The 72,089-nt window shown below is 37.6% G+C and overlaps 1 protein-coding gene across 1 annotated transcript; it reads right to left on the bottom strand.

Moving 5' to 3' along the window:
* Positions 1 to 43,870: 43,870 nt before the first annotated feature.
* On the bottom strand, positions 43,871 to 46,059 carry LOC133804988 (homeobox-DDT domain protein RLT3-like). Its single transcript, XM_062243088.1, has 3 exons — positions 45,974 to 46,059; positions 44,841 to 44,927; positions 43,871 to 44,139 (listed from the first exon to the last, which is right to left on the bottom strand). Exons 1-3 carry the CDS (start codon positions 46,037 to 46,039, stop codon positions 44,041 to 44,043), a joined length of 252 nt encoding a protein of 83 aa, XP_062099072.1. The 5' UTR covers positions 46,040 to 46,059; the 3' UTR covers positions 43,871 to 44,040.
* Between the last annotated feature and the right edge of the window lie 26,030 nt (positions 46,060 to 72,089).

Here is a 72,089-nt window from a genome sequence, read left to right on the forward strand (position 1 = left end):
ACCTGGTTATGTCCAGGATTTTTAATGATTTAGATATTCTGATCCATCCTGGGTTATATGCCCCCCAAGTAACTAGAAAGTGAACTTTCTCAGGTGCTTGGAAAAATGCTATCTTACGAACTAATATCTAAATGAACTATATAAAAGACAGGAAATACATAACGATTCCTTTATTTCTTAATCAAATGGCTTTTATAGCTAAGCCTTACATAAATGGATGGTATCATCATTGATAATATTTCTTCAAGTGCATGGTATTCCAAGTTCGTGGGACTGTTTTTCCACTAAGTCGAGCTAATTTAAAAGTTCCTTCACGCACGACCTCCACTATTTGATAGGGCCCTTCCCAGCTCGAACCCAAAGCACCGTCTTTGGGGTCCTTATTTGCCAAAAAGACCCTTCAGAGGACTAGATCGCCCAAACCAAAACTACGCCTTTTGACTTTGGAATTAAAGTAACGAGTGATTTTTTGCTAGTAATGCGCAAGCTGGAGCTGCGAATCCTCTCGTTTCTCATCAATTAGGTCGAGAGACGCATTGAGCAACTCATCATTCTACTCTTGGTTGGACGTCTGGAGCCTGTGCGTGGTCACTTTTGTCTCGACGGAAAGGACGACCTCACTATCAAAAGTCAGGGAAAAAAGGGGTGTGTCCCGTGGAGGTCCGGTGGGAGGTCCGGTACGCCCATAGTACTTGCGGGAGCTATTCAGGAAAAACTCCCATGGCCTCGTCTAACCTTTTCTTAAGGTTTGCTTTGAGGGTCTTATTCACGGCCTTGACCTGCCCATTGGCATGTGGGTATGCAACCGAAGAGAAACTTTTAATTATGTCGTGCCTCTCACAGAACTCGGTGAAGAGATCACTGTCGAACTGAGTTCCATTATTTGATACAATCTTCTTGGGAAGTCCAAATCGGCACACAATACTATTGACTACAAAGTTGAGGACTCTTTTTAAGGTGATTGTTGCCAGAGGCTCGACCTCCGCCCACTTCATGAAATAATCAATGGACACCACCGCATAGCGAACTTCTCCTTTCCCATAGGTAAAGCTCCTATTAAATCAATTCCCCATACTACGAATGGCCATGGGGATGAGATCATTGTTAGCTCGACTGGTGAAGCTCGTGCAACTATGGCGAATCGCTGGCATTTGTCGCACTTTCGAACATGGGAGGTGGAATCCTTCGTTAAAGTGGGCTAATAATAACCCCGCCTTAATATTTTTAAGGCCAGGTTTTGCCCCCCATCATGATCCCCATAAAAGCCTTCATGCACCTCCTATAAAATAGTTTTGGCCTCCTCTGGCAGAACACATCGTAGAAGAGGCATGGAATGGCCACGTCAGTACAACGCTCCATCCACTATTACATACCTTGGAGCTTGATAAAGTATCCTTGTCACGTCTTTTCTTTCATCAGGAAACTTCCCTGTTGTAAGATATTCTATCATGGGGGTCATCCAGGTCGACCTGGTGTCGATCATCTCGACTTCCATCATGCTTCCTACCATGCTTGGACTCTCCAATAATTCCACCGGTACTATGCTAAGAGTCTCAGCTTCCTTGGAGGTGGCAAGCCTTGCTAAAGCGTCTGCATTAGCGTTCTGCATTAGCATTCTGCTCCTAACACTTGATTTATCAATAGCTAGGAATCAGTATAACATGGGATGACTCTGGCCTTTAACTCCTTTGCCACTCTAAGCCCCGCCAACAAAGCTTCGTATTCGGCTTCATTGTTGGATACTTCGAACCCGAACCGTAGCACGGAGTGGAATCGATGCCCTTCCAGAGAGATCAATATGATCCCAGCTCCGGACTCGTTCTCGTTAGATGAACCATCCGCGAATATTTTCCACAACACTTGTACTGGATCTCTCAAAAGCTCCTCCAGAAACCCGGTGCATTCAACCATGAAATCAGCAAGGGCCTAGCTTTTGATCACAGTTCGTGGTACGTACAGTATTTTGAACTGGCTGAGTTCGATTGCCCATTTTAAGAGACGTCTCGACACTTCAGGTTTTTGCAATACCTGCCTTAAAGGTTGGTCGGTCATGACGTGGATTGAATGGGATTTGAAGTACGATCTAAGCTTCCTGGAGGCTAGAATAAGGTAGAATGCCATCTTTTCCATTAAGGGATACCGTGACTCAGCTCCAAGAAGTCTTTTGCTTATATAATATACCGGTTTTTGAACCCGGTCTTCTTCTCGGACCAACACGGCGCTGGTTGCATTTTTCATAACAGCCAAATAAAGGAAAAGTGGCTCCCCCGCTACTGGTTTAGAAAATATTGGGGGTTTGGTCAAATGTGTTTTTAGATCGAGAAATGCCAGTTCGCACTCCTCAGTCCATTCAAACTTCTTATTTCCTCGGAGCAAGTTATAGAACGGCAGGCACTTGTCAGTGGATTTTAAAATAAACCGATTAAGGGCTGCCACTCTTCTAGTCAAGCTCTGGACATCTTTACGCGACCTGGGCGAAGGCATTTCTAATAACCACATGATTTTATCTGGATTTGCCTCTATTCCCCTTGTGTTGACTATGAATCCCAAAAACTTTCTTGATGCCACTCTGAAAGTACACTTCTGGGGATTCAACCACATGTTATACTTCCTTAGGATCTCAAAACATTCCTTCAAATAGAGAACGTGGTTATCGACAGTCTTAGATTTGACTAGCATATCATCGACATACATTTCCATGTTTTTCCCGATCTGATCAACAAGCATTCTGTTGATCAATCGTTGGTAGGTAGCCCCAGCGTTCTTCAGCCCGAAGGGCATAAATTTATAATAGTAAACATTCGTTGGAGTCATAAAGATAGTATGATCTTGGTTCGCGGGGTTCATCGTGATCTGGTTATATCTAGAATACGCATCCCTGAAGGACTTGAGCTCATGCCCCGCAGTGGCAGAATATGCCTTTGATGGTTGAACTTCTTGCTCATTTCTCCATTGGCCTCCAAACGATTGAGCTTGGTTGGAATCTCTCCAACTGAAATTTGGGTGGTTTCTCCAACCAGGGTTGTACGTATGGGAGAATGGCTTGTTATATTCCCCTAAGGCATTGCATTGCTCCTCATAAACCCCCCTCATTTCATTCAAAGCTAAGTAGTCCTTAGCTAAGTGCTCCGTCCCTTCACAAACAAAGCATGGTTCTTAGGGTTCCACTTGAGCAATCATGTGCGAATTTTGGCCATTTTTCGTCATTAAGACCTCAAACTGCTTTTTCAAAGCTTCGAGTTGGGCCTTAACACTATCCTCTTCTCGAAGTTGATAGATCCCAGATGGTTTGTGTTGGTTGGTGCTGTCAGTAGAACTTGGACCAGTCCAGGTGTGAGACTTTTTCGTGGTTTCTTCGAGATATTCAAGAGCATCATCTGGCTCTTTTTCGAGGAATTCACCATTGCATAACATTTCTAAAAACTGTCACTCACGACTCGTGAGGCCTTCATAGAAGTAACTGACCAAACGCCAGTTCTCATAGCCATGGTGCGGGCACTGATTCAACAGATCTTTGAATCTTTCCTAGACTTGATAGAACGTTTCATTGTCCTTTCAGGAAAATGTGGAAATCTATCATTTTAAACTGTTGGTCTTATGGCTGGGAAAGTGTTTCGGAAAGAAATATTTGGTCATCTCCTCCCATGTTCCAATAGACCTAGGTCTCAAAGAGTATAACCAGCTTTTGGCTTTGTCCTTCAAGGAGAAAGGGAAGAACTTTAGTCGCACAACATCGACATTTTCGGCTCGGTTATAGAACGTGGCTACTACCTCATCGAATTCTCTGATATGCACGTATGGGCTTTCGTTTTCCATTCCATGAAATGTGGGCAAGAGTTGAATTATGCCAGGTTTAAAGTCTAATGCGGGCATATTAGGAGGGAAGATAATGCATGAAGGCGTGGAAGTACGAGTGGGATGGAGGTAGTCATTGAGAGTTCTTGGTTGGATTTCATCATTGCGAGCCATTGCGAATGGGTTATTATCAGCGAAAGTTTGTGGAGCAGCAGGATTGGTGGAAGGAGTTCCGGTAGGAGTGGCAGATGAATTGGAAGAAGTGTCACTGGAAGTTTCATGATGATTCATCCACTCTCAGAAATCAGAATTAGATTTATTTTATGTCTTTATTATTATTTTTTAATTATTTTTTATATTTTATTTTTTTGTTAAACTTGTTCCCAGGCAGATTTGGAGGTTTTCGGGTGATCTCCAATGCCTTACTAGAACTCTCCAAGGTTACTGAGTAAGTTTGGTGGATCACAAGTCAATTTTTTCGACCAAACAACCTTTAAGCATAGTGAAATTGCTTATTTTGACAGCACAAGCTTGGTTTTCTTATAGTAATAAGTTCAACAATGTAATAGTGCAAATGTAGATGCTCGAAATGTTCCCAAGCCGATTGGGAAGGTTGCCAAGGTACCGCTTTAGACCCACAGTTGCCTAGACTTAACTCCCCGAGGTTCCCAGGTAAGTGTGGAGGATAATGCTATCACAAACCATATTTAACAACCAATCTTTCTAGACAAAACAATATCGGTTTCTACCATTTGTAATATTACACAATTGTTCCCAATACTAAGCGTTTTATGATTTAAATTTTATGAACAATTTTATGCAATTTTATGTTTTTTTTTTTTTTTGAAAAACCTAAATTCTAAGGAAAACTAAGACAAAGAAAAAAAAGGAAAATCCTAAACTAAGCAACAAAATAAACAATACAAAAATAAAACAAAGAAAAGAAAATTAAAGTGAAGATAAATAACAAGTCTAATCTTTTTTTTTTCTACAAATATTTATTTAACTAAAAAAAATTTAAGAAAGATAGAAAGATTAATGAAACTATAGTTAAAAAGAAAAATATAAGTTTATATATATATTTATACAATGTTTTTTTTGTTTTATCTGAAAAGTAGAGAAAAAAAAATATTAAGAGATAGATATATATTTCTTTTTTTTATATGTATATTTATATACGTAATTTTTTTTTGTTTTTCTAAAAAAAAGAAGAAAGAAAATATATATATAAATAATTAATCTTTTTTTATATTTTTAATTTTTTTTTGTTTTTTTAATAATAATAACCAAATTAACTAAAAATCAAAATAAAAAAAATAGAAAAAAAAATAAAGACTATACTAACACAATATTCACACCAACAAAAATACAAATAAAGTTACCAACATTTTTGTAAAAAATTTCACTAAACCTTTGAAAACTACCTCCCCGGCAACGACGCCAAAATTTGTTTAACGCCCAAATCGTGACAACCACTAAGCAGTGGTTGTAGTATAATCGGGCGGTCGATCCACAAGGAGGTAACCTAAAATCAAAAGATTAGTAGAAAATAACACAAAAAGTTAATAACAAGAAATAAATAAAATTGTAAGTGAAAAGATGTTTGATATTTTGGTATTGTCTTTTTGATAAAGTGATAAAATGAGATAAGTGAAATAGAAGTAAGATGTAATCAAGAGTTTGAGAAATGGAAATGTTTCAAGAATCATCCATATGTTTGTTTAGTTACTTGGTTACTTGATTTACAAAAATACACAAGTAAATAGTTCACATCCCAACATTTACTTGAAAAATCTAACATTAAAGTTCATATTCTTTTCTAACAAAAGTTTATTTGAGTTATAAAGTTCTTTACTTTAAAAGCACAATGTTAATCTTATGAAAAATCTAAAAATGATAAAATACCCAAATGCAATAATGCAATAGAAGATTAGACATAAAATTAGGTATCAATATTACTTAAACTAATTAGAAGTACATAGAAAGAGCATGGCTAATCCTATATACTATTAGCATAAGTAAATAAAGATAACAAAATAGAGATGGAGATGAAAGAACATAAATAACTCAAATATTTTACATTAAGAACATAGTAAATCAAAGTAGCAAAATAACATCACTAGCATATGGAATCATCCCTAACCTTCCTAGGAAGATTAGGCCATTATGCTCATGATTTCCACAAAATTCTAAGAAGAAAATATGAGAAGAAAGTGGGGAGGAAATTGGGCTTGGATTTCTCCTTTAGTTGGGCGTTAATCTCAAGAATACCATTTTCTCTTCTCTTTTTGTCAATGTTAACTATTTCTTTCTTCTATCTTTTTATTATTGTCCAAATGCAAATTATTTCCTAAAAATTAAACATAAATTAAATCAAAAATTAATATTTTCAATTAAAACAAATATTACAATAAATTCATTAAAATATTAATTAAAACTTAATGTATTTTACACTTTAATGCCAATAAATTTGCATTTTTGAGCACTAATCACAACCCCCAACTAGCTTATTGCTAGTCTCTAGCAATTCAAGCGAAAAAGAAAAATTGTTAAGTTGAATAATCAAGTCAAACCAAGCAAAAATCATCTAAGCATTTTCAAAGTATCAGTAAGAAGTCAGAAATTACTATCTAAGCTACTATAGTTGCGATTTCAGAGTTGTGTGTGTGTGCACCAAACATATTCTTTTTATCACAAGTCATAACACAAATAGTATCGAGAAATCTCAAAAGTATAAAGATCTCTACTCCAAATTCCTTACGGGCATTGGAAGTATTTGTATGGGAAGGATTACACTCTTGGAGTTGGAAATATAACAGTTTTCGCTCAAATGAGAAAAGATAAACTCTTTAGGACAAGCAATTTGAACAAGTATTAATCACAAGATAGGCAAATCAACTTATTGGAATTCAAATGACAAACAACCTTTGGGATTTACATGAGAAAACTCAAAGAACAAAATGACAACTAACTAGAAATGATAATTAAGAAAATGAACTATAATGATAATAATTTTTTTTTGAATACAATTACACAAAATAATAGTAATAGAAATATTTTTTTTTTTAACAACTACAAAATAATAGAAGGAAGTGTTGCTCTTGTTCTCTTTTTTTTTCATTTATCTATTATTTTTTTTGACAAGAGACAACACAAAAATAAAAAGGAAATTATAAATATAATACAATAAATAGAACACAAATTTATTACAAAGACTTATCTTAAATGAAAAATATCCCTCTAGTAAATGTCATGTTTTAAATTCCAAAGATGTGACTTTACCAACTCAAATGATCAATAAAAGTTCAAAAAGTTATTTTCTCAACTCTCACAACTCACCAAGAAATGAAAAACTTTAAACTTGAAATTTCTCTCAACTATTTGTGTTAACAACCAATTTATCACATGTTTGGAAAGTGCACAAAAGAACTCTAAAAATCACTTCTTAATAGCTAAACATAGTAAGAACTAACTCAAACCAACAAATTATACTCATGCTTGGATAATTTTGAGAAAATTTGACTTAAAAATTCAACAAGACAATAATGTTTTCCAAATGAATGCTAATGACACAACAATAAGATTTTCCAAAAGCAAGCCAATGCATGCTCACCACCCCCAACCAAAAATCAGACAGTGTCCTCAATGTCAAAATGAATAATCAATGAAAAAGGTAAGGAGAGAGAACACCTGGATGAGGACCATGTCCATGAGGTGAGAGCGAAAATAGCCTAGTAACAATACCCCAAAACAAATAGAATACAAAAACGAAACACACAAAAATAAAAGAAAGACAGAAAAATAAAGATAATGAAAAATAAAAAAAAAAAGAACAACAACAAACCATTCAGAACTTCAGAGTGTATAGATTGGGTCCTTAAGAAGGACCTCTTCAACACGACTCACACTCTCAATGTAATGCTTCAATCTTTGGCCATTGACTCGAAAAATTCTCCCAACGGTTGGGTCCTCGACCTCAACAGAACCGTTGGGAAATGCTTGCTTCACTACAAATGGACTAGTCCATCGTGATCGCAGTTTACCAGGATGCAAGTGCAAGCGAGAATCGTACAGATGCACTTTTTGATTTGGCTCAAAGTGTTTTCGCAGGATTTGTTTGTTGTGAGCGATTTTCAATTTTTCTTTATAAATTCTGGAATTGTCATATGCATCGTTTCTCAACTCCTCAATTTCTGACAATTGGAGTTAGCGTTGATACATGCGGCATTCAGATCAAAGTTTAGGGATTTGATAGCTCAATATGCTTTATGCTAAAGCTCGACAGGTAAATGACAGGCTTTTCCAAAGACAAGTCGATAGGGAGACATCCCAAGAGGGGACTTGAAAGCAGCGCGGTATGCCCAAAGAGCGTCTAGAAGGCATGTAGACCAATCATTGCGGTCGGGATTTACCGTCTTTTCCATAATGTGTTTTATCTCCCTATTGGCTAATTCAGCTTGACCATTGGTCTGTGGATGATAGGCATTTGCAACTTTATGAAGTACACCATACTTGCGCATAAGAGCCTCAAAGGATCGGTTGCAAAAATGAGTGCCTTGATCACTGATGATAGCGCGAGGGGTACCGAACCTTGATAACACATTTTCTTTCAAGAATTTGACAACTATAGTATTATCGTTGGTTCGGCATGGTACAGCCTCGACCCATTTGGAAACATAATCCACAGCGAGAAGAATGTAAAGGTAGCCAAAAGAAGGTGGAAATGGTCCCATAAAGTTTATCCTCCAACAATCAAATATTTCGATAACAAGAATTGGGTTTAAGGGCATCATGTGCCGACGAGATAAGGGTCCTAACTTTTGGCACCTTACACAAGAATGACATAAATCATTGGTGTCTTTGAACAGAGTGGGTCAGTAAAGACCACATTGTAAGATTTTTGCAGCGGTTTTCTTCACAGAGAAGTGACCACCACAAGCATCATTGTGGCAAAACTTCAGGACACTAGACACCTCATCGTTGTGGATGCATCTTCGCATGATTTGTTCGGGGCAATACTTGAATAAGTATGGGTCATCCCAAAAGAAATTGCGCACCTCAACCAGAAACTTGCATTTGTCTTGTGAACTCCATTCAGATGGGAGTTCACCTGTTACTAAGTAGTTTACAATGTGAGCATACCACGTTAACTTAGCAATAGAAAGCAATTGTTCATCGGGGAAATCATCATGAATAGGTGGACCGTTAGGGGGATCACTGAATTTAAGTCGGGACAAGTAGTCCGCGACGACATTTTCAACACATTTCTTGTCTTTGATCGTTATGTCAAATTCTTGCAGGAGAAGGATCCACCGTATTAATCGTGCTTTAGCATCCTTTTTGGAAAGGAGATACTTAAGGGCAGAGTGATCTGTGAAGATTGTAATAGGCAATCCAATCAAATAAGACCGGAATTTGTCAAAGGCAAAGACAACGGCAATCAACTCTTGTTCAGTAGTGGAATAGTTCATTTGAGCACTATTGAGAGTTCGACTTGCATAATAGACAACAAAGGGTTTCCTCTCCCTTCGTTTTCCTAGCACAGCTCCCACAGCAAAGTTGCTGGCATCACACATGATCTCAAAAGGAAGACTCCAATCGTGTGACTGAATGATGGGAGCGGAAGTGAGTGAATTGACAAGTGTTCGGAATGATTCCTCACACTTAGGTGTCCATTCAAAAGGGGCATCTTTGGCTAGGAGGTTGCTTAGCGGACGGGCAATCATTGAAAATTTTTGTATGAACCTCCTATAGAAACCAACATGACCAAGAAATGACCTAACGTCTTTGACAGTCTTATGAGTAGACAGGTTGGAGAAAAGGTTGACTTTGGATTGATCAACCTCAATTCCTTTTTCAGAAACAATGTGGCCTAGGACTATGCCAAAAGATACCATGAAGTGGCATTTCTCCAAATTGAGTACAAGCCTTTCTCAATGCATCATTTTAAAACAGCTTCAAGATGAAGAAGACATGTCTCAAAGGAGTTTCAAAAAACAGTTAGGTCATCCATGAATACTTCCATTGATTTTTCGATCATGACACTAAAGATGCTCATCATGCATCTTTGGAAAGTAGCTGGTGCATTACACAAGCCAAATGGCATACGCCAGAAACAAAAGTGCCAAAGGGACAAGTGAAAGTGGTCTTATCTTGATCCTCCAATGCAATCTCAGTTTGATAATAGCCAGAATATCCATCAAGAAAGCAGTAGAAAGGATGACCAGCTACACGTTCAAGGATTTGATCAATGAATGGGAGTGGAAAATGATCTTTGTGGGAGGCGGCATTTAATTTTCTATAATCAATGCACATGCGCCACCCCGTCATCGTTTTTGTGGGGACAAGAACCCCTTTTTCGTTTTAGATAATGGTGACACCAGATTTCTTGGGCACGACTTGAGTAGGACTGACCCATATGCTATCTGCTACCGGGTAAATAATACCAGCGTCTAGCAATTTCAAAACTTCATTTTTTACAACTTCCTTCATTGTGGGGTTCAGTCGCCATTGAGGGTCTCTTTGAGGGATGGCTTCATCCTCTAGATTAATTCGATGGGAGCAAATTAAAGGGCTAATACCTTTGATATCAGCAAGCGTCTAACCTATCGCAGATTTATGCGTTCGCAGTAGCTCGAGTAACTACAATTCTTGAGAATTTTGAAGGTTGGACGAGATGATAACTGGAAAGGTTTCACCGTCTCCCAAGAACGCATGTTTCAACCCCTCGGGAAGTTGGGTCAATTGAACAATTGGAACCTCTTCGGCTAAAGTTTTCGGCTGTGCCATCTCGCGAGGTAGCTCTTCAAAGCGAGGTTGACAAAACTGAGTCCTTCTATGGCGTGAGTCTATGCGACTTGATATTGCAAGAGTAGACTCAATAGAACTGAGACTTTCATTGTCTGACAGAAGGAGGAGTTCATCAAGATTATCAAAGTTGTTTCGCAATTGAACCTCCTCGGGAATTAAAGAGTCAATCATGAATGTTTGATAGCATTCATCATCTTCTTGGTGTTGTTTCCCGATGTAGAAGATATTGACTTCAAGAGTCATGTTTCCAAACGATATCTTCATTAGACCATTCCAACAATTGATCAAAGCATTTGCAGTAACAAGGAATGGTCTTCCGAGGATAATAGGAATTTTAGACTCAATGTTCACCACAGATTGGGTATCAAGAATAAGAAAATCCACGGGGTAATAGAATTTTTCAATTTGAACCAATACATCCTCAACAATACCCCTGAGATTTTTGGTGGAACGATCAGCAAGCTGTAGTACAATAGATGTTGGCTTCATTTCTCCAAGACCGAGTTGTGAGTATACAGAGTAGGGCATGAGATTGACACTCGCGCCAAGATCAAGTAAGGCTTGGCTGACTTCATGGGTCCCAAGTTGGCAAGAAATGGTGGGACAACCGGGATCTTTGTATTTCGGCGGTGCCTTTTGTTCATTCACCGCACTCACTTGCTCGGTCAAGAAAGCAGTCTTCTTGACATGGTGATTCCTTTTTGCAGTGCAAAGATCCTTTATGATTTTGGCATAAGTCGGCATGTGTTTAATGATGTGAAGTAAGGGAAGATTAATCTTCACTTGTGTCAGGTGCTCAAGGAGTTCAGCTCGGTTATCAGGAAGTTTCCCAACAGGTTTCAAAGCCTGGGGAAATGGTACCTTTGGAGTGGCATTGAGTGGTGGATTTTCGAAAATGACTTTTGGAGTACTGGGAGTGTTGGATTTTATGGGTGGGTCTTACAGATGGCATTCTCGTCGTGATGGCATTCTCTTTCTTGACATTTTGATCATTAGAATTTGAAGATTGGGCCATGTGTTGGCCTTGCACATTGAATTTCGGTTGGGAAGGAAGTTTACCTTTTTCCAGAATGGCCAAGGAAAATCCTAAACTAAGCAACAAAATAAACAACACAAAAATAAAACAGAGAAAAGAAAATTAAAGTGAAGATAAATAACAAGTTTAATATTTTTTTTTCTACAAATATTTATTTAACTAAAAAAATTAAGAAAGAAAGAAAGATTAATGAAACTATAGTTAAAAAGAAAAATATAAGTTTATATATATATATTTATATAATGTTTTTTTGTTTTATCCGAAAAGTAGAGAAAAAAAAAATTAAGAGATAGATATATATATGTCTTTTTTTTTTATATGTATATTTATATACGTAAATTTTTTTTTGTTTTACTAAAAAAAAGAAGAAAGAAAAAATATATATAAATAATTAACCTTTTTTATATTTTTAATATTTTTTGTTTTTTTAATAATAATAACTAAATTAACTAAAAATCAAAATAAAAAAATAGAAAAAAAATAAAGACTATACTAACACAATATTCACACCAACAAAAATACAAATAAAGTTACCAACATTTTTGTAAAAAATTTCACTAAACCTTTAAAAACTACCTCCCCGGCAACGACCCCAAAATTTGTTTAACGCTCAAATCGTGACAACCATTAAGCGGTGGTTGTAGTATAATCAGGCGGTCGATCCACAAGGAGGTAACCTAAAATAAAAAGATAAGTAGAAAATAACACAAAAAGTTAATAACAAGAAATAAATAAAATTGTAAGTGAAAAGAGGTTTGATATTTTGGTATTGTCTTTTAGATAAGGTGATAAAATGAGATAAGTGAAATAGAGGTAAGATGTAATCAAGAGTTTGAGAAATGGAAAGGTTTCAAGAATCATCCATATGTTTGTTTAGTTACTTGGTTACTTGATTTACAAAAATACACAAGTAAATAGTTCACATCCCAACATTTACTTGGAAAATCTAACATTAAAGTCCATATTCTTTTCTAACAAAAGTTCATTTGAGTTATAAAGTTCTTTACTTTAAAAGCACAATGTTAATCTTATGAAAAATCTAAAAATGACAAAATACCCAGAGGCAATAATGCAATAGAAGATTAGACATAAAATTAGGTATCAATATTACTTAAACTAATTAGAAGTACATAGAAAGAGCATGACTAATCCTATATACTATTAGCATAAGTAAATAAAGATAACAAAATAGAGATGGAGATGAAAGAACATAAATAACTCAAATGTTTTACATTAAGAACATAGTAAATCAAAGTAGCAAAATAACATCACTAGCATATGGAATCATCCCTAACCTTCCTAGGAAGATTAGGCCATTATGCTCATGATTTCCACAAAATTCTAAGAAGAAAATATGAGAAGAAAGTGAGTAGAAATTTTTCTATAGTTTCTTTACTCTAAAAATTACATACTAAGTGTGAAGAAGGAGTCCCTATTTATAGAAGGAGAAAAATGACCAAAAAAAAATTAAACAACAAAATGGGGTTTACAAAATAAATATGAAATATTTATAATAAAATATGATTTTGAAAAATCAAATCTTATTATTAATATTAACCTTGCTATTTTGGTGTATGGTCAAAATGCCATTTTTTAAAATACCACAAAAACATGAGCTTTATAGCTCAAAATAGCAATTTGCAAGGCCCAATACCCACAAAACATGGGTTGAAAGTGGCTGGTGGCAGATGTGGGTTTTGACCCACTCCCAGCCAATAAAAACGTGACAAGTGGGCAGGCTGCTGAGCTGTTGGGCAGCTGCGCTCTTTGGGCTTGCTGAAAGGAGGCTATGCTGGATTTGGAGATATTTGGGCTTGCTGGAGTTTTTTACGTTGGGCCTGCTGGGGTCTTTGGTAGAAGCTATTTGGTGAGGCGTTGGGTTGCTGGGAAGGCACGGGCTGGTCACGTTGCTTTGGAGGAGAGGATGCGAACAGGTGCCCCGAGATAAGTGGCTGGCAGGCTGGCCGCGTCCAGCTTACAGGCTCGGCAACTCGGCTGCAAGCTCGGCGGCTGCAAGCTCGGCTCGGCTTCAGTGGCTGGGGAGGAAATTGGGCTTGGGCTTCTCCTTTAGTTGGACTTTAATCTCAAGAATACCATTTTCTCTTCTCTTTTTGTCAATTTTAACTATTTCTTTATTCTATCTTTTTATTATTGTCCAAATGCAAATTATTTCCTGAAAATTAAACATAAATTAAATCAAAAATTAATATTTTCAATTAAAACAAATATTACAATAAATTCATGAAAATATTAATTAAAACTTAATGTATTTTACACTTTAAAATCAATAAATTTGCATTTTTGAGCACTAATCACATTGGCTTGTTGAGGTTCTTCTATTCTAGAAGCAACCCCTGCTTCCTGGGACTCCTCGCCTTCATCCTGTATGGCCATCATTTGCAGCCCGGGATGTGATTTTCCCTTCATGGAAATGCTATAGCGTTCCCTGGCAGCAAGCTGATCGCCTTAGACAGTGCATATTCCCGCGGATGAGGGTAACTTAATCGCCAGGTGGCGGATAGATGTTATGGCTTCGAATTCCATCAACGTAGGTCGTCCCAGAATTGCATTGTACGCGGCTGGACAATCGACGACCACAAACTCGAGAAGCTTGGAAACAGTCCGTGGTCCTTCACCCAAGGTTATCACTAACTCGATTGTTCCAATAGCTGCCAACCCTTCACCGGAAAACCCATACAAAATCATGGAGGTTGCCCTCAGCTCGGTTACAGACAATCCCATTTTTTCTAATGTGGTATTGAATAGTAGGTTCACGGAACTTCCATTATCCACTAATGCCCTCCTAACTCTCCGGTTGGTGAGCTGGGTGGTGATGACTAGAGGATCGTTATGCGGGAATTATACATGGCTGGCATCTTCCTCAGTAAAACTGATTGGTTGTTTCTCCAATCGTTGTTGCTCTAACAAATGCTGCTCCGGGACAAACTCAACTCCGTTGTGAGATTTTAGCTCATTGATATACCTCTTCTGGGCACCTCTACTCATGCCTGCCAGATGAGGGCCTTCGAAGATGGTTTTTATATATCCTCCTATTATCGGAGGAGGGGTATCCTGATTCACCTGAGCTCCGGTTTGATTCATTGGGGCCTCTGGAGCTAATGGAATGTTTTGTCTAGTGGGTTGACTGGGAGTTATTCGATTCCATCCATACTGAGTCAAAGGTCCTGCCCTGATGAGTGTCTCGATCTCATCCTTCAAGAGCCTGCAATCATCAGTGTTATGACCGATATCATTGTGGAATCGACAAAATTTTGAGGGGTCTCTCTTTGCCCTTTGATTCTTTAGCGGCTCTGGCTTTTTCCACGGATGGCGGGCAGAATTCACCAAGAAGATGCACTCTCTAGTATCCGTGAGGTCGGTATAAGTCGTATAGATCGGCTTAAACTTCTCCATAGGCTTGTTTTTCTTTAAACCATTCTGGCCGCCTCACCATTTCCCTTCCTCTTGTTATTTCCCTCTTGGTTATTCTGGGCAACGGTTTGAGCCGTAGCTGCAACATCCGTTACCACTCCAACGGACTGGATAGGGATTTGGCTAGTTCCTGCGACCGAAGCTCGTGCCTCTTCCAAGTTGATCTACCTTTGAGCCCTGTTCAGGAACTCATCTACGGTGTTGACCCCCTTTCTTTGGAGTTCTTTCCATAGGTCCCCCCCAACAAGAATTCCGTTCTCATCGCCATGAGCCTAGAACTTTCATCCGCGTCTCTAGCCCATGCAGAAATATTGGCAAACCTACTCATATATGCTTTCAGAGGCTCTCCAGGCTGCTGCTTTACATTTGCGAGGGAGTCCACTTTGATGCGAGCCGTCTGAGAAGCCCGGAATGCTCTCTTGAAATTAGCAGAGAAACTCTTCCACGAGCTCATAGAATGCTTCTTGTATTGCTTGAACCATCGTCTAGCCGGCCAAACCAGAGTCGAGGGAAATACTCGGCACCTTAGCTCAGGTCCAAATATTGTGGGCCATCATCAGGGTGTTGAACATTCCCAAGTGGTCGGACGGATCCCCATCCCAATCAAATTTTGACAAATGGGGCATCCTGAAACCCGGCGGGTACGTTGTTGCTGTGATGTTTGGGGCAAAAAGTTTGAGCTCATCCCTCGAGTCATATTCGTCTTTTTCCTTCTCTAATAGGAGTCTTTTCATTAGCTCCTCCATCTGGGCTAACCTTTCAAGGGTTTAGTCCTTGGTTGTTATGGGGTTGTTCGACAGCTCCCATCCGGTCGTACGCGTTCAACGGGTTATTGTCCCTCCAAGCTCGAGCTTGGTTCGGTGGGACATTCACGTTGTCACATACTTCAGAAGGACCTCCTTCCTGGTGCATGTAACTGACTCCATCGCGGGCTGTGTTTCTCCTTTGTGAGTTTAGGCGATCTCGCAGATTGGTTTGTGGATCGACTTGAGGGCTCTGAGCTGAACTAAGATGATTTCTCAAATATGTACCGGTTCTACCACTTCGGCGGCTCTCAGTCCAGTAACTCCTGTTAGCGAAACTCGGTGCTCGCAGCTGAGGATCTGGGACAACGTCACGTGCCCGGGGGACATGGGTAATGGCAGCTGGAGGAGGATTTCTCCTACTGTCCCTATAGGCAGGGAAATTTCGTGTAGAACGGGGCGGCGTTGGATGCCATATAGGCGACAGAGGATGTCTTATTGGCGAGGCTATTCTTGTCCCATCAGGGCAGATTAAATTAGCCTGTAGTCATTATATTCCTCCATCTCTAGCTCTCTGCGTCTGGCAATCTGATCGTGATGCCAGAGGATTAGATGGAATATGCTGCCTTCGCGGGTTTTCTCTAGCCCTTCCTCACAAATTGTTGTGAACATTCCTAGGTACATGTGATGATGGTATTGAACTTAGGGTTGAGGTTCTAACCGATCGACTGTCTTGTCGACAATTCCTGGGAGAATTTCTAGGCTGGGCATTTCTTTCCGTGGGCACAGAACTTGGGGAGGCAACCCTATTTGACCGACTTTGTTTGGACTGGTCATTCCTGTGGGTCTTACGAGACCTACTTTTCTTCTTCCCGACATTACCGTCAGTTGCAAGAGGGGGTAACCGAGCCAAAACCTTTGTTTGTTTGCAGGTGGTTCCGTAACTGTATGTTTTCCATTTCTACGGCGGTCAGGTAATCGGGGTTTGGATTCAGAGGCAGTGATGCCGAACTTCCAGTATCGCCATGACCCACTGGTTGCTTTCCCGATCGTAGTGGAACTTCTGGGACATGCTCATCGGAGACAGCGGTATGGTGGGCCTCCTACCAATCAGGCTGTTCCCTTTCATTCTCGTGTCTCGAGCGAGTAACCACCATGATGAACTCTGATCTGAATTTTTTTGCAAAAGCACTAATCCTCTTTATCTCTCAATCAAAGCACCAAACTATTGACGCGGTTTTTAGCCAACAATGAATTATGAAAATAACTAGGATGGATTAGGGCTTAATGGTAAAACACAATAAGAAAATAACACTCAAGAGTACCATAAAATGATCTCTCAAGAACACTTGCCTTTTTTTTTACGTGGTTTGGAGGTTAAATCCACCTAGTCCATGAGTCTATATTATTACTATTTTCCTCTCTAAACTTTTACATAGTTTTTGTATTACGAAAACAATCCCCTCCTTTATCTATCCAAGATCCTAGTATTTATAGAGAAAAACTGGGATAGGCCAGGAGGATATCACGTGACTTAAGAACTTGTGTGACTTATACCACACAAAATATAAAATATTACAATTTACCCTAAGGTATGTTCATATCATTAGGTAGAACTAATCGTGGATCCTCAGAGATAATTGGACATGTGATGCCTGATCAAGCTTGATTATATTACGTGTCTGGGATTTCAGGGATTCGTGGACATGCTATGTCTGACCATGCATGTCTATATAACGTATTCAGATTTATAAAGATCCAAGGATACGCCAAGTCACTAGCGTGCCTCGAGCTGAGTGCATCGTCAGCTTGTGTCTCAGATGCTATGACTTATAAACGTTACAAGCTCGTGCTTATTGCTTTGCATTCATCAGCTCGTTCTATTGACCTGGGGAACCGTGCTACCCATAAGGAGGAAATACAGACTAATGGATCATCTATTACAGTTCTTTATTAGCCAGTTGTACAGGAGCTAACTAAAAGACTCGTGCTGAATCTTAGGATGCACACTATGATAGCTACATTCAATAAAGTTATCTTAGAGACTCTATACTAAAATTTCTATTATACACTTTACAGTGCATAAGACCAGATTCTGCTTTGATCAATTTATGGTTTTTTGAGAAAAATCATCCTTACCTCAACATGCTCCCCGTGCTGTGCATTTTAACATTCTATCTCTAGATGACTCTCTTAATCATATTACGCGTATTTTGGTTACTTATAAAAAGATTTTTAAACAACTCTTAATCATAGAAAACTACCTACTTTTTACTCAAGTACGAAGTTGACGGTTTTCCCTTCATTACCCAAAAATACCGCGTTTCAACCTTTTACAATTTATTATCCGTTAACGATAATACTTTTCGATTTACGGTTTTATAAAACCTAACTCCCATTTTTACCATCTTAATCCATAACCTAGGATCTCTTTTATGTCATTTTTGAAAAGAAAAGGCAATTGGATTCCGTGTTTAGAAAATGATAAAAATGAATTCTCATAACCTTAAGCTAATTTGGGGTTGGTTAGATATCCAAAACTTTAGCTATTTTTTTAAACAACTTCATTTCCAATTCCGAACCTAACTTTTTCACTATTCATTTTAACATGATAAAAATCCAACTTTTAAGCTCATATTCTATGTTAGGTTCTCTAACCACAACCCTTTAAGATTCCATTAACATATTATGCGTCCTAATGATGGGAACTAGGCAAAAGCTCATGTCAAAGTTCAATTTAGGTTAGGAGAACTAACCTCCCAAAACTCGTTTTTTGTTAAGGTTCAAAATTGCTATTTTTCTTCGTTTTTAGGGAAATTTAGAAAAATTACTACTCTTAAACTGTGATATATTTTAATCTAAAATATTACCAGGGTCTTGATGCATATATTAAAGAATTTCTCACCAACTTTCATAATTTTTGGAATGGCAAAACCCATTAAACCATTTAAAGAAATCTGGGCAGTGCCTGCTGCCCAGAAGATTTTCTCAGATTTTTAGGGTTCTTTGAAAACTTATTTCTCTTACACCGTAGCCCATTTATTTATGAAATTTTACCAAGATATTTATTCATATCTAATTTAGTTTCTCTAAAATTTTTATAATTTTTAGGATAGGGAAACCCATTAAAAAATGTAACCAATTATGGGCAGTATTTGCTGCCCAGAAATTTCATTTTCAGATTATTAGGGAAAACTTTGAAAAGCCATTACTCTTTAACCATTTTCAATTTTCCCCTAAAATATTTCTGTGATCCTTATACATATTTAAACTAACATTTTCGAAAATTTCATGGCTTTTGGCTCAGTAAAACGTGTTCAATATTCAAAATGATATGACTAGTGCAGGCTGCCCAGAAATTTTCCAGATTGCATGAAGATGCCAAACAATTCCTAACTTATGTTTGAAAACACATTTTTTCAATTTTCCAAAGCCTAAACTCAAGTAATCATCTAGAAATATGCAACCATATAAATTATTTCTACAAACAGAGGTACCAGGGTACGATCTAACCCATTGGAATTCAGACCATGAAAACTTGGCATCATGCATTTTTACACATTCTAGCAAAAATAAACACAACTAGCAAAACCCTAGCCACATGCATGCATGAAAATCAACAAATTAACCAAGCTAACCCTAAATCATAAAATAAACTTTAAAAGCCAATAAAATAACCTATACAACCAGATCTAACATCAATAACCAAAAACAACTCAAAAACCAACCAAAAACTCTACCTTTGTAGTTCTAGCTTGGAGATGAGATTCCTTGGCTTTTCAAACTTTCTACTTGGATTATATACACTATAACCGAGCCCCAAAGGTTCTACATGCAGATTTTTAAAAGAGTGTTAGGGTAGAAGATGGAGATGAGTGAAAAAATTACCAAAACTCTAAAATCCTTACCTTTGTTCTCACTAAAACATCAAAAAGCTTCAAATCTTGAGATCTTCTTAGAACAACTTCCCTTTAGACACACAAGATCCTTGCCATGCATGGCTATTAGAATCACATGCATGCATAGTAAAACACCATAGGATTTCAGGTTTGAAAGAAAAGGAGAAGGAAAAAGAATGTACTAGGGTTCGAAACTTACACTTGCCTAGATATCTCTTGAGTTTGTTCCTTCTCCAATGGGGAGATGAGTGCTTAGCTTTTAGGAGTGGGAAGAGTTGCAGCCATGGAGATTGAGGGGGTAGGGTTTCGAGTTTGAGAGAGGGAAGTGGAAGAGAGATTGTCTCCTTTTTTTTTGAGAGAAAAATAATTGTGAGAGAAAAATGATTACACCCTTAACTTGTAAATGGAGTAAGACTCTTACACTTCTCTTAGGGATAAGTGTCCTAGCTCTTGAGAGCCCTAGGACTAGCCTTCCCGCCCACCCCTTTCTCTCTCCTCCTTTGGAAATGACTAAAATTCCCTTGTTCCTTTTAACTCACTTCTAATGCACTCAAGGGCCCTTTGGTAATTTCACTCTCTCAATTTAACCAAATTTTTACCCTATAGTTTCTAAATATCTCCAAGCTAAATTAAATCAAATAAATGTGACCAAAAATAAAATTTTTCCACATAACACATAATTTTGGTAATTTAATTGACCAAAATGCCCTTAGAGGCTCGAACAAGAATTTCCCTTCTTAAGCCCAGTAGATTGGAATTAAATCCTCAATCAATTTTTCTTAATTTTATTTGCTCGACTATACAGTCCCAGTTGCCAAATATTTTTTTTTTCCTCATTTTACCTAATCTGAGATTTTTTTGTTATTAGGGTTTGCCCCTCGGTCCAAGACCAACTGTCTTTGCATAGGCCTAAACCCTTTACCAAATTAGCATAATAGCTATAAAATTCATGAAATAACATAATTTCACATAATATTATTTATCAAAATAATATTTCACAAAATTCTTCACCGGCTCCAACTGGCTACTAACGAGTGTTCAAAACACAGGATGTTACAATCTTTCTATTTTCTTCATTTTTTTAGGTTTGTTTTTCTTGATTTCATTTTGCTTTGATTTTTCTTGGTATATTTTTTGGGTTTGTTGTTGTTCTTGGGATAGTTTCCAGATAATGTTTCTTTTGGGAGTTTTGTGAATAACTTTAATGTTCTTGGTGTTCTTAATTTTTGGCTCTTTGATATGAAATAAGTGATAGAAGAAAGTCTGAATGTGTTTGTGGGCCTTGGTAGTTCGTTGGCTGAAACTAAGGTTTTTTTTTTTAAATAGTGGCCAAGTGTTGGGAACAATTTGGTGGATTGTAGAGAGTTAGAATTTTGTTAAATATGGGTATCCATTAGCTTAGGATTGTAGAGTGCTAGGATTGGTGGACCCAATGTTGGATATCTATCTTGGGATTGCAGTGTACCAAAGAGGGTCACCCCAAGTTGTCTATCTGTTTAGGGATCGTAGGGTGCAAAAGAGGGCCACTCCCAAGTTGTCTATCCATCTAAGGATTGTAGGGTACCAAAAAGGGTCACTCCCAACTTGTGTATCTGTCTTTGGATCGTAGGGTATGAAAGAGTGTCATTCCCAAGTTGTGTATCGGTCTTGGGATCATAGGGTACCAAAGAGGATCACTCCCAAGCTGTGTATCTGTCTTGGAATCATACGGTACTAAAGAGTATCATTCCCAAGTTGTGTATCGGTCTTGGGATCGTAGGGTACCAAAGAGGGTAAATCCAAAGTTGTTTATCTGTTTAAGGATTGTAGGGTACAAAAGAGGGTCACTTCCAGGTTTTCTATCTATCTAAGGATCATCAAATGCTAGATGGGGGGAACCTCCATGTAGGTGTCCCTGGTAAGTATAAGGACTGTCATGGGAATGTACCGCCTAAGAACAACTTTTCGTGATGTAGGGTGATAAAAAGGGAGTAATCATTAGGCTATGTCCTTAGTGTAGGACGCCGATACGTAATATTTATGTAGACCATGACAAAGTGTTATGTGCTAGGACAGGGCAATATTTTATTAGTGTCCCTAGTGGAATTGTCGTGTGTGGAAATAGAGCTATTAGAGTTCTATGTCCGTGATGTGTTATGTGCAATAGCCACTTAAAGCTTTTGTGTTGATTTTTTTTATATGATATTGAAAACTTATGTCATCTGTAGGAATCAATGTCGAGTGTCAGGAGTGTTGGGAATTGTGCCCTTTAAAGCATATGTGTTGAACAATTTTTTATGAAATACATAATTAAAATGAATTTTTGCATATATTTATTGTTTATTATTATTATTAGAATAATATTATATGAATTTAAGAAAATTCCCAAATTCGTTATTGTGACTACAATCTTGTATTGATACGAGAGGATTTAGATTGAAGGGGACGAATTTAAATAGTTCGTAATAAAACAATGTTATATGGAATCTTTGGATTAAATACTGTAAGTATGGTTCACTAGTATTATGAATACATGTAATCTAGATTCGAATTAGTGATGTAGTAGGATATCTTAGAGGAGGTACTCTGTATAAAGTAGTTATACATGAACGGGACCCAATATGTTATTAATACTTAAATACCATTTGTTTCATAAGTATTAATACTTTGGAAGGCAAGATGACCAAAGGACCTTTCTCTGCAAAAGGTTCAAGAGCCATAGAACCACTCCAAATCGTACACATTGATGTGTGTGGACTATTTAATGTGCAAGCGAAAGGATGGTTTGAATATTTCATCACCTTCATAGACGATTATTCAAGATAGGATTACCTATATTTAATGTACAAGAAATCTGAAACTTTTAGAAAGTTTAAAGAACTCCAAGCTGGAGTTGAAAAGCTATTAGGTAAGTCACTAAAAGTTCTTCGATTTGATCAAGGAGGAGAGTACTTTGATTATGAATTCGAGGACCACTTGCGTGAGCATGGAATTCAATCCCAACTCGCTGCACCTGGAGCTATTCATCATTGCCACTATCATTCTAGGTCAATTCCATTAATTGTGCAATGTACATATTGAATGTTGTTCCATCCAAGTTTATCAAGAAGACACTGTTACAATTATGGAATGGTACTGAACCTAGTTTATCCATTTTCGTATTTAGGGGTGTCTAACACACATGCTGAAAGGAAAGGCTGGAAAGCTGGAATCACGCGCTCAACCGTGCATGTTTATATGGTATTCCAAAGAGACTAGAGGTGGTATTTGCTATAGTCCAAAAGAAAATAAATCATTATGTTGGAAAATTCAATTATTCTTGAATATGACTATATTAAAAATCACAAGCCTCGCAGTAAGGTTCTATTGGACAAGATGGTCTTAGATCAAGTATATAGATCACCAACTGTTGCAATGAACAATGACAAGAAGATGCCACAAGTTCTAGTTAGAATAATAGAGAGCTTCTTTGTAGTGGGAGAGTTGTTAGACAACTTATTCGCTATGTACACTAAGTTCAAATGCTTGTGTCTGACACAAAAGAAGATGTTCCATTTACATATAGAGATGCAATGAGAGATTCTAAAATAGAAAAATGGCAAGACGCCATCAACCTGGAAATGGAATTGATGTATTCCAACTCCGTCTGGATTCTTGAAGATCTACCAAAAAATGTTAAACCTATCGATTCCAAATGGATATTCAAGAAGAAAATAGGAGCAGATGGAAAAGTGGAAACTTTCAAAGCCAGGCTTGTAGCCAAGGGCTATACTTAGAGAGAAGGGATTAATTATGAAAAAACATTTTCTCTTGTAGCCATGCTAAAATCTATTTGCATACTTTTGTCCATAGCTGCTTGCATGAATGATGAGATATTGTAAATGGACGATAAGACAACATTTTTTAATGGCTGTCTTGACGAGACCATTTATATGTCTCAACTAGAAGGAATTAAAATAAAAGGTAAATGGCAAAAGATTTTCAAGCTTGTTAGATCCATTTATGGACTCAAACATTCTTTAAGATCTTGGAATCTTAGAATTGGTATGTTCATATTTTTTTTTTTTTACATTTCTGTGTTTCTGTCGCACCGAGAACATGTTCACTAGTTTTGCACTAGAATATTTGTAGCAATTAGTAACTTCAACCATATAGTTTAGCTGATATTGTGTAGACTTCGGGTTCAAAAAAACTCTGATATCATGGGTTTCAAACCAAGATTTAGTGTAGAGGATGCAAATGTAGCTTTTTTATTGATATTTTTTTATTATGGGTAATGTACCGTGTAGACCAAGAAATGGGGTACTAATTTAGGGTTTTAAATAGCATGTTTCCCAAAATTATCACCTTTCTGAGTAACCGTCAACTTTTTCCCTGAAAATTCGTGATTCTTAAAATGAATCCACTTTCCCTTTTGAGCGTCAAATACACGCTCGAAGCCCGAACCTTATAATGACTCGGGGGTTCCTCCGAGTTCATCCTGTTCCTTCGAGATTTCGATCTCAATCGAGCTTATCCCGTGATTTCGAGCCTTCAAGCTTGAATCACCTAGAATTTTATTCTTTATTTCTTGTGTGACTGGCCCTCACCCTTTTCTTTCTTGCTAGATGTCGCAGAATCTTGAAAAATGGTGGGGGTCGGTGCTCGCAATTCCCTATTCTCCGACAACTCCAAGCCCTGAATCGCCCTTCACCCAAAATCAGCGGCTAATTTGCGAGCATATAGTGAGGTGTGAGCAAGAAGATATTCGAGCCAATTTTCGATGCCAAATTGACGAGGTCGAAGAAAGAAAAAGGAAGAAACTCTGGGTCATAATCTATCTAGACCCAGACCCCGAGCTTAGACCGATCCCTCTCGACCCTATACTCAAAGTAATCGTTGCCTTCAAGCCTGGTGATCTTGTACTCTCGCTGATGGAGGATTCATCAAACCATCCGTCGACGTCGTAACCGACTGCCATTCCTACCTCAAGGAAGGAATTTTTTGAGGCTGAGCATTATTGGAGCTCAGTTTCTTCATTAGAACAAATCACCGACATCTTGGCTCGTCATGGCCTAGGATTATCATGCTTGCTGACGTGTCAAGCTCCTACCTCCAACGAGTGAAGCTGCTACGCTCCGGGCGATGGCTGCCCTGACAATAAACTTAAACTCGCGGCCTGGAGTCGCGAGCATTTGAAGGCAGGGGCTCTATTGCCCTTGAAGTCCCTTTTTAAGGGCTTTCTGGATTTTGTTGGGCTCGTGCCCTTCCAACTCCAGACCAATTCATACAGGGTCTTGTCAGCCCTAAGGTCGCTATTCCACGAACTAAAGTGGGATGGACCTTCACCAAGAAAGATCCTATATCTCTTTTGCCTGAAGAACAACCCCTCCCGAGCTTGGGGAGGAGATGGCTTCTATTACTTGTTGAGCTATCCCAAGGAGAATAAGATCTTTGAGGACATGCCCAACCATCCCCCAACTTCAAGCTAGCCTTCTTTTGGACAGATGGCCTGGCTCCTTCGAAGTTCTATTCGTTTCAACAAATTCGTAAGTACAAATTCTTCTTTCTTTTCGTGCTCGATTAATGTTTAGGCTCAAACTAATTGTAATATATTTGATACTTCAGCCAATTATCATCTTCCCACCCCTAAAGACACAATGAGGGAGCACAAGGAAGTCTTGCTCTGGCTGCCATTGTAACGACCCGGATTTTCAAGACTCAATAATGCGGAAATATAAATGTTTTCATTTAACAAAATTTCTCAAAAACCCATAGAAAAAAAACTTTTAAAAAAGTCGTATGGCCATACTTAACATTTAGTTACAAACATGTTTTATAAAGAGTAGAGTGAGCCTAGTTTAGGAAAATTACACAACATTTCCAAAAATAAAACGGCTTCCCAAAAGGTCGGTCCACATGTACATTTGCAAGGAAGACTCCAGCGCTCACTGCTCTGCCCTGCCCTTGCCCTTACCTACAACATGAAACAACTAGGTAAGCGAAAACGCTTAGTAAGATCAACTTTCAAACAAAGCATGAAGAGAATTAGGGTTCCGGACCCATCCGGACCCTACACAATCAATTTCAAGAACGCCAAAGCGTCCTGGCAAACTTATGGTCATGCTTGATAACCAATGATAAATTAATTCATAACTAGATAAAAATCCTGCACTCAGAAAAATCCCAGAACAAGCAGATATATTATATCACAACTATATCTTACCAACAATTATATCCCTGGACTCAGAAAATCCCAGAGCAAGCAGATATATTATATCACAATATAATTCGAGACCAACGCTCGACAATTTCCAACAATTCAGGCGTAACGCGCCCTCTAACATAATTGCTAATCTGTAAAAGAGAACCGAGTCTCCACACTAAGATCTAGCCAATAAATATTCTCATCAAGGGTAACTATCGTGTTACCTAGGGCATCGCTACTTATCCAAGAGTGTAATCCCATTTACACGGTTTTACGGAGACTTCTATGTTAATCAGTGGTGCTGGTGAGCAGTTGCCCCTAGGGTGTTCAGCCTCACTCAATCTTGGCAACCCCTAGTATCTCTAGGCACTCTCACTGAATGGCCAATATTCACGGCTGCTATCCGGGAATAACTTATCAGAGCACTTGCTCGGATTCTAACAGTCCAATGATTAAGTAAGCATGAGGGCCCCTAGGTCCCATTTATCTTGGCGCCCCTAGGTTTAACCAGCTTATCCTCATCTCATGGCCACTCGTCGCGGTAATGAACCGGACATAAATAAAATTAAGCAGTGTGACGGGGATCAACCGTCTAGGATATGACGGACTTCTACCGTTCATATTTTCTAAATCAGCACTCACTAGACTAACGTCTCTAAGCAACTTTCTATGACAGCCTATATATATGCATGTATCCCTATACTAACATACAAGACAATAATCATTTCATGTTGCAGCCATACAATATAAGTTGACTTACTTGGAGTCCTTAGCGCTCAGCAGGTTTTCACCCTCCAATGTTCAGTCCAGTTACGCTTAGCCAATACTATAGTTATCCATACAGTATACTCGGATTAATTATGGCACTCATAATTCATTATTATTATTTTGGGCAGTTTGGTCATTTTAATAAAAGTCATTTGTAAGGATTTATAATCCTTACTTGGTTTTAAACCTATTAAGGAAAGTCATACAAAATATTCGAGACTAAACCCTAAGTCTCGGGGAGACCTATCCTAAGGTCTCGATACCTAGGCTCGGGTATCACAATGGTATTTCCCCACAACCCGCTAAAAATCTTATTCTTTCAAGGTATCGCTATTAACCCGCACTTTCGACTAGTCGGTTAAAATATGTAAGATTTTAGCCGGTATTATATCCAGAAAATACAAATAAATTCCTTAATTATTTTTAAAGAAAATAAACTCTTTAAATTTTCCTTTTAGTTTTCTTAAGGTTTTAATATCTAAAAACCGATTTAAGAAAATTGCCTAATTTGTCTTAATTAGGAAAACCGTTATAAATTTCTCATCTTGACTAATTAATTTTCCAAAAGCAATTAATCAATTTTTACTTACTAGAAAAATAATTCATTTAATTATTTTCTCAAAATATAGGGTTTTAAACCCCTCTTTTAATTTATTAACTATTAATAAATTAAATCTCTTATTTTTAGAAAGAATAAAAACTCTTTAATAAAAATAATTCATTTAAACTCAAAGGGGTAATTTTAGTGAAAATGTGATTTCAAGACTTACCAATTTATATCTTGAAATAAGCAAAATTTTACTTTTTACCTTATGTTCCAAAATCTCATTTTTACACTAAGTGTGAAAAGCCTATTTTTCACATTTTTAACTACATACTTCGTTAGTTCATAACTTGAAATTTACTTACCCAATTGTTACCAAAATTTCCCAATTCCATTTTTGTTATGCCATTTAGGTCTTTGTAAAATCTTAGATCAAAATGAGCATTTTTTATTGGTGAAATCATTTTCCAACAATGAAGTAAAAATGACCTTATTTTCAAGTCCTTATTTTTTCCAAACTTTGACAGTTAATAACTTTCAAACCGTTCAATATTTTCTTACCAAATTTTACAGTGGAATAATAGGTTATGCCAGAAATATGTCCACAAAATTTTAGAAAAAAATGGGTTCATTTGACCTATACAGTGGCTGTCCAAACTTGGTTCCGAAAATAAGAATACGAAAAAACAGTTTTTTACCTAAACTTTGAAATAGCATAACTTACTCATTTCTAAACATTTTTTAGTGTTTCAAAAGCTCAATTTTATGTATTCAATCTCAAAAACATTACAGCACAATTTAATTTTACAAAACCAATATACAGTGGCTGTTTGACCCCTTGGAAGTCACAGCTTAAAACATGTTTTGTTTTAGGGTATCCTACAAAACCCTTGGGGGTTTTGGTTCCCATTTTCAAAAATCAATACACATGCATCATAAAAATTATTAAACAACTACCATAACCTTATTACATCACCAACAAGAAACTTTAAGCATTAAATATACAAAATAATGCTTAAAACTAAAAACCCTACAACAAAATCATCAAAAGTAAACTTTTTACCTCTTTGGTGTTCTTGCTTAAGGTTTGGACCTTCCTATTAGCTTTGGCTCCTCCAAAACCTTTCAAAAACCCTAACCAACTTCCCCCAACAACATAGTTAATTAGCTATTTGAAACTCTATGCTTAAAACTTTACAAAAGCCTAGATTAGTGAAGCTTTACCTTAGGGAAAGTACTTCCTAGACCAAAACTTAGCCCCCAAGTTTTCCTTGGTGTTCTTGAGGTTGAATATTGAGAGAAAACTTGAGAGGGTCTTCAAGAATCAGATGAGAGTGATTGAGAGAGTGTGGGGGTCGGTTTTGGGGGTTAGAATAGTTTATACTATCTAATTTATCCTAAAAACACTCAAGTGTTTTACTCCCACTTGCCCACTTGACTTCTTAATTAAAATGGGGTTTTATCTTTATAAAATTGGGTTCACACCACTCTAAAATACCACATGGCCGGCCACCCTTTGCCATATATGTGATCATTCATTTTTTTTTTAAAGGTTAATAAATGTTTCATAAGAAGAAAAGTCCAAATTGGCTTTTGACATCTTTTTTTTCACTCTTATTAAGTTTTAATCACCAAACTTAACATTAATTAATTAAATTAAATGTCTCTCACATTTAATTTAATTAATCACATAATAAAATTTAACCTAAGGTCCATTCATGGAATAAAATTCCCCATTTCGGCAAAATTAGGCATTTAACACAAAATGCCTTAAAATTTCCATTTTCTTTTAGGTTTATTATTTTTGACCAAAATTTAACTTTTATGAATGTATTTTATGCCCAAAATATAATTGCCATGATTTTTCATTTTATTTTCTGAGATTTTTTACCCGATCAGGGTTTTTGTGTCGGTCCAGGACCGAAAGTCTTATCTTGACTTTTAAAATCACAAAATTCATATTTTGGCTAGCAATAACTCATGGAATACTTACAAACAAAATATAATATTATTTAAAATAATATTCTTAACCCGGGGGAAAAAAATCCCGATCCGAGTCGTTTAAAGGTACCCGAAAACGTAGGACGTTACAGCCATACCGTAGGCGTTCCCTATCCTACCTTCTCCATGAAGAAAAGCTTCGAGCCTGCGACCTTCTGGAAAAGAATCAATCAACGGATGATGCCACCTACCGAAAATATACTATGTGGGAGCATGTACCACTCCCCACTAACAAACTTCCTCCGAGGCAGAGGTCAACGAGCTCGAGGGTCCGATCCCCAGCCCATCGCCGCAAGAGTCTATGCTCGGGAAATGATGCAAATGACGAGGATTTGAGCTCGAGTGACAGAGGTAAAGTCATTCTCAGCTCAGCCTTGTAGTCCCCCTCCCTTCTAAAACAAAAACCTGATATACTGATCCTATTCCCAGATTTCAGGGACAATTTCTATCTATGGTCTTGGGTAGATGATAAGGTCCATAGATTTGATAGTTGGCTAGGGAAATACCAAACCATGTATAGTTTGAATGAAGTTTAGGATGGGATATCCGTTCAATATGGAACAAATGACTATAGGGACCTTTCAAGGTTAACTTCCATGTATAGGGAAGGGACTCCCCCAGCCTCCTTTGAAGATAGGGGGATTGCCTGGTCGCCGAGCACGAGCTCGAGGGAGAGTTACAGTTAGTTTTCTTGTCACTTGTCCATTTGTTTCAATTAACTGTTTGCTTCACATTTACTTTAGCATTTTAAGCTCGTTTACTAATGTGATTTGATTATGCAGACGATATGGACTTTGACCTCAAAACCATGCTCAACAGCCGCTCGAGAGCCAAGCAAAGCAAACACCTGAGAGCGTCACAAAAAGTAGGACGGCCTGCTAAAGTCCCCAAAAGGACCGAGGTGACTCCTCCTCCTCCGAGCCCTCAAAGCCCAAGCCAAGTTGTGACCTCCGACCCCCAGGTCAGGGTTCCTGCAGAAGTTGTTCCTTCCCTGCCTCCTGCCACCCAAACCCTTCAAATGACTGCACCAGCTCCAAAGAAGCCAGTTCCCACTTGGGAGTGCCTGTAGTCGATTTCGACTCATTCTGATGAGTATGCCATCGACAATGTTGCGGGGACTCACGGAGCCACTCTTGGCACAAATGTCCTGTCTTGAGTGGGCCAAAGCTTCAACAATCTTGGGGCTCCTTAGTGGAAGTTCCTGATCAACGCTCAGGACTCCAATGTCCTTTAGGACAAAAGTACCGAGCTTATCTCCTTGGTAATTTTTCTTACTCTGTTATTCGTTTGAGTTTTACTTGGAATGTGTTCTGACTTAATTTGTTTGTGTATTAGGCTCTTGCTGCAGTTGCTCAACTAAATTACAAGCTGAACAATGAGGCTCATGCGAGCATGTCTTATGCTCAGGAGTCTAAGAATCTCCAGCTTAAGCTTGCCGACGAGTTTAAAGCTGCCAAGTCAAAGCTGGAGGCTGAGCTCGAAGAGAGGAACTCAAGAATCAAAGAGCTCGAGGAGAAGTACTCCAAGGTTGAAGGGCTTGAAAAGATAAACGCCAAGTTCGAGGAGGAGAAAAAGGCCACCTTTGACATAATGGAGGGTGAAAAGGCTCGCCTCCTCGAAGAATTCAAGCAAAGGAAGGATCGAGCAGTGGACATGGCCATGTACAGGATCTGGGCCAACAATGACGATCTCGACACAAGCTTCTTGGGTACCCTGGAGGATGAGCTCCTGGCTAAGTGGCAAGCTCGGCTAGAGGTGGAGGAAGCTGAGCAGCAAGCTGAAAATGCTAAGGAGGGGTCAAATGCCGCCGAGGGGGGGTGCTCCTACTTCCTAGAAACTCGATCATGGGCTGCATCCCTTTAAAATTTTTGTAACAGTTGAATTCATTTTATATATATATATGCCCTTGGGGCAAAAACAATTTACAGCTCGTACAAGAGCTATTTTTTTTTTATCCAAGCTTACACTTGATATTTTTAATGTTATGCTCAGCTTTATTTTAAAAATATTTCCTTACATTTCTGAGATCGAAATATTTTAAGCAATTTATATTAAATTTCACCTTTATGTTTGTTTATTCATATAAACATCTCTTGGATTTCAGCTCAAGTTTCGATGCATTCATGCATATTTTTCTCGATGGATCCATATCCGATCTTGTTTTGTGTCAAGGTTGGATCTTACTTTTACCACACGCTCGAAAGTACTTAAGTGGTATGTAAGATATATCTTGCTTTAGTTATATCTTGCTTTTTATAGTCACTTTTCCTCTTCCTCGAGTAGTTCCTTGAGGTTATGAGGTCAAAAATATTGTTGCAAAATACTCCATCCTCGATCTCGGCTTAACTCGAAGTAGGTTTTATCTTTTTCCCAACTTGTGCCGATTAGTTTTAGCTGCTTTGTTCCAATCCTATTTAGGTCGTGTTTGGTTTATAATCCATACACTTATATACTTTTAATCTTAGTTATGTCCAAATCATATTATATCGCGTGTCTGGTTATGTCCAAACACTTATTTTTTAATAATCTGGTTACGTCCAAATTATCTTAGCTCGCGCATCTGGTTATGTCCAGACACTTATTTTTTAATAATCTGGTTACGTCCAAATTATCTTAGCTCGTGCATCTGGTTATATCCAGACACTTATTTCGAGCATACACTTATAACTTCTATGTCAGGTTAAGGGTTCAGACTATTGCTAGTTTTCGTGTGCGCCATATTTTCATGTCGGGTTAATCATTTAGACATTTTTATTTAATGTTATTTATTTTTTCAAACTTATGGTATTATTGTTATACCAAGGATGCCCCCTTAATATCTTATGAGTTCGACCATACGTTAATAAATTAAGAGAGTTTGCAAAAAATACAACATATAAGAAGGAGAATGACTTTTGATCAAAATCGAATGTTTTATTAATAAAAATTTTGTAAAAACAAATATGCTTGGTTACAAGGAGACATCTGATAACTCTACAAAATAGAGTTATTTTACCATTTTTTATATGCTAATTGTTGCTTACTTCTTGAGTTTTTAATTGATTTATTAAGTTTTTAAGTCATTTTGAATTTATTAGTCTTATTTTAATTTTATATAATTTTGTGTGTTTTTATAGTTATTTTGTTGTAAAATGTTGTAGTTAATTATTTGAATTATTGTTGTTTAATTTGAGGTAAAAAAAAAGTTGTATTATTGAACTTAAATGTTTAATATAAATTAAGTTTTAATTAATATTTTCATGGAATTTATGAGGTATATTTGATTATTGAAAATATTTAGTTTTAATTTAATTTATAGGGAATTTTTTGTATTTTATTTGCTCTTGAAAAGCAAGAAAAATGAGAGAAAAGTGGTATTTTTGGGAGAAAAGATAGGAAAGTTGGCATTTTTCCAAGGCCCAGCCGCCTGCCTTGCTGAAGCCTCTGCCCAGGCCCAATCTCTTCCAGCAGCTCCTCCCAACAGCCCATGACCTCCTCCATTCAGCCTTCAACCTGGGCCCACGCCACAGCCAAGCCTCCCCAGCAGTTGGGCCAGCCATCAACAAGCCAACAGGCCCGCCTGGCCATTTCCCAGCTCTTCAGCAATCCCTTCGGCCTAGTGCACACAACCGATCCCACCTCCTTGCACACGCATGATGCTCCCAGCAGCAAGCTCACCCAGCCCACACCAGGTAGGCCCAACCAGGCCCGCCACCTTCCTTGCCCAGCCACTGCCAAAACAGCTGCACTTTTCCCTTGAGCCCAACAAAAACATCAATGTTCCCTTGTCTCCTTTTCTCCAAAATACCAACTTTTTACCCAAACTTTTCTACACATTTTACCCCAAAATATCATCATTACACCCTACAATTTACCCCTATTTTCCATATTATAATTAATTAAATTAATTTAATCAATTTTATTAATTTAAATTGATTATTTTAATACCTTTTTTTTGGCTATAAATAAGGGAGTTTAGTGCTTAATTTTGAGAGGGGGTTACCATACTACACATTCTACACTTTGAAGACCTCTCCATTTTCTTCTTCTTCTTTGTTGTAAATTTTCTATGTATTTTTAGAGGAAAATTTTGGGGGTTCATCCTCCAAATTTTCCTATTTATGTTTGTAATTTTTTTTTTTTTTTGTATTTTCTATTCTAGTTATGAGTTTCTAATCTTTTTAAGATTATTAAGGTGATGATGAAACAATATGTAACTAGATAGTATTTATTTTGTATGTTGATTTCCCATTTTGTGCAACAAACTTTATGGAATTTTCTTCTTTAAATATCTTCTTTCATCTTAAATATCATGTATTTTGGATTGTTAGCACATATTTACACTTTGTTCTTCATTAGTGCAAAAACATAATATTCTTTGTGTAAGATGTGTCATTAAATTGTACACATTCATGCTTAGAACAAAAATATTATGTTTTGCCTTATAAATAATGTTCATTGATTTATTTGTTGTTTCATTAGATTGATTTACACTAAATGCTTTGAAATTATAATTTTAAAAGTGAAGATAAATCCTACGTTTTTATAAAAACTTGTGCTTAAATAGAATATCTAATTTGAATAAGTGATGGTTTGATTAATTTCTACTATTACTAAAACTTGGGAATCAATGTACTTATAAATATTATTAAACTTATATTTTGTGGATTCTAATCCTTAATAATCTTATTTTACCATCTTGTTTACAATTATTAATTTAGTAATATATATTGTCTTTAATTTCTATATTATTGTCTTTTATTTTATTTTCATTATTAAAAAATCTCTTCAATCTTTGGAGCTAGGTTAGAATTTATTAATTTTGGTTTAAATAGTTTTCTTTTCGATTTTAGACAACTCCTTTGGGTTCAACATCCTTGCTTACACGATCACTATTCTATATGAACGATTCGTGCGCTTGCGAGTATAAATATTTAAAACATACCCGTTTTGGGTCCATCAACATCATTCCTACCCTATTGATAGTAAGGTCGTAGATGCTCGCCATTCCAAGCTCACGGTATCAACTCTCCGTTTAGCTTGGCTAATTTATATACTCCAAGTCGAATAATTGACTCGATTTGGTAAGGTCCTTCCCAATTAGGTCCAAGTATGCCAGCAACCGGGTCCCTTGTAGCTAGGAACACACTCCTTAACACTAAGTCTCCCAATCCGAACTTTCTATCCCGAACCTTTTTATTGAAATATCGAGTAGCTCACTGCTGATATGCTGCATTTTTTAGCTAAGCTTCCTCTCTCCTTTCTTCAATAAGGTCCAGACTTATTTCGAACTGGGATTGGTTCGAGGCTTGATCATAAGCATGGCTACGAATTGTGGGAATTTCGACCTCGATTGGTAACATGGCCTCGCACCCATATGCCAGGGAGAAAGGGGTGTGCCTTGTTGAAGTGCGAACTGTGGTTCGATATGCCCACAAAACTTGGGGTAATTCCTTGGGCCATTTCCCCTTAGCCTCTTCTAATCTTTTCTTCATAGAGCTCTTGAGGGTTTTATTTACTGCTATGACTTGGCCGTTTGCTTAGGATGGGCAACGGAGGAAAAGCTTTTTATTATACCATTTTTTTCACAAAAATGGGTAAATAATTTGCTGTCGAATTGAGTACCGTTATCTGATAATATCTTTCTTGGCATTCCGTATCGGTAGATGATGTTTTTTATCAGAAAGTCTAGGACTTTTTTCGAGGTAATCGTTGCCAGGGGCTCGGCCTCGGTCCATTTTGTAAAGTAATCAACCGCGACCACAACATATCTTACTCCACCTTTGACAGTCGGTAACGAACCTATGAGATCGATTCCCCAAATCGCAAATGGCCATGGGGAAGTCATCATGGTTAGCTTGAACGGTGTAGCTCGCGGAATTGTAGTGAATTGCTGTCATTTATCACATTTCTTGACATATTCGAATGCATCTGCTTTGACGGTGTGCCAGAAGTGTCCTTGTCTTATAATTTTCGTTGATAGACTATGCCCCCTAATGTGGTCTCCACAAAATCCTTCATGCATTTCTTCTAGTATTTTATTTGCCTCTGGTGGAGTCACACATCGGAGTAATGGCATAGAATATCCTCTCCGATATAACCTTCCCTCCACAATAGTGTATCTTGGAATCTGATACATTAATTTCCGAGCCTTGTTCCGTTCTGCTGGGAGAAGGCCGGTTTCGAGGTAATCAACTATTGGGGACATCCAGGTTGGTTCAGAGTCAATCATGCATGCGTCTTCCTTTTCAGGCTCACAGATACTGGGGGTCGACAGGAGCTCTATTGGTACTACATTTAGTGTGTCGACCACATTGGATGTAGCGAGCCTGGCCAAGGCGTCCGCATTTGAGTTTTGTTCTTAGAGAACCTATTCTAGGTCATAGAACTCAAAATGATTGAGTGCAGCCTTAGCTTTTTCTAAATACGTAACCATCCTTATGCCACAAGCCTGATATTCCCCTAGAATTTGGTTGAACACTAACTGCGAATCACTGTAGCAATGTATTGCTTTGGCCTTGAGTTCCTTGGCTATTCTGAGTCCTGCCAATAAAGCTTCATACTCACCCTCATTATTAGATGCTTCGAAGCTGAACCTCAAGGCGGAGTGAAATTGATTTCCTGCTGAAGTGATCAATATGATACCTGCCCCTGATCCATTTTTATTGGAAGATCCGTCGACGTAAATTTTCCAAAGCTCGCGGGCTGGGGTTATAACTTCGTCATCAGTTAATCCTGTACATTCCATGATGAAGTCTGCCAGAGCCTGCCCCTTTATGGTCGTTCTTGGATGATAAGTGATCTCAAACTGGTTGAGTTCAACAGCCCATTTTAACAATCTGCCCGAGGCCTCTGGTTTGGACAAGACTTGTCGTAGTGGTTGGACAGTCAAAACATGGATGGGGTGTGCTTGGAAGTAAGGTCAGAGCTTTCGATATAAATGGATCAGGATGAGGGCTAGCTTTTCCATTAAAGGGTATCTCGATTCTGCCCCCAGTAGCCTTTTGCTGACATAGTACACTGGTTTTTGTACCTTCTTGTCTTCTCGGACGAGCACAACACTAATGGTGTGCTCGGTTGTAGCGAGATACAAGTATAAGACTTCTCCTGTGAGAAGTTTTCACAAGATCGGTGGTTCCGCGAGGTGCTTCTATAAATCCTGGAATGCAAGCTCGCATTCCTCTATCCACTCAAATTTTTTGCCTCCTCTCAAAAGGTTGAAGAATGGAAGACAGCGGTCTGTAGATTTAGAAACAAACCTACTTAATGCCGCCATCCGTCCAGTTAAACTCTGGACATCTTTATGCTGTCAAGGCGAGGGCATATCAATTAATTCTTGGATCTTCTCTGGGTTAACCTCTATTCCTCGCGTGTTTACTATAAAGCCCAAAAACTTCCCCGAAGATACTCCGAAAGAGCAATTTTGGGGGTTGAGTTTCATGTTGTACTTCCATAATATGGCAAAGCATTCTTCGAGGTCGTCTAAATGGTTATCATTATGTTTAGATTTGACTAACATATCATCAACATAAACTTCCATGTTATTAACTATCTGCTCGGAGAACATTCTATTCACGAGTCTTTGGTACGTCGCTCCAGCATTTTTATGCCCGAAAGGCATAACATTATAATAGTACATCCCTTTATCGGTTATAAAGCTCGTATGCTCTTGGTCCAGTGCATGCATGGCGATCTGCTTATATCCAGAATAAGCATCCATGAATTACATAAGACCATGCCCAGCTGTGGCATCAACGAGCTGATCGATCCGAGGTAGGGGAAATAATCCTTGGGGCATGCCTTGTTGAGGTGAGTAATCGATGCAGGTTCGCCACGTTCCATTGGGTTTTGGAACCAATACTGGGTTGGCAATCCAATCAGGATAGAAAGCGTATCGTATGAACTGATTTGCTTTTAACCTGTCGACCTCTTCCTTTAGGGCTCCCTTTCTATCATCGTCTAGGAGTCTCAATTTTTGCTGCTTCGGGGGGAAGCTCTTGTCAATATTGAGTGCATGGCTTATCACATTTGGACTTATCCCTACCATGTCTGAATGTGACCATGCGAAAACATCCTGGTTTTTCTTTAAGAAGCAAATTAATTGCTACTTTGATTTTTCAGAAAGGTCTTTCCCCACCTTCACAGTCTTTGGGGGATCGACTTCTTCGAGCTTCTCCAATGGCTCGAGGACAACCCTTTCCTCTACTCTAGGGTCAATTTCTTCATCTATTTCGAAGATCGTCCCGTCCTCATTCTGAATTATGACAAGTGCTTGTGTACTTGTTTGTTTTTTACCCTCTAACGGTAATGCTATAGCATTCCCTCCCCACGAGTTGGTCCCCTTTTATAGTCTCGATGCCACTAAAAGTTGGGAACTTGATGGACAGATGCCTAACAGAAGAGACAGCCCCCAGCCCGACTAGGGCGGGTCTCCCGAGCAGTACGTTGTAGGCATATGGAAGATCCACTACGATGAACTCCATCATCTTGGTTATAGAGACTGGGTAGTCTCCCAAGGTTACGGGGAGTTCGATGGATCCCATACAGGCAATCCCTTCTCCTGAAAATCCGTACAATGTGGTTGCACAGGCTTTTAGGTCGCGAAGCGCGAGTCCCATCTTTTCTAAAGGAGCCTTATAGAGGATATTCACCGAGCTCATGTTGTCAATTAAGACTCAGGGTACCCTCTTGTTCGCAAGCTGAAGGGTGATGACCAGAGGGTCATTATGAGGGAACTAGATATGAGACGCGTCATCTTCAGTGAAAGTTATGGGTTGAGTTTCAACCCTTTGTTGTTTTGGAGCTCTAGGTTCAGGTTCGTAGGGAGAACCGTCACCAGTTTTTAACTCATTCGCATATCTTTTCTGGGCATTCCTGCCCGATCCTGCGATATGGGGTCCCCTCGAGATGGTTATGACATCTTCTCCATCAATCGGAGGGGGTCGTTCATCCTCCCGAGCTCGGGAGTTACTATTCTGAGCAGGTGGTGCAGTTGCTGCCCTCTGGCTGGTGGAAGCCTGATTGAGGTTTTAGTTCCTTACACACTACCCAAAATATCCCCTCGAGATCAATCCTTCGATCTCATCTTTTAATTGTCTACACTCATCGGTTGTATGTCCAATATCTCTGTGGAATCTACAGTATTTGCTAGAATCTCTTTTTGCCTTTTGGTTTCTAATGGGATCAGGTCGTCTGAAAGGGACCTAGTTTTCATTTGCCAGGTAGATATTCTCCCGAGACTCATTGAGCTCGGTATACACTTTGTATACGGAGAAGTATCTTTCTCCTTTCTTCTTCTTTCCTCAATCCGCCTCGGGGTTACTCCCTTCATTTTTCTTTCTCTTATAAGGGTTGTCACCGAGGGTTTTTGAAGTTGTGGGGTCCGCCGAGGTTGAGGCAGAGTTACGTTTGTTGTTGTAGTTATGGGCTGAGAGGTCATATTCAATGCTGACCTTGCCTCCTCTACATTAACAAACCTCTGAGCTCTTCGATTGAACTCGGTTAAGGACCTGACAGGTTTCCTTTGCAAGTCTTCCCAGAGAGGGCTTACAAGCATTACTCCGGCTCAAACGACCATTAAATGACCACTATCGTCGACATCTCAAGCTCGAGCAACTTCTAGGTTAAACCTTGTGAGGTACCCTTTTAGTGACTCGTTTGGCTGCTGTCGGACATTGGTTAATGTCGAAGCCTCGGGCCTAATGTCGACCATGGCTTTATATTATTTCTTGAAATCTCTTGACAACTGATCCTAGGATGCAATCGAATGTCTTTTGAATTTTTCAAACCAGTTCTTTGCTGGTCCCGTGAGAGTGGCTGGGAACAGCATACACCTAAGCTCGTAACCCACATTGCTAGCTTGCATAATTGTGTTGAATGTACTCAAATGGCTGTAGGGGTCAAAATTTCCGTCAAATGGTGGGACATGAGGAATCCTAAACCCTTGAGGGAAGGGTGTGTTAGAGATATGTGGGGCAAACGGCTCGAGTTCTTCATCAAACTCTTCATCCCTTTCCCAGCTACGCTTGTTTTGCAAGAGCCTGGATGCTCTGTCCAACCATTCAATCCTCTCTTGGACTGGTTCTACAAGAGGCTTGGCCTGGAATAGAGGGGGCTGGTTATCGTTGATAACAACTCTAGTTCCTTGTCTTGGTGCAGGATTGTAAATCGGCTGCTTGCAACCATTCAGATGATCTCGTAGATCTAGGTTCGGGGGATTATCACGCCCCCGATTATGGTTTAAATGTTTCTATGGATCTAGTTGATCTTCTCGATTCTCGACATTTCTTGGCTCCGTGTTATATATACTCATGGACCTAGTGTAATCCGAGCTTTTGCTGACATGGCTCGTTGCTTGATTATTATGATATGGGTTTCCTGTCGGTCTTCTCGTCTCAAGAGTTTGAGATCATGACATTTGGCTCCTCGTAGGATGAGGAGCCCTACACTCTCGAGCAGCTTCTTCATTTCCATGTCTACGTCCAGCTCGCCTATCCCTATCTTGGTGGACAGGTCATGGAACCCTCCGAACTGGCGAGGGGTGCTTTATTGGCGATGGAGGGTGCCTTATTGGAGAAGGTGGCTGCCTTCCATTGTGAGGCCTAGATGGCCCCGAATTCATCCGATCAGGTTCTGGTACATTCTGCGTTGCACCAGGATTTGGGGTCCGACCCACTGAGGGGGCTCGGTTATTCCCTATTCCCGCTTGTGCCTCTGCAGTTGGGTTGGCAGCACATTCAGCCTGGCTACTTCTCTGGGGTCTCGATGGAATAGGATGGGATACTGGTGGTGGATCTTTTTCCACAGTTCTGGTGGCTGCATTCTTATGAGGTAGCCCCCTAGGCCTACGAGGTGGGACCTAAGTGCCCCACGCAGGCGGGGCCTGAGTATCTCGCAGAATCGGAACCTGAGCTGCCTGTGCTTTAGCAGCTAGTCTGGATAGCTCTTCATTGTGTTTTGTAGCTTCTGCCAACTGTTTGCGCAGTTGGCGATTCTTGAGTTCCACGATTGGAACATATCTCTCGGGATTATAGTACATATCCTCGTCGGCCCTGGGAGCAGGTGGTCCCCGGGAGTTAGACGAGTCACTCCTTTCATCGGGATTAGAATCCACCATAGGCTACTTTCCAGGCTGTCAGAGGTATTCGTCTTCATCAAGAATTTCTTCCTCAGGTATATTGGGATCATTTGTAGCCATTGCTAATCCAAGAAGCTCTCTGACTAAACAAACTCACGCACTGTTTAATGGCTTTCAATGAAAGCACCAAACTATTGACGCCGTTTTTCATCAACTTAAGAAAGGAAAGCAATTAAAGAATAATATACCAAAGGAAATGAATAATAAGGATGAAAACAGGATCTTTTTACGTGGTTCTGCAGTTAAAATCTACCTAGTCCATGAGTCTGTGTTATTAGCACTTGGGAGTTTTCTGGAAACTTTCAAAGAATAGTTGGCCAGAGTTTTCTCTCAATAAATCAGTATCTCGGTCCCTTACAAATGGAGTTTCCTTCTCTATTTATAGAGAAGGTTTCAGAATTCGTTCCCATATAATGAAAATAAATGCATTAGTTACTACGTATGCGGTAACATCCCATAAAACATGGGATTGGGTAATAAATTACATCATATCCCTTAAACATAGGGAATTTATAACCATAAATATGTTCACATAGAATCGACGAGATTAGACATCAGATTCGTGCGCCTGTTTGCCTATTACGAGCTTGTCATCTTACCTCGCCTATGCTCCCACCAAATAACCATCGACGAAGCCGTCACCTCCGAGCTTACAGCTCTCGAGCTCGAAACATCTTGTCTGAAAGCAAGAGATACATCAAGAATTTATACAAGTGTTGAACCCTTGCTATTGTGAGTTTCGATCCTATCTCATAAGCTCGGAGAATCTTCGAAGCTACATACTACTCGAGCTCACAAGGTCATCATTTACAGCGAAACTGTCTGACTGGTAAATCACATGATGACTGTGCTTATTTCGAGCTCCCACCTTGCAAACCTAAATTTCAAGATCAAGATTTCCATCCTCGAATTTTGGGTGTAACATGGTTCATCTATCAAAATAAGAAAATAAGTTAAAGAAATATCTAAACCAAATTCTATTATAAAACAACTATAAATATATTTGGCTTTACGAATTCATCAATCAATCTTGCATAACCTTTACGACTACAAGTGTGGGGTAGTTTCTTTGTCTGTATTTTTCTGTATTTCTCACTTGTAGCATAAGAATATAAAGTTAATAGAGACATTAAACTATAAATTACAATCATAAATATATTTGGTTATAAGATGTTAAGAATAAAATACCTTAAACTCAACACTATTTTTTTCCTTAACAAAACTTTTCCACTCATTCATTGATTTAATATTATCAAGTTTTAGTTTCAATCTTGCTTCTTCATTTGGTGCCTTTGTTATTTTAGTAACTAGCCTTGATTTTGAAGCTCTCCAAAGATCTACCATACTTTTGAATATATAGCTCTTATGCCAATCTTTGTCTACCTTATATCTTGCCTAGTAAAAATAATGATAGGTTAGTATTAATGTAAATGAATGTCAACAAATTTCATGTTCATAAATTGAAATAATATATTTATAATGATTAAAATATATACCTGAATAGATTTCCATAAGATCTCTTTCATTCCTAGAGGAATCTTCCTCCAATCTTTTATCGTTACTGGTACAATTTCTCTAACAAGTGCACCCAAAAATGAAGACAAAGATATTGATGTTGCACCTATTGGTTGTCCCTTTGAGTTAAACATAACTTCCAAACGACCATCACCGTCTATTGCAATAGACTTCATTTTACTAGGGCCTCTAGTTCTCTTTTGGGTAATAGGTCCAACAACTTCTTCAGGTAGTTCTTGTTCATGTGGCAAGTTTTCAACAATTGTTTCATTTGGGTTTTCAGGGATTTGTAGGCGATGTAATTTTCTTGTGGCTGTTGGTGAGATGGCATGGTCATTTGTATGAGTTTCAAGTATTGGTTTGGTTTTTATCTTCTTCTTTGAAGGACTAATTTCTACTTCAACCACTCTTTTAATAGATCCCCTAGTGTTGGCTGCCGGTGAAGCTAAGAATGGAGAAATTAGGTCATTAGTAGGTGGTCTCACTATTTTTTCAGGAGAGTCTATTGGTTGTTCAACCTCAAATATATTCTTAAGAGATCTCATTGTCATAGGGGAGATGGGTACTTCTTCATCATCAGAAGAGTCATCTCTTACAATCATTCAACATCGTGTCTTTTCCTTGGAGACACATCCTTAGTATATCTCTCTTCAACAACCTTATCCATTTCCAAATTTAGTCTAAAGCTCTTCCTCTTGTCATTGAGGAGTTTAACTAATTTTCCTGTAGGTATGTGCTTTGGTCTCTTTCCTTTTGTAGATGGATGTGGCATATCTTGTACTTGGAAAATTCTTTGACTAGTTTCTGATCAACCGTTTCTATAATTAGTATGAGTTTTGATGAGTCACAAAAGATCATCATATATAACAGCAATATATTATCAATTATCAAAAAAAAAACTTATAATAAAAGTCAGAAAGAAAGAAATAAACAATCATTCTTGGCAGCAAAGAAATAAAAATTCTAAGTGTATGACAAAAATAAACACTACCATTCTTGGCAACAAAAAAAAAAACTCAGAACCAACCAATTAATGAGCTGAAGTATATTCATGTGATTAAAAAAATAAAGTATCAATATATTCAGTAGAACATTACACATCAGCCAAGACTTAAATATAAACATGTTAGCACCTAACTAACATTGCTCCAATGCTTGGTCTAAGTATAATATAGAATGAAACATTATCATTATTTGCAGCAAAAAAAAAAAAAAAAGAGCCAGCTAATAAACTATTGTGAATTCATGTTATTAAAAAATATAGATAGAAAATTCACATAGCAATAATATAAACTGAAATTTCCATTGATTACAACTTTAAATGTCAAGTGCAACATCTTCTACGATTTACAAAAAACACAACAATAATCAAACTAATATATCCACACAATCATCTCTAACATATTGATCATCTTCCACTACATTATATAACCTAGATTCAGTAACTTTAGACATTATAGGCATGAATTCCTTCTCATCATAATTTTCTATGTCATAAAAACCTCTAGGGGGTGCCCTAATCACCACATACCAATTGAAAGAATCATCACTACTAGAAAAAACAGTATTCATAACACTTAAAAACTGCTAACCGGGAGTATTGATAACGCTTCAGAAAATGCTAACATAGCCTCTGTTATTAAAAGTCCTGTCTTTTCTATAACAGTATTCGAATGTTATGTTCGATGTTATCTTAAACTATTCAATAACACATTTTTAGTTGCTATAATATTCAAATAATAACATTTAGTTAGAGTATTTGATTATAAATTTAGAGTATAATCTTATACTTTATGCATAACACTTTTCAACTGTTACATTTGATTATTTTGATAACATTTTTAGTTTGTTATATTATATAAATCATAACGATTTGTTAAGCTTATAATATGTTTTTAAATCGTAACATATAGTAATAAAATTTTGTTACTTTAGTGTGGATAAAATATTTTAAATTTTATTTTGATAAGTATACTTATATGGTTTTTTTTTAATTAAAAGATTTTCATTATTGTATTTTGATAAAAAAAATCAAAATTAATCATAAAATGTAATTCTCAATAGATTGATAAACCATAAGTATTACATTAAACAATAACTAATTCAAACCATGAATGTGTCTACTTCATGAGATCTTACTTCTAACTTAAGTTTGAAAGCCTAGCATAATAAAGTTTTTGAACATTTTTTACTTCAAAAATGAAAAACAGAAACATTACAAGATACACAAAAGTAAACCATGCATGAAACTTGCTCCATCCTTCAATTCATCATCCTTTGTGCACTTGTCTTTGTTGTGAGTCCATTTGCTTAGCTACAATAAAATTTAAATAATTAATACTAACTAATCAACCTGCAAAACATTTACACTTAAACTTATCACAAGAAAATTTAAAAATATATACATATTTAAGGCAAGGAATACACAATTCATTTCAGGAAATGATAACACACAATATAATGTCTCTAAGTATCAGATAGTAATGGGTTGGTCACAAAATTTCTATCATCACGCTAAGGGGATTTAGGGAAAGAAGAAGAAATAAAATAACTTGTATTTATCTTTAATGACTAGGCAAACAAAGAAATTCTGTATATTCTGCCCAATGGGAAACTCTTAAAACAAAATGGTATCATTATAAAACACAAACCAAATGATAAAACATAATGATAATAACAATTAACCACAACAAGAGAGCTAATCATATATAAGAAGATTGAGAAAATGTCTTTAACTAATATGGTTATATCACTAACACACTCTAGCTCTTGCGAAAATTGTTTATTATACTTAAAAGCTGCTAGGTGATATAATACAACTAACTAAGGTGTAGTAATTAGAAAGGAAGCAAAGGAAGTTGAGCTATTTATATAAGACCAAAGCGCATTCCCCTGTATACCAGAATTGACTCAATATTACAAACTATAAATGCATTGTTTCATATAAATTTTGAATAGCACAAACAAAATGTTACACAGAAGGAAAGTAAAGTCAGATTAAAGATGAAATAAAACCTTGTCATGAAATGCTTGAGCAAACTCATCAAGGGTGAATTGGCAGACATCAATGACAAGAGAGTAAGTATAGAGGAAATGGAAAACCTGCCAACAGAAGTCAACACATATTTTAAGATTAATGCCAATGATAGGTAATTGTCTCAACTAAATGCCTTAATATATTGCCATTTCAAAACACATGGAGAAGAGAAATGGTGGGGTGGAGACCAGCATTTCACAATAGAGAAAAAAAAATAGGATGATAAATCTTCTATCAGTCAGAAACAGTGTTATTGGTAAATAACATACAAAAGGTTCCAATGATGCAAGAAAACATTGTAATCAGTAAATACACTTCACATAAAGAAATTCAACCCCTGACCAAACCCTGTTAACAACTTTTGTTTCCTAACATGAAAAAACAAAATGGGCAGAGTTGAGTGAATCAACAAAAATATGATGGAAGACATATAGGGCATCAGATATGCACAAACTGTTCTCTACCAAAGTGCAGGCCTGATTAATTTTTATGGGGTAGAAAAAATTCTGTATGTAAGGCCTGAATGTAATCAAGTTAAATGAAACAATATACATGAAGCAACCTTTAGAAACTGAAAGCTGCTACACAGCCTACAGATAAAGATAGCTTGGAAGTTTTTTCACATCTAATTTCTAGATTGTCAGGGCCAACAAACACAAAAGAATGAGGCATGATCCAGGAACTATATAGAGCTAACAAAAAATGACACATTAGTAACTACAAACATTTGAAGAGAAATATTTTATTACAAGATTCTGTATCCATAATTAGACTTATTTGATTAATTTCTTCAATGATTTTATTGATTTCAAGCCACGTTGAACCATTATTTTATTACAACTCTTGTATTTTACACACATACCAAGTGACAATAATAAGAACAATCTGCAAAATTAAACAGAGTCAGACTATCAGAAGGATTATAAAACAGTATTAACTAACACAACAATCTTTTTTCATGAGCATATTGATTATTATAAAGATGTCAAAACATGCAAAAAAAAAAAACCAAATGAGAGGATATTTAGCATCTACCAAATACATTGCATTATGCTTCTAACTGAGGACTTCATTAAATAAGGTAATAGAAAAATATTTGGTAAATTTGCACCTTAAAAAGCTTCTTGAAAATCTCTGGAGATGAATCCCAAGGTTGCATACTGAAAGGTTGCTTCATCTTTATAGAATTTGGTGGAAACTTTACCAACAGATCTGAAAGATGAAAACAAAGTCTACTTAGATATTTCATAATCATGATTCAACAGAAAAAAAAAATTAAACAGACAGGTGAATATGTATCACACTACTGAACCCTAGCTTTATTTGGAAAGAATAATTTTGTTTCATGAATTTAAACTCAAGACCACTTTGCTAGAATACAATTGTAAGGAACTGTCCGTATCAAAAGAATCACCATCATTTGTACCTCTATAATAATTATATATAATTTCAGAAACATAGAACCATGAATGGATATCATTTTATCACGTACAGTCAATTCTGTCAATTTCCTGGTTCCCCTGCCATGATTCATCAGATTATAGTTATGATTTGAAACAATAACACAATTAAGAATCGATACAAATATATTAACCATACAAAATTTGAATTGTAAATTGACATAATAGAAAAACAAACATTGTTCTGACCTTTTTTTAGGGAGGTTCATAAGCAATTATGTCTGACTTATGACTAATATATTTCACCAGTAACTTTGTCCAAACAAAAAGGACTATTAAAAATACTAACATAACAGAAACAGAATGAATCAGTTAAATTTGTTTGCCAATAATCTAGCCCTTAAATCCTAAATTTACACAAGTAAATTACTAGCATTTGTAGAGTACAAACTTGTGTTACTAGCATATGCATAAATCAAATCTGTAAAATCCAAATTTCATACACAAAAGCCAACAAAAGGACTAAAGAAAAGGTAATCTAAATCCATATTCTCAAATCACAAACATTAAGTATTAAGAACCATATTCTTACACTTGAAACATCTCTAATTTTTCTCTTTGTATTCTCTTAATTAGAAACAATTCCAACACAAAAAATTATATAAACCTGAACTAAAGGGGAAATGGCTTACCTTCATCAGCTGCAGCAAAATAAATTATTAAAAACAAAAGCAATAGCACAAACCAAAGAAATAATCTTTAAGCAAAACCAACAAATTAAAGCCCACTTAAAGGATCTTGACACAACCATAATGTGAAAATATAAGGTTTATTTATAAAAGTTCTAGCAAAAGAAAAAAAAACAAACATAATATAAAGCTGAAAATATAAATAACCAGTATGCAAGAAAACATAAAATTATGTCAAATAATAAAACATAACCAGTCATGTAATGAAAATTTGTTACATAATGATTAAAAATAAATCAAATATCACTTTAACATACATTTTAAATCAAGTTAATGGTACTTTAGTACTTTAGAAAACACAATCAAAACTATGGTTCTTTTAACACATATAAAAACTAAAATGCACTTTAGAACAAATAATAGCAAAATTTTCTTTATTGACTTACTTTCAGATTAAAATTAGCTCAATGAAAGGGCTAACTTAAATATATGTAGGCAGCAAATGAAAATAATATGAAGTCACTCAATTTCTTAATTGAATAGAGATGAAATAAAAAGATCAACACCTTGAATTTGATCCAAACTAAGTGGAAATTCTTGAGCCAAAAACTTGAGTCTCAAAGAAAATAAAGATGGGATCAAAAGTAAGAGCAAACTCAGTAGGTCATTTCTTCAAATGCTGAGAGTAGATAAACCATATACATAAAAGAATTTCATGATTATAAATGAAGCAAACTTGTATGAAAATATTTCACCTTGAGTTTTCCAATTGCCTTCTAGCTTAAGATCACTAGATCAGAGTCTAAGTGCATGCCTGCACAAAGAATTAAGAACAATGTCATCCTAGAAAACATTAAGAAAACTTTCAGCATCACAGATGTACTTACTTCAACAAGTATAATGAGTATTCGCTTCCTTATAACCTTTATCACGAAAGTCTTTAGCTTCATCCCCACTTACAGCTTAATATTTGAGCACACACTGAAAGACTTATTTTAAGAACTACTAGCCACTTTGTTTTACTATGTCCTGCAACTTCCACCCGCCAAGTCCTGAGAAAGCAAAATAATGAATTAGTTAACAACAACAAGATTCAAAACAATTGAACTTAAATGTTCAGATTCAAAACAATTGAACATAAATGTCCCAATTCAATAAATACTGCAAGAGTAACACCTATAGCTTCCATTGCTTGTCTCACATGAAACATATATAAGATAATGACAAAAATTACAACTTAACATATATCACATGAATTATATATCCTAATCCATATTTTTTTCATTAAAACAATTGAATTTGTTAGACATTATTTACAGTCAGAATATCTTCCAAATAAAAAAAAATAAAAAGTCAAATTAGAGGTGCCTTACCTTACTTTTAGTATAGCAGAGAACTGGTAATTTTTATTTGTTGTTCAACCTTCCTTTCCACCCCATATGCAAATGATCAAATCTTCAATTACAAGGAAAAAAGACTTTCATTAGGGTAATTAAAAGCAACCCATGCACGTGCACTTAACAACACATAAATAGAAAGAAAATATCAAAAACCAAATAGAGTATTCAACCACTACATCAAGCAGCTTATATGCTATATGTTTTGAAAAAAAAACGAGCAAGACAAAATCGAAATGCTATATGTTGAATTATTATAATAATTATTCTTATAAATAATATACTAGATGAAAACATAAAAGAAAGCCCACTAAGAATGCTTTATGATACACAATCTTGAAGAAACAGGGTAATGTTTATATGATACATGACATTTTTAAATAGCATTAAAAACATTATTTAAAATTCATGAACTCGGCAAAAACGAAAGCCTATCTAAAGAAACTGAAACAGAACAGAAATGATGGCATGATCTTCTGAATCATAAAACTACTGCATATAAATAAACTATCTCAATTTAGAACAAGTGCAATTATTAGAGAAATAATCACATACCAATTGAGTTGCAAATAAATAATACTACTTTGGATAATCCCCTCAACTTTGGATAGTAAATACAGGGCAAAAATACCTCTTACAATCATCAGAGCTAATGTACCCTTTTTCACTCAATGTCTATAACTTTATCTTCAAGCAAAGTGATGGATTTTTTCCTTAGTATTTTGCTCCTGATCTAAAGGACCTGCATTAACTCATTGCTAATAATATCTTGCACATGATACACATTCTTATGCTCAATATTTTCTGCACAACAGTTACCGTTGTCAATCATGTGAGAATAAATAGGATTATAAAATCAAGAACAAATCATGGTCAGAATAACAAATATATATTCCAGCAAAGGTAGAATGTACATACTTCGACATGCTTATAGAACTTAGAAGGAGTCTTTTTGATTGCGTCAAACATTTTTGGTTCCTCACACTTCTTAACCAAAGACTCCACCGCATTGCAAATTGCTCAAGCAACATCCTGGAATCAAAACATGAAAAAGAAATGAAGAAAATCCATTTGATCATCACAAAATCTTCTAATAACTAACTACATAAATCAAAATGAATTGGTGCGTCAATGGTTCATCATATAGTTCATGTAAATTATGTCAATGGTTTTCCTCACTGACTGTAATTAAGAAACATGTAACAACAAGGAAGAGTACCATATTATTATGCATTTAGTAATCTATCGAATGTGTTTGAAGGTGTTTCAGGGACGAAACCTGAACTCCAATTGTCTCCCTTCTCTGTCTCGCTCTCCGCCAACAAGCCCAGTCCCACGCTCGACCTTGCACACTGCCGGACTTGTAATGATGAAATCAGAGACAGAAATCGTCAATCCCTAATTTAAACAAAAATTCTCACAAATAATCACAAAATTATAGGTATATATATACATGAGACAAAAAATTGCAGAAATCAAAATTGATGGAGCAATATTGAGAGATGAATGGTGAGGTTGAGGAACGTGGGAGGGAGGCCAGAAAGATGACAAGGGAATGAGTGACTAGGAAAGAAGAACAACACCTAGATTCAAACTTCAATAAACTCATACTCATATTCAAAAATCCACATATAATAACTAAAATGAAAGACAAAACATGTACTATGAAGAAAACCTATAAGATTATTAAACACACAGTAATTAAAATACCCCATACTAAGCCTTCGACTACCATGAACCAACAAACAGCAACAAAAATAAGTTGAGAGGAAACATACTAGATCTCGCCTTCGTCGTATGCTGAGGAGAAGAAGACCCACGCAGCGTCGAACCCGTGACCTCGCCTTTGCCTCTGCCTCCGCCAGGTGCCGTCACCTATTCTTCCAAGAGAGAGTGAAGTGGGGATGGTTTCGAAGCAGGAGGGCGTGAGTAGAAAAGAGAGGCCCCGAGGTAGCAAAGAGAGAGAGAGAACCAAAGAAAAAAGGTTGAGGGAAATCAGGAAACGAAGAAAAAGAAGAATAATGGATTGGAGTAAGGAGGAGAGGGTGGCGGCTTAGGGCTCTCAGATTAGAGAGAATGAGAGTGTTGAGTAAAATAAAAAAAAAATGAAAAGTAAAGGCATTACTAATTCACATGGCGCCAAAAGTTCCCTCCGTATATTTTAGAGCTAAATCATTAATAGCACTTTAAAAAATATGTAATATCTTACCGTAATATTTACTCAAAATTCTTGTAGTGCATGTTCTCTTGAGTATAAGTCATGTTTAGCTTGTGAGCCTAAAATAAAAGGGTCTCTACCAATAGACCATTGACTTTGGTGTAGATTAACTAAAGTAAGACTATCATCCACCCTAACACCATTAGAGACATTTGCCCAATCACATTTGAAAATTAGAATCTGAACTATGTAGTAATCTAACAAGATTATCTCCCTTATAACCCCATAGTATGAAACTAAATTAGGAACTTGAGATACATCTTTGGCACTAGATCTACACATAGTTGTTGCTTCAATTGAGACACCACTATTCTGTGTGGACTTCTCAATGTCATGTATATGGAATCTTTGACCATTGATAATATATCCAGTGTAAGAAGCAGCATATTTTCTGGGTCCATATGCTAGCAATTTCAACAAATCAGTTTCATCACAACTTCAGGATTGCATAGGAACCTATAAAAATAATAGTATGGCATTGTTAATTTTCTGAATGATATTTAAAACAACTGATATGAACCAGTTAGTTTGTAATTAATTTACCTTTTTCTTCATCCATGTTGAAAAAGTTTGTATATGTTTCTTCCAAAGTAATCCACTATTGCTGTCATATATTTTGTTTGTTTTTTCCAACTCATCTAGGTGAATCCTAATTTATAGGACCAATGAGTTAGTATTACTACATTTTTAATATAAAAAATATTAATTTCTAATATCACACACTTACTCTAGAAAAGGCTCCACAACAGATGTATTTAACAGAATGTATCGATGTGCAATTTCTAACAACTCATCTGTCAATATAATTTCTTTCCTCCTAGAAATTGGACGATCTTCAAGTATCACATCATTTGACCACTCTTCATTTCGACCTTCTTTTGTGTTTAGTTCAATTGAATGGTTAGTGAATTCATTACAAAAGCTCACACACTCATCTGCAAGATAACACTCCGCAATACAACCTTCAGGCCTTGCTCGATTTCTGACATAATCTTTCAATATCTTCATGCATCTATTAATCACACAATTGCTTATCATTAATAGAATGTCCATGTAAACTAATATGAATAAACAAAACAATTAAGTTTTAGTGATTCACCTCTCAAATGGTTACATCCATCGAAATTGGACTGATCCACATAGTCATGCTTCTCGTCCGATATGAACCACTAAGTGAATCATGACATCAAAAAATGATGCTGGAAAGAACTCTCTTGTAAGCATAAAGTTTCAATAACATCATTTTCTAATGCAATTATGCTTTCTCTATCAAGAACACGTTGACATATTCGATTAAAGAACAAGCATAATCTTATTATAGCATCTCTTGGACCCATTGGCATCAATCCTTTTATAGCCACCAGTAGTAATTGTTGTATCAAAATGTGGCAATCGTGTGACTTAAGGCCCATGAGCTTGCATTGTTCCATTGAAACACAATTGCGAATATTTGAGTTATATCCATCAGGTACATTCAATGAGAACAACCTTTTACAAAATAATTCTTTCTCAAGCTTTGATAGTGTGTGTAAAGCTGCAGGAAGATAGGTTCTAGTCCCCTTCTCTTGTGGGTGTAATGCACTCCTAATACCCATATGCTGCAAATCCAAGCGAGCTTGTAGTCCATCTTTACTTTTTCCAGCAACATCTAGCAATGTATTACAAATGCTTTCACAAACATTTTTCTCTATGTGCATCACATCCAAATTGTGATGAACATACAATTCCTAAAAAAATTGCAAAAGAAATAACTAATTAAATTCCTCCAAAGACAATAATTTACACAAATAACTTTTATAGGAATAGTGAGAATGTGCTAACCTTCCAATAAGGTAACTGAAAAAAATATGGATAATTGTTTCCACATTTCTTTTGAATCATCTTGTTTCCTTTTCTTTGAAGTGGATTTTTCCTAAACATTCACAAAATCTTTAAGGTGTTCAGCAATTGTAGTCCCATTCATGATTCTTGGCGGATTTCCATGCTCTTCTTCTCCATCAAACCAACTTCTTTTACTCTGAAATGGATGGTCTTCTTGAAGAAATTTCCGATGACCTCAATATGAAAACTTCCCGCTATGTTTTAGCCACTCTGAATGAGTACCAAACCACATAAGGGACAACTGAAACGTCCCTTATTTTTACAACCAGCAAGGTTCCCGTATGTTGGAAAATCTTGGATTGTCCACATCAAAATAGCCCGGAACTAGAAATTTGTATTGTCCAATGCATCATGAGCATCAAATCCCTCATTCCATAATAATTTCAAGTCCTCTACGAGAGGTTCTAAGTATATATCAATATCATTCCCAGGTTGTTTAGGTCCTAGAATTAACATTGATAATAAAATATTCTCTTGTTTCATGCATAACCATGGGGGTAAGTTGTACATGACCAACAATACAGGCCAAATACTATACTTAGAACTCAAATTACTAAATGGGTTAAATCCAACTGTGGAAAGGCCAAGTCTAATATTTCTTACTTCATTTGAAAATGATGGTCATTTATCATTAACTAGCTCCCATGCCGCTGAATCCACTGGGTGACGCATTTGTCCATCGCAACTTTTATTGTTGTGATGCCATCTTAATTCCTTTGAAATTATTTTAGACATGAACATCCGTTTCAACCTAGGGATTATAGAAAAGTACCTTAAAACTTTTGATGGGACACCATGTCGAACCTTTTTAGTCAGTTTATCTGACATCCAACGTGAAGTTCCACATGTTGGACATTCTTGCAAGTTTTCTTTATCTTTTCTAAACAAACAACAATCATTAACACATGCATGAATCTTTTCATATCCTAAATCAAATAATCGAAGAAATTTTCAAACCTCGTACATAGACTTGGGGATCATATTATCTAAAGGAAGTATATCATTCAAAAGGCTTAACAATTCATCAAAACTTTTGTCCGACCACCATTAGTAGTTTAAGTTTATACAATGCAACAATTGATGATAACTTAGTATATTTAGTGCATTGTGGATATAATGAAGTGTCTGCATCTTCTATTTTTTCCATAAAAGTGTCATCATGACCTTTTACATGACTTTCAAAATCACAACCATCAATATTTGTAGCCCTAAACAAGTTGTAAGAATCAAAGGTTTCCATTGTCTCTATATCATCATCTCTTGGTAATTCTTCCCCATGATGAAACCAGGTTTTATATGTTGGATCAATCCCATAAATGACTAAGTGTTCATACAAAATGCTAATAAATTGGTGACTTAAATTTCGACAAACTTTGCATGGACACAATAACTTTTCTGGATAACCAGCCAGCTTTTTTGCCATTTCTACAAAATTCTTAGCACCTTCTCTATACTCATCCGAGGCTCTACAATTCAAAGACAAGTTCATATTTATAATACATTAATAACAAATATAGTAAGTTACTCATTTTACTAAGCTAGCACTAATTAAATCCCTAATTCTTATTACCTATTGAAGCGTAGCCAATTTTTATCCAACATGATCACCAACTTAATTGTCATGTTCTAACAAACAAAACGCAAAATTTTGATAAGACTATGTAATGGTAAATACATAATTGTATCAACCAAAATATCATTGAATTGTTTATAAACCTAAAAAGTACATATCAAACGGTAGCTCACTTTCATTTTAACACACCTAAACAAAAATACAAAATATATTTATATTAATGGACTCAACAAGCAAAAAGAAAGAGTTTATATATATGATATGTAGAATTTGGTTTCACAAATTCTTAATATCATGCTTGCTTGGCTTCATCTGTAACATGGTTTAAAAAAATGTTCGAAACTTATGTTTCGAAACTCGTTTCGTACTAAGGCGCCAAGAAAAAGTATCGAAACTCACATTTCTCAAATTTTATTCAAAACTTACGCCTCAGTACCTTTATGTTTCAAAACTCATGAGGCATACGCCTCAGTCATATATTCATTTTCAAGTCATAGATCAACAAATATTTTTATTTTTTATGTATGTTTTCTTTCCTATATTGGTGTATATATATACGATATTTATAAAACATATATAATATGTTTGCTAGCTAATCTACTTTATGTCTTATATTATACTTTTGTTTCATCCTCATATATAATTTGTCTAGAGATATATTTTAGATATATACATCTTTAAGGCTTCTTCGTATGATGTCTCTTATAAATATTTGCTAGCTATTTTTTTTCCAAGTTTCTCCTATTTACATTTTTTTCATAACAGTTACATATTATACTACTGTTTTTTTTTTATAATTTTTTTAATTATCTTATGCCTTAACAAATTTTTGCTACCATGGTGAAAAGTAGGGATGCAAGACTTGAATTTCAGGGTTTAAAAGATTCGACTTAAGACTAAAATACTATATCTGTGCTTCGCCTTAGTTGAGGAAAACGCCTCGGTTCTATATAAAATCAGAAAACATTCCAGCCATATTTATTAACCAACCATCTACCATTATCAATTCAAAATATTCAAACAATACACAATTTTTCTTCCTTATCTCGCCGCAACACACAAATTTCTCAGATCCTACTTCACTAAGGCACACAAGTTCTCAACCTTCCGTTATCACCGCAACACACAATAATAATCTCAGGACCTGCTTCACTATGGATGAATATCTAAGATATTCAAACTCCTCTAACATTTGCAAAATATTTTAACAAAAATAAAAGAGAACATACCTCTTGCAAACTGTTGTAACTAAAGTTTCCTTCCAATTTGAAATCCAATGAAGCCACTAAAATGAAAGTAAAATTACATACCAATTAATAAACTATCAATATCATTGGACCTTTAATTAGGAGTCATAATTAGAAAAAATATTACAACTCTTACAACCAAGAAACTATCCAAACCCACTACAGAGTCCTTGGAAACTAGAGCTCACAAAAGAAAAAGAACAACAAACTCTTAAATACAACGAAAAGAGGTAGCAAAAGCAGCTGGAAAACCAGAAAAACTAATAGCACAGGCCAACAATAATGCAACAATTTGAAATAAAACAAACAATAAAAAGAAAAGCAGACACAACACACATAGAAAGAACAAAAAACTAAAAATAGTTTGTATTCCAGTTTACAAAAAGCTACAAACAACGAATCAGTTTAATTGAGAAATATACTATTAAACAAAATAGTGCAAAAAACAGAAGCTTTTAAGTCCAAATGACAATGAAATATCATATCATCTCTCACATCTAAATAATTTATTTGGAGCTAGTCTGGTACGAAAAAATCATTAAATCATCTTTCCAACAAGGTCCTGCCCTAGGAATAAAACAAAAATATTTCAAACTTAATAAAAGACAATGTTTTTTGTGGTAGTTCTAAAACACAAAATGAAAACAGAAAGATAAAAACTTGGGGCCGAGAAACTAAATATAATGATAATGAAAAAATAAAACAAACAATTCTTTTCACCAAATCATTTCTTTTTAAGAGGCATTAGCAAGTAGGAAACAAAATTAAAACTTTGACATGTTAAAGCAATATCCAAGATTCAAACAAAGAGCTAGAGTGTTTAGCAATTTCATGGTTCCTTCACACGATCAACAATGTTTGGGCTATTGTTTGCTTTGACTATTGTATTATTGACCAGTTAATTTTACTTTTGGTTTATGCAGCTTATGCAAGTATCTAATGGTGGCATCAGGTAGGGCTTCAATTTTCATTCTTCGCTCGAAAGTTGATAAAATTATAAGTTATCATGATTCATGACTACAGGCTTGGGATCACGCTGTTGGCATGATATCTGTTCATGAAGCTGGTGGAAAGGTATCTCCCCTAATACCAATTCTACAACTTAAATTTGTGTATTTTTGTCAGTTACAATTATGATTTTCATATTTCTATGTGAGCTTCCTGGTGTGTTACATATTACAAAACCAAGTTAAATTGATTAAAATTTAGAATGGAAAGATATATATTAGACTTATAGATTCTTCCTAGCCCTTTACCGTTCCCAAAGTTTTGGCAAAATATTTTTAGGAAGCTAGATTGTTAGGTTTGGACTTTACTTGAGACCAGTGGCCATTAGAGGCCTATAAGAAAGTACATGCCTGCTTTTTAAAAAAAAAAAAAAAAGCTTATGCATAGATTAAAATTCTAAAATACTAATTAAAAATGGTAATAAGACTATTGATTACTAGGCTAGGCATGCACAAGTGACATCCTATGGAAGTGGATAAAATTGTGAGGGATGATAAATTGAATGTGGACATATATGTCATGATAGATGTCATCACAAGGAATCTGACCCCTTCCTTCATAAGTAACACCTCCATTTAAAAAGATAATGAAAATAACTCAAAGAAGTAATACAAAGGTAGGACAGTGGTGATGAATGAGAGAGAAAGTACGAGTGTTGGGGCATTGTAACTAACTAATGGGGAAGTTTTGGCTTTATTTTGAAGCGGTGGATTACCAATCACTACTCTAAATCCCCTCTATTATGAGAATAACGTATGGGGGAGGGGAATAAAAACTACTGCTCAAACGAAAAGTTTCTACATATTGCAGTAAAAAGAATCATCTAGTTGTTTGTTATGCCTTGTTTTCTTAATTTGTTTTCTATTTCTATTGTTGCTCTTTGCAACTACTTAGAAAATAATTCCCTTATATTGCTCTCTAAACAACTTCAGAATAAAAGAAAAGCTAGAAGGAATCAAATAACTCAAGAAAATAAAAGGTCAAGCAAGAAACTAGAATATACTTAAGCCATATATTATAACAACTCAATGACTAAGAAACAAAAATAAAAAAAACTCAAAAAATGTAAGAAAAAATATACCAATTCAGAGAAATAAACAAGAGATAACCAAAAAAATATATATAAATTCCAGCTACCTGAGTTAGCAAATAGACATATATACACATAGAGGCATATACACACATACTTCTTCTACCAATTTTTTAAAACAAGCATCATCATCTGATTTATAATGGAAAATTTCAGAGAAAAATATATATTCACACATGCATACAGAGACATATACATACTCATAGACAAAGATATCGACACACATAACCGACATATTTCATCAACTGGTATATAAAACAAAGAGAACAAGCACTTAATTAAACTTTAAAGCATGGTTTTTAAACAATTTCATGAACAAATTAGATATAGGTCAAAATTCATAAACTAATTTGTAGAGATATCAGAGAAATCATGTAATCCACAATAAATTTTTAAGCATGATTCTTAAATAAAACATATGAGATGATTAAGAAAAAGAAACCCTTTCCCACGCCACCTCACATGAATCCAATGGCCCAAAAAAATGGCACGACAGATGACCCCAATGCAAGATAGCACCTACGAACACAGACTCCTCACCCACGGAGAGCAGGAACCCAAGGGTTGCAAATTGGAGGGGGGAGGGCTTTGAGTGAGTAAGCGAAGTGGAAAATCAGAGAGCAGAGTGATGAAAGGCACAATGATGTTTTTAAGCCTTCACCATCTGAACCAAGCCCGTGGAAGCTGGAGCACAGAGTCAGCCAAGACCACGATGGAGAAGGAGAAAAATAAAGGGAAAAAGAGGAAAAGCCAAGATTCGGGAAATAAGAGAAAGAAAGAGGGTAGATGGAAATGTCAAAAACCAAAAGATATGGAGTAGTAATCTAAAAATAGTACACGCCTACTATTTCATTTTGGCGCCTAATAATTTCACTAAAATTTGTATGTCCGTGTCTTTTTTTATTTACACCAAGCAATAACGCTTTTGAAATTTTGTAATATTTGGTGAAAATTCTTGTAGTGGTCCAAGTGTTCTAGGCTCCAACCCCTGCTGACCAGTCTAACATCTTCCCTGCTGAGACGCCTGTTGTCAAATCTGACCAACAAATCCAGAGTGCTTGATAAACTTTACCTGTTATTATATTCTTTTTATTGTTGCAAAGAAAAATATGCCTGAGTCGAGCAACCTTTAATCTTGAGCTATATTTTACTTTAGCCAAAACAACATGGTTGAGTCGAGCAACCTTTAATCTCGAGCAATCTTTTTCCATTTTATAAAATGCTTCTCATTTCAGCTATCTATCTGCTCGTACTTTTATTTTTTCTTGCTACTCGACGTATACTATTTTTTGGAGTTGTGGGGCTCTGTGAATCAGAGCTATTCAATTTTTTTGAATGAGTTGTAAACAAAATCTATTCAACCCTATCTATAGAAATTGTTTTATGGCCCTTTTTGTTGCTTGGTACATACCGAGCAACACGCAAGAACTTTAACATTAATAAAAATTAATGTTTCTAAGTCCTTTTGATTACACACTTTTCTCTTTGCTTGTCCATGTATGAATATGGTGTCCCCCAAGTGACCGAGTAGGATTCATAACTCTTGGGTTATCCTCCTGGTCACTTGCTAACTAACCAGCGATGTTCGTAATAACATGTTCGAGGGTACTTGGGTTTGCCAAAACCTAGAAAGGTTTCATACGCTGCCAACAATCCGTGAAATAAATCACTAATTAGCAAGCATTGTAAAAGTAAGGCTTGTAAAAATGGATAAAAGTCGTGTCTTATTGATTAAAAGTTAACCATACAAGCTGCATCACTACAATGTAGTTTACATTTGTAAATATTAATTATTACAATAAATGGGAAAATCGTGCATGTGCATAATTAATATAGCTAACTTAAGGTGGTCGGTGGTATGGGCAGTTTGTGCCTATACCGGCCAGTGAACGATCACTTAAAAGTGATCTTTATTGGTAGTACTTCCTCAGGTGTTCCCCATTCCATTAACGGGGGATAGGTACTAACTGGAGATCTTGGTCATACCATGCTAACTTGTACGTGTTGGGCGGTACTATCTCTGTGACCTGGTAAGGACCTTTCCAGCTTGGCCCTAGCACTCCTACTGAGGCATCTCGAGTTTCTAGGAATATTCTTCACAAGACTAGATCTCCCACATCAAAAATTTGTTCCTTAAGTATAGAATAGAAGTACTGGGAAACTTTTCGCTCGTGGGCAGCCAGGCGTATGTTGGACTTTTCACGTCTTTTTTCAATCTAGTCTAAGGACTCAGCCAGCAATTGGTGGTTATGATCTTGGTCATACACCGTACGTCTGTGAGAAGGTGGAGTCAACTCGACTGGAAACATTGCATCATACCCATACGTGAGTGCAAAGGGGGCATCGCGAGTAGTTGCTCGCTCGGTAGTCCTGTATGACCAGAGTACTTCAGACAACTCCTCAGGCTAATTTCATTTAGCCAGTTCTAGACACTTCTACAAGGGTTTCTATGAGAGTTTTGTTAACTGGTTCAACCTGCCTGTTTGCTTGAGAATGCGAGACTACTGAGAAACTTTTTTTGATGCCATGCTTGACACAGAAATCAGTAAACAGCTGGCTATCAAACTAGGTGCCATTGTCGGACACTATCTTTTGGGTAGACCAAATCCGTAGACTATATTTTTCACCAAAAAGTCCAGTACTTTTTTGGAAGTGATGGTTTCCAGTGGCTCAGCTTCCATCCACTTGCTGAAGTGATGAACTGCCACGACTGCATACTGAACTCATCCCTTTCCCTTTGGTAACTAACCAATAAGGTCAATTCCCCAAATAGCGAAGGGCCATGGACTCTGCATTTGAGTAAGCTCATTTGGGTCTGCTTGGGGTATCTTGGCAAATCTTTGACACTTGTCACATCTTCGAACATATGTAAAGGCATCTTCGTTCAAAGTTGGCCAAAAGTGGCCTTTCCTTAAAATCTTCTTTGACAGACTTTGCCCCCTGCATGGTTCCCACAAAAACCCTCATGTACTTCCTCCAGCAGCCATCTTGATTCTGTTTGGGTTTCACACCTTAGTAATGGCATGGAGAATCCCATTCTGTACATAACCCTGTCTAGGGTTATATACCAAGCGGCTTTCATCATTAATTTTTTGGATTCATTGCCACTATTTGGCAGGATGTTGTGTTCCAGATAAGCTGCAATTGGGGTCATCCAGGATGGAGTGTTGTTTATAAGAAAGACTGGTTCTGGCAGGTTGATACTTGGTTCTGCCAGGTATTCAATAGGGACTAGATTGGCCTTGTCCATCAAAACACTACTGGATAGTCTAGCCAGTGCATCTACTGTGGCATTTTTCTCTCCTTGTATCTGTTGGATATTGTACCTCATAAGCTGAACAAGCAGGTCTTTGATCTTATCAAGATAGGCCATCATTTTTTCTCCCTGAGCAGTGTACTCACTGAGGATTTGATTGACAACCAATTGTAAATCAATGTATATGTCCAAGGATTCAGCCTTTACTTCCCTTTCTAACCTCGGCCCTACAATTAATTCTTCGTACTCCGCTTCATTATTGGATGTTTTAAATCCAAAACGAAGTGTACAATGGATATGTTGCCCTTCAGGAGTGATTAATGTTAGACCGGCCCCAGACAGTTGATCGGTAGATGAGCCATCGACGTGCAGCTTCCATACATGGGGTTCTTCCTCGTAATGAACAGTATTGGTCGCTGGGTGCTCGGTGTTCTGTTCATCATCTTTATTGGGCAGTGGTCCAGACTCCTATGGCTACTCAGCCATTTCTTCGTCTGTATCTGGTATACCAGTACATTCAGCTACAAAATCTACGAGAGACTGGCCTCTAATTTCTCTTCGGGGCTGGTAAGTGATTTCATATTGCCCGAGCTCTATAGACCATTTTAATAATCGACCAAAGGTGTCTAGTTTTAGCAGGACGTGGCGCAATGGTTGGTCAGTAAGAACCTTTATGGGATGAGCTTGGAAGTATGGGCGAAGTTTTCTAGATGACAGGAGCAGGCAGTAAGTTAATTTTTCAATTAGAGGAAACCTTCTCTCAACTTCGACCAGCCTTTTACTGACATAGAAGACTGGATGTTAGATCTTGTTTTCTTCTCCAATAAAGACTACACTAACAACATGTTGAGTTACTGCTAGGCATATGCATAATTCTTCACCCTCCAGAGGTTTTGAAAAGATTGAAGGTTGTGTCAGCTACTACTTTAGGGGGTTCAATTTCATTCCATACTACCCCAGGATGTTGAAGCATTCCTCTAAGTCTTCAATGTGGCCCCCAACATTTTTGGATTTTACCAACATATCATCAACGTAAGCCTCCATGTTATTTCCTATTTTTTCTTTGAACATACGGTTTACCAGTTGTTCATACGTGGCTCCAACGTTTGTCAAGCCGAACGGCATAACTTTATTACCGTACAGCCCCACATCTGTGTGGAAGCTGGTGTGCTCCTGGTCGGGTGGATGCATACTTATCTTGTTGTACCCCGAATAGGCATCCATAAAAGTTAAGATCTCATGGCTAGTTGTAGCGTCCACCAATTGGTCAATTCTCGTAAGTGGGAAGTAGTCCTTTGGGGATGCCTTAATTAAATCAGTGAAATCTATGCACACCCTCCACTTGTTATTAGGCTTCGGCACCAATACGGGATTGGACACCCATACTGGGTAGAAAGCTTCCCTAATGAAGATGTTATTTTGAAGCTTCTCCACTTCTTCCTTCAATGCCTTTGCCCTCATTGGATCTAGTAACCTCATTTTATGTTGTACGAGCATGAAGTGTTCGGTATTGATGTTGCGGGTGTGACTTATAATGGTTGGGCACATCCCCACCATATCATCATGAGACCAGGCGAATACATCTTGGTTGTTCCATAGGAACTTGATCAAAGCAGATCTTATGTCCACGGACAACCCTTTCCCTACCTTGACCACACTGGTCGGGTGTTTTGGGTCAAGCGGAACCTCTTATAACTCTTTGAATGGGCCCACTCCCATATCAATATCCCCAAAATGAGGTTCTATGTCTCCCCCCCCCCCCCCTGTTTTGGGCTGCATCCTATTTTTGGTGATTGAGCCCTGTTGGTTGCGCGGTGTAGGCTGCCTTTCCTGCCTTTTTTACTAACGAGTTATAACATTCTTTGGCCACCAGTGGGTTCCCTTTAAGACATCTTATACCTGCTCGAGTTGGGAATTTAACAAGCAGATGGAAGACTGGAGTGACTTCTCGGAGGTCATATAGGGCTGGTCGGCCTATCATGGCATTGTACGGAGATGGAATGTCGATTACCACGAACAAAGCCATTATAGTGTTGTTGTTAGGAATCGTTCCTGCCATTAAAGGCAATCTTATGCTTCCTGTTGGGGCCATGCCATTCCTTGTAAATCCATACAGCAACTACTCGCATGGTTCTAGATCTCTAATACTCAAATTCATCTTGTCCAGGGTACTTTTGAACAAGATGTTGGCAGATGACCCATGGCCAATCATCGTTCGGGATATGATCATGTTAGTGATCTGTACTTCTACCACTAATGGGTCACTATGTGGATGGTGTACGTGACTTGTGTCTTCCTCACTGAATGTGATGGGCTCACACTCGTAGCGAGGTTGTTTGGGAGTATGCTCTTGGATAATCAGCACTTCTTCCTCATGTTTGTGCCTAAGGGAATGAGTGTACCTTTCTCGGGCCTTTCTAAAATTGTTGGCCAAATTCAGCCCACCACAGTTCATATTTAGCCGACCAGCAATTGATGGTGGTAGGATAGGCTGACTGCTTTAATACTACTGAGACTGTTGCTGAGGAGGCTGTTGAGGATGTTGGTTGGCAGTCTGTCGTACATACCTCTTCAGATGAGCATTGCTTTTTCTAATGAGGAATTCTATCTCCTCCTTCAGGTGGTTACATTCATTGGTTTCATGACTATAGTCATTGTGAAACCAATAGAACTTGGTCATATCCCGTCTATTGACATCCTTCCTCATTAGTGGAGGTCTTTTGTACCGTAGGGGCTTTTAGGCTTCTATTATGTAAAATCGTGCCTGCCTTCTACTTGAGTGTTGAACACGTGGCCGTCTATAATTGGCGTTTGTTCGGGTTTCGAGGACTGTGACAACTATCATGTCAACTTTTTGTCGCTGCACGAGTCATTTAATCTTGGCCTTTGGATCTCGAGTTGACCCAATCGGATGGTCCGAATTAATTCCCACAGTTTACGTATAAATAGTGAGATCAGACATGAATCTTACCACCTTTCTAAAACTTTTCTTTCAGAAACAAAAATCCCATTTTTCTCTCAAACCTTCATCACCTTTCAGTTTCTCAGAAGCTCTCAAGCTCCTGCATATGCACAAATCAACATTCTCATCGAACAAACTTATAAACTGTAAGTATTTTGTCATCTGGTTTGAATCTTTCACTTCTTTATTTTCCAATGAGTTTTTTACTTCGAAAAACACTTTTTGTTTAGTATCGTTTCGTGTTTTGGTCAAGTTTGAGTTTAAATAGGGTTCTGTTTAGGCTAAAAGAACAATACTAGACTTGTTTAGAAATAAGGTATTCGAAAACTGGGTAAATTTTATGGGTTTAGCAAGGAAAATGCCATTGATGAATAGATTAGGATACTTGTTTGGATGTAGAAGTTGAGAGGTTTTAGGTTTAGCCCTGGGTAGCTTAAGGGTCACGATTCCTTAAGCAGTTTTGTATTAAACCGCTCTCAAAAGAAAAAAGTAGTGGGTCTGACGAGTCTGACACACGAATCCCTAAGTATCAGGGAATTTCCCGAATTCATAGCACGTGGCCTAGGACTACACGTGGAACCATGTGTTGATGCTAGGACATATCTTAGCTCGTGTAAATTTTGATTCTTCAAAAGTAAACCACTCAAACCTTCGGCTCACCGTACCTTTTTTGTCGTAGCTAGTAATTGTCTCAGGTCGCCACAAATAGGTCACTTTTTCGTCAAGCGAGCTAAATTATGGCCCCACCAAAGAAAAACTCCGTGGGCTCCTCTACTCAGAACAAGAACAAAGAAAAACATATCGCATCTGAATCTCCAATTCCTCATTTTGGCCTAGTGGTGGAGAGGGAACTTGTTGTCAACCCCAACGCTTTTTTCGAGGCCGAGCACATCGTGTCCCAAATAATGTCATAGGGGAAAGTGAACAAAATATTGTTGAGCCATGGGATCGATATTGGAATTGATGGCCTCCTCGTCCAACCTCCGTTGGAAAGAGAGTGGAGATGCGCCCCCCTTGAAAGATGACTTTGGAGCTTGGAGTGATGAGCACCTGAAGGCGGGTTTTTTCCTCCCATTAAATCAGTACTTCGTAGATTTTTTTGAACTACGATGAACTGGCTCTGTTCCAGCTCCCCCCGAACTCGTATCGACTTTTGGCGGGGTTGAAATATTTGTTTCTAAGGCACGAGTGGGAGGTCTCCACCCAGACAGATATTATGTACTTCTTCTACCTCAAGGCCAGCCCTAATCAGAAGGGGCAAGGTGACGACTTTTACTACCTCACTTGCTTTCCCAACTTGGCTTCAGTTATTGACATCCCCAGCCACCTAAATGACTATAAAGACCAGTTCTTCATGTCAAATGGGTTCAAGAATTGCGATCACCGATACTTCAACCACCCTCATAAGTCTCTTAACTTTATGAATTATGTATGCGAACTCTCTTATCATTTTCATTTTCTTAATCCTTCTAGTTGAGTTCATTCCTTGTGCAACTATATTGAAGAGGACAGAACGATCTAAGACCATTGGGGATCAATACGAGACGTTGTCTCGTATTCCTTCAAAGGAGAAGGACTTTCGTTAGGTAGTGAATGATGTTACCATGGTGGACTACAACGTGATCAGCAAAGGCCAGACGCTGGCTATCAGGACCTGAGGTCCACCTCCCGTTGTTCCCGAGCTATCGCTCCTCAAGAAGTCTTGCCTGCCATTGAAGGCACCGATGAGGAAGAAGACATAGCACCATTGGTTCGCAAAAGGAGAGCTCCTGAAGATAATCAGGGTCCTAATCCAAAGCGAGCTACATCCAGGGCAGCTGCCGGCACCTCTGGCCAAGGTAACCCATATATAAAACTTGATTGGGATGCTGCTAGTTTTAAGCTAATTCACTTCAACCCCCATCAACTCGTTAGTCGACATCCTACTAACCCGCACTTAAACACAACACTCCTCCAGTGTATGGATCATCTGGTGATACGCTATGATCATAGCTATCCCAGATGCACCATTGTGGTTGACAACACCCTCCACTTTTGGTTTTTTTAGGAATATGGGAAAAATTGTAGGACATGGCCTTCCTTACGTCAAGGTGTATTCTCCCACGGCTTTAGGAAGTATGTAGATGAGTCCAGCTTGGAAGAAGAGCATGAACCCCTTAGGACCCAGGGTTTAATAATTCTAGACTCTCCCCCACCTCTGGTAGTCCAGGAGTTAGAGGTTATACCTAGTCTAGTCCATAACCTCGAGCTGATTGTAGTAGATTCCTCCCCTAGCTCGAAGGGTAGGGTTCTTGCTCTTGTTCTTGTCTTTGAATTACTTTGACTAATTATCCTTTTTATCTGAATCTTTTGCTCGTTCTTTTTTAGGTGAAGAGATGGACTTGCTAGATGCCTCAGGTTTAAAGGATGCCTTTAAGGCTGCCTATTGACTGGTTTTTAGCCAACTGACACGGAGTCAAATAACTAAGTAAAGAGCTGTCAATCAGACAATCAATACACCATAAATGAGTCAAGAACGTAGTAATAATGAGCAATAAATAATAGAGAACACTAAGATTTATAAAGGTTCGGCCCCAAAGATTGGTAATGACCTACGTCCTCTTAGATTTTTATTAATCTTGATGGTTTACACAAGATCTCAAGGGATTTCAAGTGGATTTCTATGTGTAAAAGACAATACAATATGACAGAATTGTTGTTGAGTATCAAGCCAAGTTTCTTGGTATTTGCTTGGTGCTGGTCGGTAGGCTATTTTTCCGAACCCCCTCCATTGTGGTGGAGAGTTGTATTTATCCTATCCCCCTCGTCAAAGGGTTGCGCTTGAGCATAATTTATGGGTAAATATCCATCTCTTCTCGTAGGTAGTTGCTGTCTTATCCTTCAGGAGCTTTGACCAAGTTTTTAAGGTTGTTAGGCACTTTTTGTGGGTGGTTGGGTGATTCCTGCAGACTGTGATCGGTGAGTGTAATTGCTTCCTGCCGACCAGGTTTACCTGTATGTCGCACCGACCAGCTGCTCTCTGCCAAGCGTATCGAGTAGTGACTTGTCGTGTATCATAGGGGTATTTATTGATCAACTTATTGGGAGGCCTGCCCAGTCTATTCTACGTGTCCAAACTTAATGCCACGTCAGACGTGTCAATTATTGGGATAACACTGGCAGGGCTAGAGCTGGGGCCGGAGCTGGGCACGTGGTTAAGGGGCCTAGATTGCCAAAGAAACACGCCTCCAAGACTGGAACTTCCACCGAGTCTCTAGTCAAAGACAAAGGTGCCAGCTCCACCCTGGAAAAACAACAATAAACTCAGCCCCCAGCTCCAATGAAAACAGTCACAGATATCGAGGCTCCTCCTCCTCTCCCTCGACATGTACCTCCTTCAGTTCCTCGAGTGATCCAAGGTGAAGCACCCTCCATTTAGATCCCGGTAAAACCACTTGAGCTGGCAAGGATCCCCAAAGCTTTTCGGGGGACTTTATACGAGATGGTGAGCCATATATTGGGCCATGCGTATAGAGCCAATGTCAAGGATCTAACGACCATGGAGGAGTGTACACCTGAAGATGTTCTCGAGTCCTCTATGGGCATGAACCTCACTGTGAGCCCCTTTCATTCTTCTAGCATTCATTTTTCTTTCTTTCTCTTTTTTTTTTTCTAACATTGACTTGCCTTTTCCGTTTCTAGTTCGTCCTGGCTCAACTCCGTAGAATTGCTCGGGTTCGAGCTAGGAGTGATGAGCTCCAAACCACCCTGGCTGCCTCCCAAGAGAGCGAGCGATCTGTAAAGGCTTCTTTGACTGCTTCCCAGGAAGGCGAGCGGATTACCAAGAATCAGGTCGTGGAAGTGAGCTATCGACTAGACTAGCTGCAGGCTGAGAATGATGGCCTCAAAAATGAGAATGATGGCCTCAAAAAGAAGCTCTGCGAGGTCGAGGCCAAAGCCAACGAGGATGCCGAGAGGGCGAGGTAAGAGAAAGCGGATTCGTCAAATCAAATGGAGGAGATGCTTTATCGGTGCTGGGCTTTCAACCAGGATGGGAACTTCACTTTCATACAGCCAGGGTTTTGGGAACCTTATCTTACCAAATTCAAGATTCGATTCTCACAAGAACCCTCTGAGATCGTCGAGGCTTTTGAAGCTGTTGAAGGGGATAGCGAGGAAGTAACATCCTCCGAGCAAATCGATGGAGCTCAATGATTTTTTTTCTTTATTTTACATTTTGTTACTAAGTCCCTAGGGATTAAAACAATTGCCTTCGGGCTCAGATCGAGTCTTTTTCTTTTCTTGAGATAACTATATGATCTTGAATACATATTTAACTTGTGATCTATTCGTGCTCCCCTTATTCTATTGTTTTCTCATGTTTCTTAATTCTTGGATTCTTGTACACTCGAAATCTTAGGTGTTGTCTTTAGATTGGGATAAATTTTTGATGGCTCGACAAACTAATTTTAGTCGATATCTTAGTTGTATCCAAGATTTTGCTCGCCTAATTGCATTATACCTGTTAGGAATCAAGCCTTGGACCTGGTCATATCCAGGGGTTTTGTTTGCTTAGTAGCATTGTACGTGTTAGGAATTAGGCATCGGACCTGGTCATATCCAGGGGTTGTAGTCTACTTAATAGCATTATACCTGTTTCGAATCAGGTCTCAGACCTGGTTATTTCCATAGGTTTTGTTTTAGAAATTTCTAAATCTTAGTTCATGTTCGGAATTTGAAAATCTGAGCTTTAAAAAGCCATTGAATAATCAATTTTTCCAAACTCTATGTTTCAAATTTCACCCGAATAGGCTAAACTCTTTTAAGAGATCTTTTTGGTTATGTGCCCCCCAAGCAGCCAGAACTTATAAATGTTTTAGGTTGCTTTTACAAAGCGAGCTTGCGATGATAAAATGACAAAATTGATTATGTAATTATCCCATTGTTATTAAAATGAAATGGCTTTTATAGATAAGCCTTACATAAACAATATTTCCAAAAACATTAAAGACAACAAAATTATTTATAGTACCTTTTGAGGAGTAGAGCATTCCAGGTCCGTGGAACTATTTCTCCACCTAATCGGGCTAGCTTGAAGGTCCCTTCGTAGAAGATCTCCATGATCTGGTATGGTCCTTCCCAATTCAGCCCTAACACACCATCCTTGGGATCTTTACTTTCCAAAAACACCCTCCGGAGAACAAAATCACATAATTCAAGTCTACGTCCTTTTACCTTCTAGTTGAAGTAACGATTGATTTTTTGTTCATAATGGGCGAGCTATAATTGTGATGCTTCTCGTTTTTCCTCGATTAGATCAAGAGATGCACTAAGTAGCTCGTGGTTTTGATCTTGATCAAAGGTCTTCTGTCTGTGGGTTGTCACCAACGCCTCAATCAGGAGCATAGCTTCGCTTCCAAAGGTCAGAGAAAAAGGGGTATGGCCCGTGGAAGTTCGATGTGAGGTTAAATAGGCCTAGAGTACTTGTGGGAGCTGCTCAGGCCATAGTCCTTTGGCCTCTTCAAATCACTTCTTTATGCTCGCCTTTAGGGTCTTGTTTATGGTCTTGACCTGCCCATTAGCCTATGGGTATGCTACCGACGAAAAACTCTTGGTTATGCCATATTTTTCACAAAAGTTTCTCAAGAGATCACTATCAAACTGAGTTTCATTGTCAGACACGATCTTTTTTGGGATCTCAAATCGACATATGATATATTTTATGACAAAATCCAGGAATCTCTTCGAGTTGATGGTTTCCAGAGGTTCGGCCTCCACCCACTTCGTGAAGTAATCGATGGCGACAACAACATAATGAACTCCTCCTTTCCCTGTTGGCAAAGAACCAATCAAGTCAATTCCCCAGATTGCAAATGGCCAAGGGGATGAGATCATGGTTAGCTCAATGGGAGCTGCTCGGGAAACTATGGCGAAGCGTTGGTATTTGTCACATTTCTACATATACGAGATCGAGTCCTTTGTCAGCGTGGGCCAAAAATAGCCCTGTCTCAATACCTTCATATTCAGGTTTTATCTCCCAACATGGTCTCCACAAAAGCCTTCGTGTATGTCTTGCAAGACAGTATGCGCTTCCTCGGGCAGAACACACCGTAGGAGAGGTAGTGAATGCCCTCGTTGATATAGAATCCCTTCAACCATAACATATCACGGAGCTTGATATAGCAGCTTCCTTGATCCCTTTCGATCATTGGGTAACTTTACGGTTGTGAGATACTCCACTATAGGGGTCATCCAGGTCAGTTTTATGTCATACATTCCGACCTCAACCATTTCTTCTATTATGCTCGGGGTTTCCAAGAATTCCACCGAAACTACATTCAGGGTATCTGCCTCTTTGGTGGTAGCAAGTCGAGCTAAAACATCAGCATTTGAATTTTGTTCACGAGGTACTTGTTCAATGAAGCTAAACTCGAATTCAGACAACTTGCCTTTAACCTTGGCTATGTAGGCCACAATCTTGATACCGCGAGCTTGGTATTCTTCCAATATCTAATTGACTACGAGCTGGGAATCACTATAACATTGAATCGCCCTTGCTTTTAGCTCTTTTTCCACTCTTAATCCTGCTAAAGACCTCATATTCGACTTCATTGTTGGATGCTTCGAATCTGAACCTGAGAGTTGTATGGAATCGATGCCCTTCAAGTGCGATTAAAATTATCCCAGCTCCTAATCCGTTTTCATTAAAGGATCCATCAACTATGATTTTCCATAATTCCTGTACTGGTTCTCTTATTGGCTCATCATGAAAACTTGTGCACTCAGCCACAAAGTCAGCAAGGTCTTGACTCTTGATTGTTGCGCGTGGCATATATAATATTTCGAACTGGCTGAGTTCGATGGCACATTTTAGTAGACGTCCCGACGTTTCAGATTTTTACAAAACCTGCCTTAAAGGTTGATCGGTTAAGACGTGGACAGTGTGGGACTGAAAATATGGTATGAGCTTCCTTGAAGCCAAAATAAGACAGAACGCGAGCTTTTCTATTGATGTATACTAGGATTCAGCTCCAATAAGTCTTTTATTTACATAATACACCAGTTTCTGTGCTCGATTTTCCTCTCTCACTAACACAACATTGACCGCATTTTACGTCATGACCAGATACAGAAACAAACATTCCCCAGATGCCAGTTTTGATAGTATAGGGGGTTCAGCCAGATGAGCTTTCATGTCGTGAAATGCCTGTTTGCATTCTTTGGTCCACTCAAACTTTTTGTTTCCTCTAAGCAAGTTGTAAAGTGGGAGACACTTGTCAGTGGATTTTGAACGAAGCGGTTTAGGGCCGCCACTTTTCCGGTTAAACTTTGTACTTCCTTACATGACCTATGCGAAGTCATTTCCAACAACGATATGATTTTCTCTGGATTTTCCTCTATCCCCATTGTGTTGACTATAAACCACAGAAACTTTCCTGACAAAACTCCGAAAGTGCACTTATGGGGATTTAACTTCATGTCATACCTCTTGAGTGCACCAAAACATTCTTACAGGTCAGATACATGGTTACTGGCAGTCTCTGAATATTTTGTTGACTAATGGTTGGTACATAGCTCCGACATTCTTCAGCCCGAATGGCATAACTTTGTAGTAGTATATGTTATGCTCAGTCATGAAGCTAGTATTCTCTTGGTCTGTATGGTTCATCGCGATCTGGTTATATCTAGAATACACGTCCATGAAAGACATAAACTCATGACCGGCGGTAGCGTCTACCAACTATCAATTCTAGGTAATGGGAAACAGTCTTTAGGACATGCCTTGTTGAGATCGGAGAAATCAATGCAAGTTATCCACTTTTCTTTTGGCTTCGGGAGCAAAATGGGGTTAGCAACCCAGATCGAGTATTTTTCTTCCTTGATAAATATGCATTTAAGTAGGCGAGCTACTTCTTCTTCCAATGCTTCCGACCGTACATTCCCCAAAAGCCTTCGTTTTTGGGACTTTGCAGGCACATTCTTCTCCAAGTTCAAAGTATGCATTATTATACTCGGACTGATTCCCACCATATCTTCATGTGACTAGGCGAAGAAGTCCAGGTTCTTCTTCAAGAATTCGACCAGCTCCTTCTTCCTTTCAGCTTCAAGACTTTTCCCAACTTCTACAACTCTTGAAGGTGTTATTGAGTCATTACTGATTTCCTCGAGCTCCTCCACAGCTTTGAGCTCATATTTATATTTGCCTATTCGCGGATCAATGTTGTACTGTAGGGCGACCTCGTTATCCCAATCACGAGGTTCTTCCATCTCATGGGTAACTTCCATTTCCCGGGACTCCTCACCTTCTTCATCTATGACCATTGCCTACTGCTCGAGTTGTGATTTTCCCTTCATGGCTATGATGTAGCATTCTCGAGCGGTGAGCTGGTCTCCATGTACTGTGTATATCCCCAAGGATGAGGGTAACTTCATTGCTAGGTGTCGGATCGAGGTGATGGCTTCAAAATTCATCAGTGTGGGTCGTCCCAAAATCGCGTTATACACAGTTGGACAATCGATTACAATG

Source organism: Humulus lupulus, chromosome X (assembly GCF_963169125.1).
Source record: "Humulus lupulus chromosome X, drHumLupu1.1, whole genome shotgun sequence".
Lineage (NCBI taxonomy): Eukaryota > Viridiplantae > Streptophyta > Magnoliopsida > Rosales > Cannabaceae > Humulus > Humulus lupulus.

Coding starts and splice junctions, on each gene's coding strand:
- LOC133804988 (XM_062243088.1), bottom strand. CDS start 46,039: ATGAAGCAACCTTTCAGTATGCAACCTTGGGATTCATCTCCAGAGATT. Junction 44,928..45,973: donor TTTTCAAGAAGCTTTTTAAG/GTGCAAATTTAC, acceptor TTCTGTTGGCAG/GTTTTCCATTTCCTCTATAC. Junction 44,140..44,840: donor CTCAAGCATTTCATGACAAG/GTTTTATTTCAT, acceptor ATTTTATTGTAG/CTAAGCAAATGGACTCACAA.